Raw genomic sequence first — 72,089 nt, 5'->3', positions numbered from 1 at the left:
TCTGTGAAAATATTCTGAAATGACAGCATCAGCCTCTATATTTGAGAGATAAACTATCCAGTTTCTTTAGCCTCCCTCAAACTTTATCACAGACACAAAGAAAATGAGAGATAACAAAAAGAAATCTATCTGAGAAGCCATTTATTTTTATCAGCCTGGACCTCTAGGACAGAGTTCATGCAATTTCTTTTCTGCACCATTCCCCTTCTTGGAGTCATCACACTTAGGCAGTAAAATATCTAATTTTAGTCATTGTCAAAAAATTGGCAACTCCTGTGTTTCTGAAAGAGTGGAATACGGTGTTAGGCTAAGTCACAATCTGGCATCCAGGTCAAGTTGGGGTTTTTTTCAAGGTCAGAATTGCTTAAAGAGAGCCCCTAGAGATGGAGCACAGATACTTGACTTGAACAAACTAATCTGAAAGAAATATATTCAAAATGAATGAGGTCGTTGATAAACTCCCAGGACAAAAATGTCCTTTGCTCTTTGCAATAAGAACAAAAAGGCATGAACACAACAAGGACATTTATATACAGAGGGTGATGGGACACAAAAGCAATTAGAAAGGTTGGATTTACCTTTGCTTGCTTCTACTCCTATAACTGTCAGAGTTTCAGAGGAGGGGAATCCTTGTCCTGTTTTCCAAATGTCTGGGGCTCACGATTAAGAACTCTGCATGTTGTGCTCGGCAGCAGGGTGGTGTTCCATGCTCCACACTGAAATCTTCCCAGGGCAACCTCTGGCCACCATTTCTGCTTCCACCTGCCAGGAAAGTATTGGCCCTGCAGAAACTTTTGCAAACAAACCCTCTCAAACAGCAACAGCCACAAGTGAGCATATTATAAATGGTAAAGGAGCACTGAACAGTTCTTTTCTAACCAGAAAAAGGCTGCTGTCAAGTGATTTAATTTCCCTGCTAAATTGTATAGTAAAAAAGAAATTGCATGTAAAGACCATGTGACTGGGAACGAAAAACCTCTCGTTGAAAGCTTTCATTTGCCCTTTATCACACTGTTTTGCTTCATATTCTATAAATAGCTCATGTGCACTGTTTTTCCTTTTGGCCTCATAACTATGAACTGGTTCCTCACTGGCTTTGCAGAGACTGAAGAAAAATCTCTGGAGAATGCTGTAAGCATTTGATAGAAGCTCATAAGTGGATTAATTTCAAAACAGGGCTCAGTTGGCACATTTAAAAATATATAATAATAAGAGCTGTTTGTAATAGATTCATCTCCTTCTGTAGCAGAAATCAGGAATCGGAGTAGCTTGGTTTCTGCAATCTGATTTTAGTTACAGTTAGGCTGCAATTTATTTTTAGTAACAAACTGTTTCCCCGAGACAGATTTGGCTGCTCATTAGCATTGGGAGTCTTCTCGACAAAAAAATATATTGTGATATTTCCTTTAAGCTTTGACTAGACCCACCCATTTAAACATAAACTCCACTCTGCAAAGACAGAGAACATTTGATTATCCATCTTGTCATTGACAGATGATAAAGATACTGAAAATCAGTTGTCCCTCTTCCCTAAATGTTTTACTTAGTATCACTACACAGTTTTCCTTTAAAATGGCAGGGGAATCTGTTAATCTGCATTATGAGCTTAATGAAAAGAAACATAATTGAAAAATTGTTGTAATGAAAGAGAGTAAAATACCAGTTGTGTTGGATTTGTGATTTTATACCACTCAACTACTTCATCAAAACACTGGCTGGGGGAATCCTTCACAGTGACTCCTCTAGATGGGTTAATTGGCAGGTTGAGATCCAAATCATTGCCTTCACCAACTGATCTTTCCAAAGAGAGTTTAATCTGTTTTGCTTCCCATTTCATCACTGGTGTCAGCTGCAGTAGCAGCCTGATTTTACTTATAAATCAGTATTTTCCAAGCCATTTTTTCTGCTACACTCACCCAGGTAACCTTCAGGCAGGCAGACTCTGATTTCAACATCAGAAGTGCCAGCTTTGGTCAGGCCAAGGGCCCCTCCTGCCTCCCTGCAGCAGGAGGAGAGCTTCTGAGCAGCTGAGGCCGTGGTGTTTCATGGCTTTGAACGCCTGTTCTCCAGATGTGCTTAGCTGGGCTGATTAAGGGTTACCCACAGCAGGCAGATTTACTATGGCTCACCCCTGTGGAGGATGAAAATACCTCCCCTGCAGCACACCACACATCAGGAGATGGTGAACCTGACACAGAACAACCTCTTAGAGCCATGGTCCTGCAAAGGTCAGCTCCCTGCTGTACCCCACATCCTGGGGTGAAAGTAAACTTGTTTCTGCAAAATATTTGCTTTAGTAAAGATGAACTCTACCAGGTGCTCAAAGGAGCTCATTCCAAAACTGGCAATGTCAGAGTTCAGATGTGCTATATGGCAGATTTGGAGCACTGTGGGTTTGGGGTTTTTAGTTCTTTAGATCCCTTAGCCACTATTAACAAGGTGTCATGGTTAATTTAAATTATTTTCAAGATAGACAAGCTGTTGGAGTGGACTGCAATCAATGCCTCACTAAAGCTTCAACCACTACGATGTCCTGATGGTTCAAATGTTACACAGAACTGGTAAAATTCAAAGACCACTTCTTTAAACTTCTTTGAATTACCAAAGGATATAGTGCATTTCCATTACAGAAAAAGAAACCTTTTCCCTAAGGACACTGTTTATTTTTGTTATTTCAATTAGTATTTTCATATCTAATAACAAGAAATAAACCCCACTTTAAAAGTATGAATACAATCTTAGCAGTTAATTGTCATGGCATTACAGAAATACCACTGAAATGGATATGAAAATTGCTCAGAGCAATTTGTAGAGCCATTTCATAAACCAGGGAGTGCAACAACTCCTCCAATTCATACATGTTTACACACAGAGCTTTCACATATTTACTTGATTTTGGCAATTATGTCAGCTGGAGAAACATCATTTCCTGATGTAAAGGGCTCAGACTTCATAGATTTTTCCACTGAAATCATTAATATATTTTTCACTGAAATCACAGCAGCTGATTCAAAAATTCTTAACCCCCTTCTTCTAACTAACCTTGACCGTTTGACCCTGAGAGGTTTAACAGCTAATTGCCTCTTTGAGGGAGGGGTCTGAAAATGGATTTCAAAGAAAAGCAGAGATCGTTTTATCTCTGACATTACTGTACAAGCAGGCAGTGGCAACCTCTGCTCTGGGTTTCCCTTGTTTCAGCTGCCTCCATCCCAAGGGCTGTTCCTGGAGCAGGAATGTGGGTGCTTAGCTCGCCGGTGATGGTATCTGTGCAGCACCACAAACGGCCCCACATTCCTGGCATATTTGGTGGCCTGCATCAGCCCCGCTTGGAACAAAAGCTCTTGTTTTGGACACATCACTGCAGACTGTTGCCTGATCCAAACTGTCTGCCTCCTTCTGAACTTCCAACCAGAAATGACAGATCCATTTGTAGATTTTTAACAGATCTAGCCCCAGAAAACCTATCTGACACTGCCTCAATAGGTGCTGCCTTTTGCATCCAGGGTTTTGAACTTACAGCACATTCTCCGCCTTGATAATTTAGACATAAACTCTAGCTGTGTGAGGAGTTTACTTGAAACAAAATTCAAATATGTGCAATGAACACAGGTGTAAGTGCTGTTTGAAGGACCATAGCAAACACCAATTAGGAAGCTGCATTCAGAACTGCACCCAGCAGCTTCACTGGCATGTTTGAATATTCAGTGTGGCCTCTCTGTGAAGAGCCCTAGCACCTCCTGCAAAGAAACAGCATCTCTGTGTGCCCATCCCCAGGCTGCAGTGGGGTAAAGGTTAGCTCCCATGGATTCCCTGTCACAGGCAAAAGGGAACAGAAAGGTGAAAACCTCAGATGCAGGGCTGGCTATTTGCCCTGCTTGCTAAGCAGACAGTTTTGGTAGGAATAGAGAGTAGCAATTCTATTTTGAGCAGTAAATGGATAAATTTAATCCCCACCTATCAAGGCAAAGCATTCCTTCTCAGGAGAAAAAAATCTTTGAAGAAATCAGATAGGGACATTGAAAGGTGCCAAAGTAAGAACAACCATCTCCATGTCCTTTCTCACCTCTGCCCTTTAACATCATCACATGTCATAATCACCCAAGCAATCTTTTCCAGTACTTGCTATCCTTGATTTGGATAGTTGTTGTTTTGGGAGGTTTTTCCCTTTACTTTAATGCTTTCTTTTGATATTTTTTGCTGCAATTTAGTTCACTAATTCCTGTTCCAGCTTCTGCAGGGATTGGACTCTCTCTAAGCATCATACTGCTCTTTACAGCAGCCTTTTCTTTATTTGAAGACTTTTGTAATTTTTCTTCTGGTCTTTGATTCCCTACACAATCCAAGTTGTTTCAGGCTGCCGTCTAGGTTTCTTTCCTGTTTGTTTGATCATTCCCACTTTGGAACCTCTCCAATCAGCCCACATCATTCTCAAATCTACCAATCATCTTGGGATGTCCTCTTGGGACATTATTACCACATATGAAATCACGTTTTCCCAGCCAGGTTTTAAAATGACATCTATTAAGCTGAGGGTTGTGTCTTCAGTGCACAGTTAACTTGAGTTATTTGCACTTGAGTTAATACCTCCCCAGTCAGCCTCACATCAGAGTCCCGGGAACAGGGAACTGAAGGGAATCACAGGAAACCATCTCATCCATATCTCACCTCTGAGGCACCATCAAGTACAAAATATCTACAGTCTTTTTGAAATACTCGAGCAGCAAAGTCATCATGACCTCCCTGGGCCATCTCCACTGGGAAAATTCTAAATCCCAAATACCCATTTACCCACAACTGCCTCAGTCAGTTGTGTGCCCACCTAACCACATAAACCCAGCACAGTTTGCCTTCAAGACTATCATGTGGGATGGTGTCCTAGCTTGTCTTTGCAATAAGGTTCCACCAAATCTACTACACACAAGTACAGAGTGGCATCATGATAATTATTTATCACATTGGTAAGGACAAGAAAGATTTTTAAAGTATCATCTAATGCTTTATGCCATTATCCATTTTTAATACTAAATAAGCATTAAGGTTCTCTAACTTCTCCATGGCTTTCTCCCTCTCAGCTGCCCTTGCATTTTCAAACACACATCATGCATTTGTCTTCTTGACATCATCAGGAGACTCCACATTTCTTACAGAGAAAGAATGGCAGATAAGTAAGCATTTGCAAATTTTTCATATTATAGGATATCGTATCAAGTCCTGCTGACTTGCATAATCATTCTTATCTATCAAATACACCTGACCTGTTCCTTTTTAGTCCTGTTTTTATTAAAATTAACTGATTTAAGCATCTGGTCATAATGCACCTTTTCTGTGGTGGTTGAAAGGAGAAAGACATCAAAGAGGTGACCTATTATTTGCTCATTTCCATATTAAGCAATAAACTTCTACTTTCCTCCACTTCTGTTACTTAAATATTTTCTTGCTATTCTTCCTTCAGCAGTTGCAGTTCAGTTTTAGCCCGAGCTTTCCAACTCTCCCGTACACGTCTCTGAAATCTGCCCCAGCAGTCCGCAGAGGAGAAGCACACCTTTGCCACCTTTGCCTGCCCGCTCGTGTGTCGCGCTGTCCCCCCTGTGGCACTGCGAGCCGGGAGCAGCTGTGCCCGGGCCCGGCCCCGGGGCTGGCGCTCCTGCCCGGAGCCCGCGCCGGCACTGGCAAAGCCCCCGGGCTGCGCGGGGCCAGCAGCACCAGCCCCGGCTGGGAGGCGGCTGCTTTCCCGACAGAACCCACACCCCACGGCTCCTGCAGGGCCGCAGAGCACCGCGAGAGACACGAGTGAATGCTTCTCTTCAACTCTGCCAAAATGAAACAAAAGCAACAGGAGACACGGCAGAAACAGAGGCCTCGCTGCCCGCTCGCATTTGAGCTCCGCTGAGAACAAAAAGAGTAACAAAGTTTGACTCTTTGAAGATTTGGTTGCTCCTTCCCTGCTTTTACACAAGCTCCTTTGTCACACAGGGTGCACAGGAATGTGCTTTGAGCCCACAGAAAATCTTCAATCCACCTCTTAATGAGACAAAAGGTTTCAGAGAAACCCAGATGAAACACGACAAGGCATAGTAATACAGCCAGAAGGACCCTATTGATCTGCTTTACCAGTGGAAAATACTGAAAAGTTAATGTAAATAGGAACGAGCTGCAAGAAATGTTCTGTAACCTTAAATTAACTACCTAAGAGCATGGCAGGCATCTTGCTGGTAGTTCTGCACTTCACATAGCTCCTACAGTCATACATCCTAGCAGCTTCAGTGGGAAGGAAAATGAAATCCTCCAGTCCTTAGCAAAAGTCACAGTTTATCTCTAGAAAGCATGAAGCTGCAAATCTGAAACGATGCCAAAGTTGACAGTTAACTGCCACATACTACTGAAGTCTTTTTTTGAACCTTCTTCTTAAACTCTTTCTTCCATTCCCAGGCCAGACTCGAGGCTGGAAGTCAGTGAATGAATTCCACAAGTACTACAGTTTGTACTTTCCCCAACAGCTCAAAAGCGGAGGTATCGGGTTTCACAGCCCTGTGAGGAGGCTGGCACGGCTTCAAAGCACTTCTGAAATACCTCTCACTTTATCCTGAGGAGACAATGGCCTCTGTGCAGGGACCTGCAGCAGCCTTCCCTCCCAGAGCCGGCTGTGACACAGCCCCGGGTCCTGCAAAGCACCACCAACATATCGGCAACTGGACGACCTTGTGCCAAGGCAGAACTTACCTGTGAAGTCTCAAATCAGACAGCATTTGCAATCTCAACATTTTAAAGATGCCTTGGGCCTGTCATGATTCAAAAGTGGGTTGGATTCAAGCCCCATGCTGGTTTCAGTGTGCTAGTCCTGGTGGAAAGCAAGTACTTTCCACAAGCTCTTTTAGTTACCAAAATAGCTTTGTACTACATTATCGAAACGACACAATCTTTAATTTTTCTCTTGGCTGCAGTTAAATTTTAAAGAGATAAATGGATCAATTCCAGAATTTATAAAGACAGGTCTCATAAAACCTTCCTATTCTGAATTATTTCAGATATAGCCATTTTTGAAAGACATCATTTTCTCTTTTCTCCTTTGATATTAAGAAAACTCAACTTTTCCTAGTTCCCTGCATAGATACAATATGCAGGATTTTGTATATTTTTGCCAATCCATTTACAGTCAAAAACTTTCACTCCATCTCAGGAATAGTTGCAAACATCACCTCAATAGAGACAAGGGCATGCCAGAGAAATGAATTTTTACTAGGAATAGCAAAATGAAATAAGAAATAGGAACATAAGAAGAAATACAAATAGATACATAAAAGATAAATGGATATAAATATATCAAGATCAGCAAAACTAAGTAAATACTGCACTGAAAATATCCTTCTAAGCTCCAGGTCAATGGAAAATTTTAATTTATAACTCTATCATGTGCAACAGAGCTGCTGCAATTCCAAACATGACAACTGGATGATATATGGCATTTCCCATGTTCTTATATGTCCTAGTATTTCAGTTATTAAATGACAAGCTGAGAAACAGTAACACAGAGACAAGTGACAATAAAGCTGCTGAAAGGATTAGTCGAAATTTGTCAAAGTGGGATGGAAAATATGGGAAGAACAAAACATGAGCTGCATTGGTGCTTGGAAAAAACCAAAACTCCAACCACTTGAGAATTTGAACCAAGGTCAAACTGAAACACTAGACACATTCACAAGGCAAGATGGCACATATTTGGGTGATCCTCGATAGAAAAGCTTTCAAAGGGAAAGGGAAAGGGAAAGGGAAAGGGAAAGGGAAAGGGAAAGGGAAAGGGAAAGGGAAAGGGAAAGGGAAAGGGAAAGGGAAAGGGAAAGGGAAAGGGAAAGGGAAAGGGAAAGGGAAAGGGAAGGGGAAGGGGAAGGGGAAGGGAAAGGGAAAGGGGAAGGGGAAGGGGAAGGGAAAGGGAAAGGGGAAGGGGAAGGGAAAGGGAAAGGGAAAGGGAAAGGGAAAGGGAAAGGGAAAGGGAAAGGGAAAGGGAATGGGAATGGGAAAGGGAAAGGGAAAGGGAAAGGGAAAGGGAATGGGAAAGGGAAAGTCCAGGTGAAAGCACAGCAGTTGAGTACCCTTCATCCCCTCTTCAGAACCTACTGGAACAAACTCTGTACAGGCAAGAAACAATCTCAGCATTGCTGCTCAGCCATGGGGCTCCTCGCTAAAGAGCAAGGAAAAACAACAGCCAAGTTTCCAAGTTTTCCAGGAAAAAGAATTTACCCTGATTACTTAATCCCCTTTCATCCTGTTAATCTGGTGCTCTGCCCCTGCACTAGTTCAGTCCAGCCCCTGGGTGAGGAACAGTTCACATTTGCTGCTGTACTGACCTCACAGCACTGCCTCACCTGAGTGAGCCATGCACAAAAATCAAGGCAAAAGACTTTTGTACTAAATTTGCAGCTGGCTCCATCAATGTGTGCTGGTTTTTCTCTGTGGGGCTGGCAAGGAATCTATCCTGCTCTGTTGTTCCCAACCACAACTGACATAACTGTATGACTTCACATAGGTTATGGAATGGTGAAACTGCCTTTCAGAGCCTTGGCCCTGTCAGAGCCATGTCAGAGAAATGAGCCATTCTTAGGTGATGCTACTAAATTTGGGATTCTCCCACCAGTTCTGAATGCAAAGCTGGTAAGCCCAACATCCAGTGCATCTCCTTCCATTTCCTTTCCAATAATCTCATCCTGAAACTTTTATGTTTTTCTTCCCATGCTGCAATGATGTTTCAAGCCAAAGCAGCCAAACGCTGTAAAGTCAAGAATCAGCTGTGTGTTCCTTGAGGCAGAACAGTCACAAAATTCAAAAGCAAAATGAAAGAAGAATCTTTGAGGATACAGTTTGCTTTCTCTAATGAGTCCTCAAAAGCAGCAATGGGGGAAGCAAGGTTAAAAAAAGGAATTATTTAGAGATAACATTTTAAAAACAAAAAAAGTAGAATTTGAAAACATAGCACATAATAAAGATCAGCCACAAGCCATAGTACTGGCTGCAGTTTCAACTTATTTAAACTAAAGTATGCTGTCTCTTTTCCAACACAGGCTCTACGAGCCCATATATTGTTGAGTAAACTTCTTCCCATGAAACCATTCCCACTCCAGTTCAGAGATAGGCATTATGGTCAAGCCATGTCTCTAACAATAATGTTTGGTTTGGCAAGTTGTAGTGTGGTTATCTTGGCAAACAGATGCTTTAGCCTATGCCATTTATTTGATCCCAGCACATTCCAAATTATTTTGATGAAACTTCAAGTGTGATATGAAGGGAAAGTCATAGCTAGTAAATCACCTGGAAAGACCCATAAAAAGGACAGGTCTTGATGGCCTCACCCTGCCAAAGAAACAACACTGGGTTGCTGATCTGTTACAAATTGGAAATGCTTACAGAAAAAGCAGGGGTTCTTTTTATTGCAAGAAGTCAAGGAAATATATACAGCACACAGAATAGTAATATGACCCTCCAGCAATGCTCACCCTAGAACAGAAGGACCATAACTCTGAAGAGCAGTCAGCACTTAGGTTCATGAAGTTACTGAGGCAGTTGTCACAGCATTCCCCCACTCTCTCTGTGTAAATTGTTATTTATGTGCATGCACATGTATGTGCACAGACACCCATTTTTAAATCTGTGGATTATTAACGCAAAGGTGAGAGTTCATATCAAGCAGCAGGAGGAGAGATTTCTTTCTTTATCAGCACTATCTTACTTCAACAGAAAAAACACTGCAACTGGCAATAAAACAAAAAGAAGATATTTAAGTCCTGAAATAATGCATGGTAGTTCATGCAAACAGGCTTTCCTTGTGGTGTTCTTGATAGGTTTGCTGCTCCTTAACAGTGCTGTAACAACTGCAATGCTTTTCTTTCAAATACAATTCTTTATTTCAAATAATTTACAATATTTGCAAATTATATAAATCCCTTTTTATGGACCTGAATACTTTAAGAATGGCTTGGTTCTCAGAAACGTGCCATAACCTCAGAGCCCAGTGTAAAAGACAGCATCTGTCAGTGCCTTGCACTTGTGGAAATCAGGGCAAGTCCAAAAGCTGTAAATAAAGATACTTCCTGTGTCTGTCACATTAAAGTAATTTCCAATAACTTTATAAAAATCTCACTTGCTTTTAAAACAATAAAGAGAAAAAATTCATAGTGCTTAGCTCTGATTTCTATTCACACAGCTTTTCCCCACAAATGTTCACATTCACCTCTCCAGCTTTAAGCTGTCCTCAATAAGAAACACAGACACTAAATCCCAACTTTCCATATTTCCCCAGCCCAAATGCTGACTGCTCAAGAGTTAAGAATAGCAGCAGCAAGCTGATAGAAAACTGGGAAAAGGAGAGCATTTGAAAATTAATGCTTGGATTCACAGCATTATCAGGACAGGCTGACTGACAGCTAATCTTAGATACATCTACAGGAAATGTCATTATTTAATTTCTTTCACTGCACATGGAACAGGAAGTATTACACAATGACTACAGTTAAATGTAAATACATGGCCTCTAAATTTTACAGATATTCTTCAGATACCATCTAAACAGGTAGGCAGATTTATATGTATTTGTCTTTCCCAGAAGACATCTCTCAAATTAAACAGCAATAGAAGAGGATTATCTAATTTCCTGAGCAGCCTGCTACAGAAGTAAGAATCATGAAGAATCATGCACAGACCTCTCACATGGACAGAGGTCCAGTTGAGCTTTCACCTGCAGGAAATCAACTCCAAAGTTACCTTGGTCCAACAGAAACTGTTGAACTGTAGCCTACCTCACAGGGGTGGGAATTGAGACCTGGGAATATTCAACATCCTCTGAAAACACAAGCAGTTCAACATTTCCTCCAATGGATGAATACCCAGCTTTAAACACATCCCACAGGACATGTGCATCTTAACAGAAATAAAATCATAACTTGAAGTCCACAAAAAACCCATCATGTCATGTAATGCACTAATAAATAAGTACCTAGGAATTACAGATGTTAACACTGTTGTGGGATAAAAATAGAACTGAGTTTTCAAGGGCAACTAGTGACCTTTGGTTAAGCTGCAGTCAGTGCTGTTGGAGCATTTACTGGTTTTACACATATACACATTCTCAGACAGTCAATCTGATGCTTTCCCCATTTCCTTTTTCCTGATCTTCTACAGTTTCACCTAATTCCCTCTTTCCTTCTTTTTCTCTTGAATCAGAACTCGTCTATAAAATAGTGTATTTTAAGGCCTTCAAGAAAGAAGAAACAAACACAAATAATTTGCACTACTCTCTGCACAGACAAACACACTGCTATGGACACTGTCTTTTCCTTCCAGCATATCAGTTTCCTTCAACAAGCAAACAACTGGAAAAACACATGTCAAAGACAAATTAATTAGCTTCCTACAAATTAAATTTTTCCTTTCTGTATTCCTAAAGCTTTTATCTACGATTTCCTCTTTTACTCTTAACAATGCAATTGATTAAAGACAAATGACATTTCTGTAGGCATTGATTTGCTAAAGCTTTTGATAGAGCCCATTCCGGATGCATTATCCGATGCGACAGATCCTGCTTGGGAAGCTGCCACGGACTCCAGACAGCGTTTGAAGTGCAGTTATGCAATGGATGCCACAGTGCCCGAGCAGGCAGATACCGGCCTTCCCAAGGAGCCATCCGGCCCGCCCCGGGCCGGGCTCTGTGCGCAGGAGCTGCAGCTCCCCGGGCACCCCGCGGCTCAGGGTGTGCTCAGAAGCTGCCGCACAGCGACCACAAAAGTGGTCATTGGGAGTAGTTCAAAACGCTTCACAAGAATGCTTTGATGCTATCCAGAGCCCTGCTACTGGCCGGTAGCTAAACTATAATTATGCTGGCTGGAGCAGAAAGTCAGGGTTGAGTTGCAAGAATTCCCTTCTCGGCCCACCCGTTCCAGACCTTGATCAAGGCCAATGTACTTTTGGGAAAGTTCAGTTCCAGTGAAAATGTAAGCTACAGCTGAAAACCTCCTGGGTTCAGTTTTTGTTTTAAAATCTAGGTCAAGCCATTCTCGTAGCAGTGGCAGACTTTCCACGCAGGTGGGGATACTCTGCACACAAAAAGGTACTAACAAACAAAGGTTTACAAAAATCTACTGGTATGTGTTAGGAAAAAACACATTAGCATCAGTTCATTATAAGCTTTGTCTCTAGCCTGACTACTACATCTGTGATGGGGATTTTGTTATGCAGTGAAAGAGCAAGATAGAACTTTAAACAATTGCCTCGAGCACACGAGTCCTGTGTTTATTCCTAGGAACATATTCATAAATTATAAAACTGAAGGAGGACCACTTTGACTGTGTGGACTGCAGGAAATTACTTCATCATGACATGTTCTGACTGCTCTGGGACCAGCCCAATTCCCACATTTTTGTTGAGGTCCATGACCACTGTGCACCTGAGCAGTGGCTCTGAACTCGGTGTGTCAGGGATGAGTGATCACCAGCACTGGGATTTCCCACCAGGCTGGGCTGGGTGCAGCCACTGCCAGGGCTGGGCAGGGCTGTGGCATCGCCCTTGTGACCACTCCTGCTCCAGGGGCAGGGCCATGGCAGGGGCGGGACAGCACTGACCCCTGGCTGAGCACTCTGTCTGCTTAGCAGACACCAGGCAAAGCCAGAACCACGTGAGCCAAGTTAAATTCAGTATCCAAGCTCCACCTGGATCATCCCATTTCCCTGGGCAAAGATCACAGTTGTGGACTTTGTTAGGCTTTTCCCAGTCCTTGTTGTCTGTTTTTACCCACTGCATCCCTCCATAAACACTGTCCAAGCTTGAGCCTAGCAGCCAGCTTTCACCTCCTTCAAATTCTGCTCGTGGGAGGAAGGGTGACATCTATTCTCTGCTCTCTAAACTGGATCTAAAACAGGGCATCAACTAAATAATAATTACAACCTCCAATGTGTTTATTTGTGCCTCAGGACATTGGTTTAAGGAAGCCTGTGCACAGCATACCAACCCCATTTTCAGACAAACAACCTGGCAGGGAATCACAAAATTTTACTCCTCATCCCCAAAGAATCCTTACGATGATGAACTTCCTTTCAGCAGCTTCATTTTAAGTCTCACCATTAAAACAAACCACTGCACAAAACAATGCACTAACATCTTATGGACTGCTTCACATGGTAAAGAATTATCTTGTTAATTCAGCTATCTCTCAGAAATTATTGCTTTTTTTCCTTGTCTTGGGAAGTCAGGGTACCTTATTGTGTTTGTGTATTTCAGTTCACTCTGCCATACATTACCCTGATTAATTCTGGCAGTGACAAAGCTGGAGAAGTAATTTAAACTCATGATCGTACAGAGGCATTGCATTTTCCTGCAGCAAAATCAGCACTCCTGTTTAACTCTCCTGACCTTTCATTTTCTGTGAAGGAGCACAGGACGTAAAACCTGTTTCTGCAGGCACTACCTTAGGAGTTCTCAAGTTTGTTTTTGAATTATTTTCCCTCAAATGAATGAAATCTAGAGAGACCACAGTACTGCAGTGACACCAAACAGCTACACTACAGGTGGAATTAGGCTAAAACACCAAGGCTATTCAACCAAGCAAAGTCAATCTAAATTTATATTTGTCAACCTTGAAGAACAACAGAGAAGAAACCATGGAATGCAAATGTTAGGGATGAGCAATCTGACTCGTTTCCTGGGTAAGGTTTGCTTTGAATAAATATGTGGCAATACTGAAAACAACAAAATATGCAAAGATGACAAAGGGAGAATTTAAGCACATTTGACTTGTAATTTGTTTCCTTTGAGTTTCACTTCTTGTTTCCTTCTAATTATAGCTCCTGAAATATTTTTAGGGAATAATTATAATATAATGACAGTTTTCTATGTCAATTGCAAGTCATAGATGGCTTAACTCCTCTTTTTAAGAATTGGCCTTAACTATTTTCAGACTAAGCACGTACTTCCTGTAACCTCCCAGAATAGCAGTTGGTGATCACTGGAGCTAGAAGAGCTGCTGCCTGCTGCAAAGTGACACTTGCAATGTCTGCACAAAGATCAAATATAAATTTATCAGAGAGCACCTATCCAAATGTCTGTTACAACACAATCAATCATTGATTTTTCACTGACAAGCTACTGAAAGTCACTTCTACTCTGCACACACAAACCTAATAAGCAGTAAAAAAACCTCAAGAAAACAAAGAAAAATACCTCAAAAAGCCATTACATTCTTATAGGTTTGAGCACAACTCTTCTCAAAAAAATCTCACCTACTCAGCATCAATTTATATTACTGTTATATATGCCAAGCATCCTGCTTAAATAACTAGGCTGTTAAGCAAATGGACTGACAAACCCACATCACAGTTATGACATTATTTGCTTGGCAAGTATATGTGATTGTTTTACAGTGATGGAAGTTTCATTAGGAAACACTTCCACTGCACTGCCAGACAGCAAGGTGTGCAACACATACTGTGGGAAAGAGACTCCAATCTGCACACCAAGTTCATTTGGGGTCCCATCAAAAAGAAAGTCACATGTTCTCTGAGCTGTTGGTCTTCTGGTTTCTTGTTTCTCTTATTCTAAAGCCAGGATAAATTTAATAGGATGCTATCTCATACTGGAAAGTTCTGCCTTTTGAGTAATGTTATTACCTGTGCAACCATGTGCTAAATTGTGTTTATTTAATGATGTTTAAAAAACCCAAACAAACAGTGAGTTAACTTTTCATTTGAAGTGAAGTTATTCCACATATCTAGTCAGGAACAAAATTACTCAAGCAGGTAAAACCCTGCCAGTATTCCATCAGGCCTTCATTTCTGAAGATACCAGAGAAGACCAAATCTTTTAAAATCAAAATAATTCTCTTATGTGGAAAAACAATCTTATTTCCCCCTCCTTTATCCCTCCTCCCCATATTTATGCTATAAGCCCATTTACTCACAGCAAAACTGAAGAGCCTGTGGTTTCAGGACCCATTGCCTACTATGGCAATTTCAAGTTAAAGATTTCACACTTTTTCCCTGTTCTTGGGTCATTTAAGTCCAAGCCAGTGCTGCTTACAGGATGTCTCCAGAAAGTTCTGCTGGCTTGCTGTTTCACTAAGGCAGCACTGTCCCCAGAGTCAGCATACGGCTGTCAAAGAACATTCATGTGCTAAAAGTGCTTCACAGAAAAGAGGAAAGCAAAGGAAAAGTTCAGAAAGGCACCAGGAGCTCACTGGTAAGGTGAAGAGGTGAGGAGCTCAACAATAAGAAGTTCCCTCCTTGAAGCATCCAAGGGAAGAAGTATTAGGAGGAAGAAAACTTGCTGACTGTGACCTTAAAAGAGACTTCTGTTTTGACAGTGAGAATCACAGCCATTCTATCTTCAAGGAAGCTTTGAAGATCTGCATTTCATAGAACTCCAGCTCTCACAATAAGACTGCTGGAATAACAAACACAGGCTCCCCAAAGAACTTATGTGCCTGTAAGAACCATTCTTAATTTAAGGATACACTTGCTTTAAGCTTCTGTGATTAGTTTACAGGCTTTGTTTAGTAGAAATCACTTTGATGAACCTTTAGTGGGCATTGGTCTTCCTGAATAGCAGCAGCCTGCTGAGTAAGGGAAAAGTGTGACTTCCACAAAGAAATTACAAAAAAGGGGGTTGAGAATTGCAGACTGGGCTTGCACTGCTCATCTTCTGGTGAGAGCACCTTGGCTGTGCAACAGTTAGAACAAAACTCAGGAGTGGAAAGGACTAAACACAGAAGGAAACTTTCCAGCAACTGAGTTTTTGAGTGAGATGGCATTAAACAGAACTGAAGGGGACACTGAAATCTGGAGGGAGAAAAAGGGCTGGACAGTACTACTGTTCTGAAAGGACACAGTTTACATATCTTCCTTACCAGCATTTGTTACCCAACACTGCAGCAGTTATGTACTTCTTACTCCTCACTTCATCCTCCTAACACCTCAATGGAGGTAAAAAAATCAGTTTTGCTTTGCATACACAAAACTAGTGCAATAATACCAAATTATTTATTCCCATTCATGTAATGCTTTCAAAGAGACAAAACTAAACAGTTCATTTGTGTCTCATTGTTAGCTCTAATTTTAAAAATAACACAGCAGGCAGAAGTCTCTTGATCTTTCACATCCATGTGTCACGTTCAGGCCCTTGGCCTTATCGTTCACCTCAGATGACAACCCTCAGAACTACCCACATGACTGGAGACTGGTGATGAGCCAACAGATTACCAGGCCACTTCACACAGCCTAATAGGGAAGAAATCCAGGCAAATTGCCTCCTGGCAGATTTAGGAAAACGAATTTCAGCTTACCTTTCCGTGCTCCCGCTGAGGCGGCACCGGCGTGTGGCTGAGGGAGACGGACGCTCTCCACCAGCAGGCCGCGTTCCCTCCCACAGCGGCGGCCACGCTGTGAAGAGGCTGAAATGAATGTAAAACATGCCTCTGATAAGGGCAGGCTGTCAGGAGGGGCCACATCACTGCCAGGTGCCTGAGGAAAGCCAGAGCTTGTGGGAAAAGGGCGGCTGAGCAGGGGGTGAGGGCTGAGGAACAGGAGGCCAAGCACCCAGAGGCGGTGCAGGGGCTCTGAGGAACCACGGCGCTGTCTGAAGACACCACTGTTGTGTAAGAACACAACAGTTTTTCTCTGAAGTTAAGTCACTTGAAGGACAAAAAATTTTTTTGGCCCTGCATGGGCTCAAATGCATGTTTTGGACTAAGACCACAACCCCACAACCACAAGAACTGGAACTCACCTTATTTTCATCAACCTTTTAAAAACAAAAGCCAACTTGGCCTTGACTTCAAAAGATCCAGCCTGAGGAAGAAACAGTGACACGTTTGCCTTGCACCCAGCTCAGCTGACTGCAGAATCACGATATGCCAGAAATATGGGGTTTGTTTTGCTTTCAGGCTCCTGCCTGAAAAAAACCAAATTTTTCCTTAAATCTGCCTTAATCAAATTTCAAACTGGCCAAAGAAAAATGAACGGCTGTTATAAATTCACAAGCTGAAGGTGAAACAGTAAATTGATAGATAGTTAAAATTATAATTTCTTCTTTCAGTCCATCTTCAAAAAGGTGAGAAAACAAAGCACTACCACTGCAATGATGAAACTGAGCAGGACAGTAGCCACATCCACAATAACCTGAGGAGAAAGCCCCTGACATTTCAACTTTATTGTACTTTATTGGCAGCAAATAACTAACAACAAAACAGACATTTTATTCAATCTAACTAATCACTGGTTATTACAATAAAAAAACCAAACACAAGCAAACGAGGGGAGAAGGCCTTCTCACTTCTCAGTCTGAGAGATGGACCCTGGGAAAAGCCCCATGAGCAGAGCCATGCCCAGCAGGAGGGACTTTCTCCCTGCTGACATTCCAGGAAGGTTCAGCCATGACATCCAACAGCCAAATGGTGCCAGACTGATTTTGAAGTTAAAAAAGTAAAAGTAAAAAAGAAAGGCACAGATTGTGACAGCCATATACAATGCCACCCACAAGCCTTTGGATGGACAGACAGGAGCAGAGCTCTAAGTCACAACTTTTCCTCTTCAAAAATTACTGGTAAAAGTATCAAAGACATTACCCGGTTGTTTTAATTTTTTATCAGCAGCATTGCTACTCCAATGTTTTTTTCCTTGCAAGGCTCTATTCTCTACAAACATTGTAGGCAATTTCTCCAGTCAATTTCCTGAAATTAACCAGCACTTCAATTTCTATAGACAGAAGTAGGGTCCAAGAGTGGTTGATAAAGCAGAACCATTTTACCAAGCCATGACACAGCATAGCTCCACTTCCTGCTGTTCTGATTCAATGCAGTTTATCTGAATACAGACACTGATTTCTCTTAGAGGTATTCAACATCTACAAAAGGCAGACTGGTTTTATTTTATTTTATTGGTGTCCATCTCCAAAAACAATTGTCAAGTGTCTTAATACAACAGAAACAGGAGTTTTGGGGATCCAACCAAGCAGAGCCTTTCCATAGGTTGTGGAGTGTTAGGGAGACTTCCCAGCAGATTCCTTTCCATTCCCCTAACACAAAGTTCCAGTTTCCAAACCATCCACCAGTTCAGATAAGGAATCCAGAATGGCACAGACCCTTTTACCAAAAAACCTGTCCCCAGCAAGCTTCACAAGGCACTGAGTGTTTGAGTTCTCCCTCCATCCTTCCCTCTTGAGGCCTTGCACCCAGCCCTACTCTGTCTTACAGCAGACGTGCAGAGTTCTTGGGCTGTTTTCTGTGACATCCAAGCCCACTGCAGGCACACATTAACATTCAATTATCCTGTTAATGCTATTCCAAATGTAGAACAAAAGCTTCCAATCTAAAAATATTTAAATACAGTAGTCACCACAACACCTGCTTCAAGTAGTCCTTGATTGGCCTCCACCTTCTCCTAGGATGTGTAAATGTTCTTTCAGTAAACATCTGAAAAGCACAGATTCCTCATTTCATCTTTTTTGAGAACAGTGTCACCTTAAAGATGCAAAAACAAAATAAAAGTTTATCTCTAAACTGAAACTCCTGAACTTTTTTCCACTTTCACTCTTTTTTTTTTTTTTTTTTTGCAATGGGGATCTGCTAAGTTTACAAACAACTTACTTACAGTATCTTCAAAGTCACATCTCAGTGAAAATACTGATAGGTAGATAAATACAAGGTGAAATGGACAAGGGTGAATACTGTCACTTTACAGTATTTACACTTCCCTGTCACCACTGAACTAGTCTCTACGTCTGCAGGTTGAAAAAATCAGACAAACAAAAAACCAACCCAAAAAACTCCCAAAATCATCTGCACCCAAAGATGGCTTGGAGGCCACACAGGAAATGGGAGAAAATTTACCATAACATCTTTATTTTCAGTATTGTTTCTTTAGTCTGAATGAAGCTGCAGAACAAGAGCTGCAGCATGTCCCCAGATGGAGTCCATGGGCATTGAATGCTGTACTCCAGCTGCTCCCAAGCACTGGGGTCAGCTCAGCCTTGCAGGAGCCCCGTGAGGCTGCTCTGCTCTGCTGTGCTGGTCACACAGCTCCAAGCAGCACAGCTGGGGGCTGATCACACCCTGCTCATTGCCCAGCCCTCAGTCAAACACAGGGCACCAAACAGCTCCTGCTGAAAGTCAGCTGGGAGCAAGATGGACACAATGCTTGGTTCTTAAATATGCACCAAGTAAGGCTACAGCACCAGAACATGCATATAAACATGGCTTGAGTTCTCTTTTTGCTTTCTGAATTTGTACTTTTACTGAAACAAAACCAAAACAAGACTATGAAGACGTGATATTTTAAATACTAAGTAAAGAGGTTAGTAGCAAATACTAAAAGGACAAAAATTTATTTAGAGTTCCACAACATACACATCAACTCAATCGAACTGAGCTTGAACACAGCAATCTTTGCCAAAACCCAAGTGTGTAAATGCTCCTTGTGCTCCTGGAGACTGCTTCAAATGGTTTTTCCAACCTCTCTCATTTTCAACCAATAGCACTAAAAAAATGCATTCAATAGAGAGTTTTTGAACACTGAAGCTGTGCCAGTAACAGAGCCAGAAAGAAATTCAAATAATAACCAGAAACTTCCACTTGAAAAAAATTAAAAACAAAATAAACTTCCAAGCATCTGAGTTTTACCAGCTGATCTAGGACTGATCCCATGTGCTCATTTTCAAACTTAGAGAAATGAAAATCTCTTCTGTGGCAGACAGTGCAAAATAATTCATAAAAGACCCGTATAGCACTGTATTTTTGAGGCATTTATACTTTAATTTAAAAGGGTTTAGTTCATAATTGTCTATTTATTAAAGTTTGTAATACATAAGAATAAAAATCTATGAAATAATCAAGAGTTTTAGGTTTGGTTATGAATGCACTTTGTTGCAAAAGTATTTTCAAAACATTTGCTGAACAGGCATCTTGAACTTTACTTAGGAAAAAATAATGATTAACATAAGCCCTATGCACATCAACATCTTTAACAAGCTCCTTCTCTGCCCATGTGCCATCATTAAGATGAATGGAAACCCACCAGATCAGCACCATCCCTCTGCCATCCCTAATGACCACTGTCAATTCCTACACTTTTGTAGAATTCATTTTGTTTTAGGAACAAAATTTGCTCATGGAGGTATAACTGTGAAGTACTCCTACCAACATTAAATGAACTCACTGGTGCCTTTTAAACCTTAACAGTAGCTTCCAGCACCTCCAAACTTGTGACTTTAGTAATTGCCAGATTCTGCAAATTACCTGGAACAATACAAGCACAATCGACATTACATACTTTTCTATGCAAGGCACTTAAACATCAACACAGGCTAATATTCAGCAACCAAATCAACACAGTAAACATTTAATGTAATTCACTAAGATGGAGAAGACTGGGCAAAGGAGATGAGGGCAAGTTGTTCTTATGTTTTTACTTCAGAATATATGCAAGCTTTCATTGCAAATAAACCAAATTAAAAAAAAAAAAAGATCAAAAAAACAAGATAAAATTAAAATGGGTAACTTGCAAATTTAAATACTGGTCTGATGCACGTGGCTTTCTTTTTAAAGCAAGTGCTGCCTTTTTAGTTATTAATGGTTCTTTGGAAAAATCCAGATCACTGCTTATCAAGGCTAAAAGGTGAGCTACTCCAGATCCACTTGTCCCTTTCTACATAAGAAAGCAGCAAAGCCTCTTGTCTGCTACTGCTGGGTATCAGAAGCTTTGGGAGGAGACTGCTCTGTCAGCAAAGGCCAAGATTTCCAATGCAGCACTTGGGCAGGCACAGATCCCTCTCAGGCTGCAGCCTCCCCACACAGCAGCACCCTCACTCTGCCAGCATCACCACTGCTGCAGTTGTTCCCAATCTGGAATGATTTAAGCATTCTTAAACTTCAAGTCCTTTCTTAAGTGAATATTCTGACTTGACAGGGTCAGAGTGGTTTTATATGTGCAGTAATACCAGCAGAGCAAAGGGACTGGTAAGCCTCCTCAAAAGGAGAGGTGAAGAGCAGCTGTGCAATGGCCCCTTCATCTATACTGCAGTCAGAAGAGGACACTGCACTAACCACAGCCTAATCCCAGACATCATAAATATCTCAAGGGGAAGAAATTCCTTCTTTGAGGGCTGACAGCCTTCCTACAGGCAGAGCTGCTGCTGTGCCTGCCTGCTTTTTCCTGATAACAAGAATTCTTTTGAATGTGCACTAGCCCATGGAGCTGCTTCATGGAAGCACGAGGGACCAACGGGGACCTGACATGGCTTCAAATTTAATTATCACTTCAACAACATTTTACTTGAAAATCCATGATCTCAGTATTTTTCCAGTCCCCAAAAGAATTAAGACTCTGCACATGCTATGCACAGAAGAATTTTCATCTGCACAGAATCAGTGTAAAGCAAAGGAGAGTCACAGAAGAATTTTTCCTTGTCGTGCCTCTTGCACTGATTTCCAGACAATCATCTGAGTTGTGCTTTTTAAATTTTAGGCTGAAGTTGTGCTATGGCTTCCAAGTGATTTTACATTCTGTGAACCCTTCCCCTTCTGTGGAATGGGGGCTGTATCCTGAAAAGTCTCCAGAAAACTGAAACAAGGGCTTCAGTGAGAGAATGCAAGGAAGCATGCTCCTACTCCACCTAATTACACTTCATTTCATTCTTAAGCTACAGTGGTCCACAGCCATTCTCAGTGACAAGCCATGGCAACATCACTGAAACCTGGTGGGACAATTTCAGATATTTGACAGAGCTTACCAAGAAAATAAAAAAGACCCAAAACCCACTACAGCAGATAAAACAGTATCTAGTTTATTACATATAGAAAGAGATTTCCAGAATTTACAAACACCCACATTTTCATTCCAGGGAAAGAGTCAATTTAAAAAGTTCACCCTTTTTTTGTTTCCATTTTGCTTTCTGGTTTCCTGTTGGTTGGGGTTTTTTTGTTTGTTTGTTTTTCTTCTTTACAATATATACAATGGAAGACTTTGATTTCTTTTTTCTGATTTGTTGTCAGTTACTGTGCAATTGATGAATTAAAGTTGACACTTGTAAATACCCATGTACAGTAATGTTTGTCTTCATTGCAGTTAATACAGACTATTATTTTACAAGGAGTACAAAATTATTTTTCTTTTGGAAAGAATTCAGCTCAACATCAGGGTTATCTTACAACTGATAGTATCAGTAAACATGACTGTACAATCAAGGCCCAGGGACCAATGACTGGTATTATATTATTTTCTGAATTACAATCTTAAAACAAGAATAGTACCCTACTCTATTCTTAGAAGCCTTGTTTTAAGCAGGTTCCCCACTCTGTTTACAACAGAATATAGTATACCTCAGTTCCACATCAAAAAAGATGTGCTGTAGGAAAAGTTACATTTTAATTAAAAAAGTACATGTATAAATCAAAACCTATGTTAAATATTTAATACTCTTCAACCAACATTATGTCTTGTATGTAATAATTTACAATGATGATTTGTCATACAGATTTTCAGCAGCAAATGAAGTTGTGTAAATGTGCTAGTAAAATACCCATTCTCACCATGATGTAGTGGTGGGCACATCAGTTCATGTGGCCAGCTAAGTCCTTATGGTAGAGGATGAAGTAAGAGAGACTTGTTGTCCAGGTGTCACAGTGCTTCTGCTTGGCACAACACAGGATGTGCAGCTCAGTCAACAACTCCTGAGGTTTGTGTAAAGTAAACAAACTGAACTGGATGCATCGTACCCATTTACAGAGGAAGAGAAGGAGGAGGTGAGGTCCTAGTTGTGATAGCATGAAACATTTATAGTCCTGATACCCATGAGTTTAAAAGAAGGATTTGTTGAGGTTGTGTAGGTCATCATTCTGAAATTGAAAGAGAAAGAAAATTAACACCACAAGCACTTTAAAACTTTTCTGCAATTATTTCCCCACCCCTCCTTTGTTTTTCTTCTCTTTAAAAGAGTTATCATTCAAACTCAAAGTGTTAGCACCTTGAAAAATTATGGCATACACAGTTGAACTGTACTCAAGCATGTGAATCCCCAAAGCATTTAAAACAGATGTTGGCAATAAAATTCAAAGCAGTCAGAAACACATTTAAAACTTGCAAGAGATTCACCTAAGCAGAAACAATTTAAATGTCCATACTGATTAACTCTGACAAGCTCCTGTAACAAGAGAAAGGAAAGCTCCAAACACCAGTCTGCTGTTGGCATTTTTACCAGCTACAAGAAAGATTCACTGCATGTCAGGCCCTACAAGAGGCCTTCCTGGCCACCTGCAAACACCAGGCTAGCCTGGGAAGGGTGACCAAGAAATGGAGCATTCAGGGTGCAGCATTACCACTCCCTATTTGACATACAAGTCCAAAAAAACATTGTACATAGAAAATCCTGCAAAAGCCCATAAATTTATCAACATTCTGCTTCCCTCTGAGAGAGTGCTGGTGAATAACAAGGTCCTGCCCCGACAATGCACAGCACAGGTTTAGAGGGGAATGAATACCAGAAGCTGCCTCTGACCCTGTCCCCCCGTTCTCCTCATCTGCTGCAGCCCCCCTGACCCAGTGCACAGCGCACCAGTCTGGGTCAGCAAGTCCTCTGGACTCTGTTCTCCCAGGCAGGCTGTCAGCCCCAGCCCTGCTGAGGAGCAAGGCAGTGCCCAGCAGGATGCATTCGGGGCTGATGGCCTCGTGTCCTGCTGGCAGCTGCTCCAGCCCCCGTGGGGAGCACGGTCCCTGCTGGGGGACACAGAGCTGAGGTCACACGCTGGGGCACCAGGGCTGCCTCCCACCGCTCCTGAGGCCCTGGGGCACTGGCTGGCCACACACAGAGCCCTGGTGCCCCCACTGCCCAGCACCCCTGGGCCTCCCACACCACAGCCCCAGTTCCTCCCTGCACACCACTGACACGCAGCCAGACCCACTGGGGACCGAACCACGCAGCACTGAAATGAATACAACTTGTCTTTTAACTGGAGTTAGAGGACTACCAGCATTTACATTTCAATAGTTTTGCTAAAACCTGCTGAAGCAAGACTCATATTTTACATAAAAGTGTGTCTATTTCTTTGTTCAATATTAACTGAGCTCCTGAAAAGACAAGTAAACAGTGCGCTTTCCTCAGTACAAATAAAGGCTTCCCATAGACACGTTGAACTGAAAAAACTGAAAAGACCTCCTGTCCTATATTCTTTAATTGCACAAGAAACAAAATTTACTTTGTGTGGTCCTTCAAGTGAAAGGAAAGCCTATCCCTGCAAATGATGTGTGGTATGCTGTGAAAACTCCCTGGAGAATTATCTCACAGATCTCTTATTTACTTTCAACTTTCCTCTGCACTCACATTGCGATCTACTGGAATGTTCCTACCCAAATATCTATACACAGCTTCACATAGCTGTCAGCTTTCAACTACATTTGACCTAAAATTAGCCAGTAATGCCATACTTTATTAATAAAGACAAGCAACAAAAGAGAAATGGCTTGTTGAAATGGAGGGGCAAAGTGTGCGTGATGTGCGTGCTGCATATCCAAGGTGGGTGTTCCACATTCAGCTCCCATCCAGCAGGGCCAGAGGAACTGCTGGGTGCCCCCAGCAAGGACCAAACCAACAGGGCAAGTGGAAGGACAGCAAGAAACAGCTTTTCTACATGGCCAGACTTGATTCTGCTGAGAGATTTTAAGAACATAAATAATACATGACTTGCAGCATCAGGGCCAAGTTCTACGCCTCTTCAGCAGTATTCATCTAAACGAGGTCATCTAAACTCAAATACATCATGTATTGAACAAAACAGCCTGTCCCATCCAACTCCTCACCAATTCCATCAATACAGCCAAGAAGTCATCTCAACCACTACTGGAGGGCAATAATTCCTGGATTTCAAAGTCAGAAGAAGAAAGAGGGTAACAAGTCTATGGGAAAAACAAAACAATTCCTGGAAGAATTAACTAAGCAAAGAAAACTGAAGAAACCCACAGTTACAAACACTTGTACATTATAGTCCTGCACATGTGTAAAAAATGTGAAAAATCACAGAAGCCTGAAATATCCTGGAGACAGGATGAAGAGCCAGAATCATGTAGGATATGACCTGGTATGGGCTGAATTTCATACAAACGTCAGCTGCAGGCATGACAGGACAAAGGGGCATGGAGCATTTTCAAGCTTGTACTTACACCTCCAGATCTTCAGCAGCACAACATGAAAATCTGTCACCCTCTCCTAAAGATGCACTGGTAGTTTTTGTTTTCTTCTAATTTTGAGAAAGGAAAAAAACCAAAAAACAACAAAGATCTTTGCTAAGGACCATCTGAAACTATTGATTGCAATTAGTGGCTTTCATACCCAACTCCTCTGACCAATCTCTTTCAACAAACCACGAATTGAGTAACTGAGAATGACAACCCACACTACTGCTACAGTCCAGTGGTGCTTGTTCTGTCTGAATGCACACAGATGTGTAGGAAACAGACTATCTGAGAGCAAAGCTGCTCCTCTGAGGTCACTGGAAATACACTCATCCTATAAACCTTGGATCCATTACTTGTGCCTTATGCACAGCCAAAAGCACTATCCTCACTTTTAGCATACAAATGTTCTTTGCTGGACTTCAAAAGAGTATTTCCTGAATTTTTGACAAAGCAATCTGAATCTCCTCTCTCCTTAGTGAGCTATTGCAGTGTGCTTTAAGGTGAAAGAACCTTATTTGGAAATGAAGTAATGGGCTGGATACCTCCAGCCATCAGCATTTCCTTAACAACACACAAAACAGTGCAGAAGACAAGTGTTCTAATAGAGAGTGTGAAGACAGCAGCAAGCTGAGGTAAGGATCATTAAAACTACTGACATCACTGCTGGCAACCAGAGAAAAGGGAAAACCTGTGTTTAATCTATTTCCTATTCACCACAAGTTTCAGCTGGAGTCCCCAATAATGCAGTTTGTGGTTGACTTTATGGAAAAAGTTAGTGATGCAAGAAAAATGTACTGAAACAAACAAGCATCTTTAAAAGTTCCTACAAGGTACCTCTGACAAGTAGTCTCTGCTCAACATCTGTTACAACACACATGCAGATAACACTGAGGCACGTTCCAGCTGGCAAAGCTTCCTTCTCAAATCTCTTAGTCCAGGATGGATACAGCACAGCTAGCTGCAGTTCCTATTACAGCTGAAATCCCATTCTTAAATCCAGTAACTAAAAATAAGGTGATATTTCATTTTATTTCCATTATTGGGAAGCTGGAGAAGAAGAGTACCTAAATTTTGAACTAAGAGCAGAGTGTCTAGACAGCTTAATATATCTTTTCTGAAGTTAAACAGAATTTTCATACATAACATAGAGGTGTTGCTAAACTACACTTAAAATGTAATCCTTACTCCTTCCTTACACTCCATTCTCTTTGAAAGTAACCAAGGAGGAAAAAAATAAAACAAAGCAAATATAAGTGAAAACTCAAGCAATGTTCCAGCAAAAGGCTTTCCAGTAGCCAACTTAAACTTCCATTAGCGATTAAGAGCCAATAATGTGTTTTGTCCCTAAAACACCAATAGAATTGCCTTTCCAAAGAGTCATTTAATTTCAAAACAATCCAATACCATGAAGTTGCTGTTGAAGTTCCACCATCATGTCAGCAAATAAATGCAACTACTTTGTCACTGATTAACACAGCAGGGCAAAACACAGCTCCCAAACATCAGACTTGCTCAGCAACTGTGACCCCTTCCCAGGGTCAGCTGGCATCTGTTCGGGAAACAACTCCACAGGTGACACAGCCAGGGCAACGAAAAGATAGTTCTTGACTGAAGAAAATATCGATTATTTTCTCAGTCTACCAAATGAGGATATTTTGCAGCTCTGCCATTAACCTTGTTAATCCAAACACATTTTCCAGAACTGTACCTATCACATCAACACCTCATTTGAAACCATGAGCAAGGACTAGTTGAAGACTCCCTGTCACAGTTACGAGTCATAAACAAAAGGTTTTAGAAGTGCATTTGTTGTTTACTTTAGGATCATACAGATCACCTCATTCTGTGTGTGGCGGCTTCCCACATAATGAACAAATCTAGCTCATAAAAAATAAAAAGCTCATGAAGAAAAGCTCGGAACAAAAGAAGAGCCATTGAGAACATCCCCGGGAGGACTCACGCAGGGTTCCACCAGCCGAGCTCTCCGCGCAGCCCGCCGCACCATTGCCTGGACAGCTATAACGGGGTGTCCTCAGAGATCCCATACACAGTAAACACCTTAAGAAGTCTTGAGGAACTCTTACACAGCTCGTCTTGGTGACACCTGCATGAGCCATCACTAATTCCAAGCACACGCTGCGCACCTGCCCCGCACAAACCCAACGCAGCCCCGTGCCGCGCTCCCCGCACGGTGAGCACAAGCAGCGCCTGTTTACATTTTCCCCGGCATTACCAACGTGCACACAGGCACGGGACGCATCTCCTTCGGATAAATTAAAAACATCGACCAAAATTTCAGCTAGTTCAAGTAACTCCTTTTCAAAGAGATGCAAATAAGCTGCAGCGCTTCCCCACTCCCGGACGCCGCAAGAGCCAAGGAATGCGGGCAGGAACAATGGCTGCTCCAGCGCGTTAATTGCAGCCCGGGTCGAACAAAAGCAATTCCAAACAGAACCAAACAAAGTCATTACAACATTGCTATTTAACTTGTCAGGCTGTAATCTGCATTTAATAGATAAGATTTTCTTCCTTGTACCCCAAAATGCCGATTTCAGCTTTCCCGTGCACGTCTTAAATGGGGAATTACTGAAGACTGGGTTTCAACCAAGTCCTTTCCTATAAAGCAGAATAAGTGAATTTGGTGCTTCCACCCGGTTTTGTCTTTTATAGAGGTCATTCACTGCTGGAGGAAGGAACCTAAAGACCACTTACAGATGATACTAGCTTTCTGCTATTAGTTCAGACAAAGTTCATGTACAGCCCTGGAAAAAAAACCAAAGCCATCCTCACTACAGCAGAAAATATTCTTCTATTCCCCAGAAATAGAAGGTGGGAAAAAACAACAACAATGAGACTTTAAAAATAAGATGATGAGCCAGAACCAGGTTTTTACATTTCTGAACCCATTTCCTGGGATGTAAGTACAGTGGGAAAGCACAAGCTAAACCACACACATTCTTTGGATGAGCTTCTGCCCGGCAAAGAATTCGTATGTTTGATTTCAGCTTTACAGCATGTCAACCTGATTTAAACTCATTCATGAGAAAACTCAACCCATCACTGAGGTCAGCAAGAAAGGCTGCGGCCACAGACACAAAGCCAAGGCTGCCTGCCCCGAGCACCTGCCACGGGAGAGAGGGAAGCTGCTGCAGGTCACATTTGCCTGGTTCCACCAAAAAGAGGACACCAGCCAGCTCTCTGCACTGGCATAACACATACTGGAAAAAGGAAATCACAAAGTTTCTATATAGAAAAAATACTGAAGGGATATCCTGCTCTATTACACAAAATCAGTAGCAGTTAGGGGTTTGAACAAGACTGATGACCCAAATACTGAATTTCTGATTAAATATTTCATCTTTTCAATTTTGAGAAAAGAAGTTTCCAAATTTTTGTGGTTTTGGGAGACTAAAAGAAACAAAATACAATTAAGTTTAGAAAGAAAGAGCTTAAACTCAATAGCGTGTTTTGTAAAGAAATTCTACAACTTTTCTTGTGTTGGCACAGCTAAGCAAGCCATAAAACAAAACAAGTGTCCAGCAGTTGCAAGTAACAAAAATCCAAGATGCAGCCTGTAGGTTTGTGGTTGGTTGATTTCTATGAAATGAAAAACATGGGCAGAGTCTTTCTCATTAAAAGGTGTAGAGCTATAAATGGGATTCTCATGTTTGTGTCTTCAAACTTTTAAGGACTGAAGGTGTGGATCTTTCCCTTCCTTTACTAATAGTCTGAGTAATCAGCTAAACGTTGAGTCTGGCTTACAACAGAGAGAAAATCCCTTTGTTTCGGGACTGAAAATAATGATGTTACTACGAAGCCAGGGATCAATACTCCAAGTTCATTCCAAATCTTCTCATAAAACTCCTCTAATACACTTGGCAGCGCTGTTTGTGTTTGATATCCTTCAGCTAAAGACACTGCTGGCCAAGGTCTCCTCTCCTCCCCAGACTACAATAATGAAAGCAGTATCAAACCCTAAATGAGCACCACCTCATTAATAGCTTTAGTCCTCACAGGACAACACTGCTTGTGTCTTTAAGATTCAAACAGACTTGCAAATTCTACAATTGGGATCATTCCTTATTTTGGAATTCATACTGAGTCTAACCCTGAAGAATTTGTAGCATTCACACCTCTCATGATGACCCAATAATCCACATCCAGTTCGAGAAAGCTCTGGTGAAGTACACTTTGTTTGGCTGTATCCTTCAAGAGAAAACACTGCTCAGTTTCTACCTTTATCAAACATATAACCAAATAGCGACAATATTAATAAGGGGAACCCAGAAACAACATCATTATGCAATTTGTTCTTCAAAGGAGCTTTTTTAGGAACTTTCTTAGGAGTTCAAAATAAATTACTTTAATGGTAGTTTCGAATTCAGCAAACTCACCAATGCTGGGAATCATTACAACTGCTCTGACTATAGGGAAGCAGATGACCTGGGTGCCTTTAGATGCACTCACACCCCCTCAGCTTGTCAGCAATTTAAATATACACAATTAATTTTGATCCAAATTGAGTGCACTGAAGTGGTGCTCATATTATATCAAGTAAATTACATCAGCAGTAGAGCTTAGCAACACATAACACACAGTGTAGCTACCACATAATCAGAATATATTTCAGCTGTTGAATATCCTTATCTTTCTGTGAATATGTATTTCACATGCCATTCTGGCACTCAGGGCTGGTTCCCCATTCCAGAAGCCAAACCTTACCACCTTCTCTTGTGCTTTTCTGACCCAACTTTAAAATGCTCATTTTCTGATAGATTTACTTTTCTCTGACAACATGTAAAAAACCCTAAATAAATAGCCTAAAGTGCCTTGAAACTGTTTCCATGATACATGCTAAATTGTGAGAGTTACAATTTAAAGCAAGGAAGGAGTCACACCACTCAACTTTTCTGGAGCCATTTTCCTCCCAATGGACAAATAAAGGGAAAACAGAGAACAAACAGAAGAAAAATGGCATTTAGGAAGGGATACAGAAGCCCCACAGGGGGATAACCTGGCCAGCTGACCTTCAGTTTGAAATTTTGCCAGTGCAAATTAAGCAGCTAGTCTGCAGCACGTCTGGGCAGCAGCGTGGGAAGGAAGTTCTGCAGTGATTTTGGATGAAACACTTCCTCAATTCAAAACAACAGCGCATTAAGTATCAAAAAAGGTTAATAAGGACGTACTGGAAAACACAGTGTGAGAAGCATGCCAAGAATACAAAGCAGGGAAGGGACAAGAACAAATGAAATATTATAAAGTTGACAAAATTGTACCAAGAAGTTTGGAAAGCCAAGGTAGAATGAAAGAATCCATTATTTTGAAACTGTCTGCTACTCTGTAGTATAAAAACTACCATACAGCAGAAAGAGCTGGAAACAAATTAGAGGCTATGCTTTAATAAAGGGAAAGGAGAAGGCCTTTGGTATAAAGCAAAGAGCAACAGCCAAGCTTGTTACATCTTGAAGCTGGACTAGAAAACAACAGTTTAACCACAGATTTAGTTTTTCACTGAGGTACCATTGAGGTATCAGTCTGACATGAAATTAACTACAATTACTGCTTTGACACATTGTTTTCTGCTTTGTAGACCAAGATAAGAAATCCTAGAAAACTACTGACATACAACATCATTTGTTTCTGTATGAATGCATTTTCATGTTTCATCCACATACATTCACAATTTATTTCTAGTAGTTTGCACTCATTTGACCTGACCTTTTTACCTTCCTTGTCTGCAATAAACTGCAAAACTTCTCTAAGACTCACATGGCATCTTCCTCTTCCCAGCACTTCAAACCTGGTGCTCAGACTCCTTTGACACTTAGGCTGATAACTGAAATTCAGAGCATCAGCCATACTCAAAAGCTGCCAACAGTGAAGTGCTGTGGTTGGGGCATACAACCTACAGCCAGTTGGACAAGCACAAACCCACATGCAGAAAGACCTGAAATCTAATTCTGCCCTTGGTTTGATTTGCTCTGTAGTTTCACTCAAGTTACTCTGTCTTAGTCTCAAGGAAAAGATAAAATCCCATCTATTTTCTACATGAAATTTTATAGTGAGGAGGAGGAAGTTGCGAAGTCTCAAACATGCACAGTCACTGTAATATCTAGGGCACAGTTTTTCTGCCCTAATCCTCCTGTGTCTCAGCGCCTTGCCTGTGAGCTGAGAACTGCTACCTGCCAGCAGAGTTCAGGCTGTGCCAGGGGCACACAGCAGGGTGGTAATGTCTTGACAGTGCCCACATGAAGACAGACGCAGGGCAGCATCTGGACAAGGTGCTATAAATAAACCATTGGGCAGCCACACACTGCTGAGAATAAAAAGAACTGAGAAAATGCCTCGTTCCTGGATCACTCCTACAAACTGAAGAATATATTTTTTGTGGGAAATGTATGTTTTGTGCTCCATGATCTGAAACTACAACAACCCATATGCACAAGGGTGGGAGGCAAAATTATCAATGCTTACAAAAATAAATAGCATTTGAGTGTGACTACATACAGCCAAGCATTATTCCACATTACAACAGATTTATAAAATTAAGAAAACTCTACATGCAATAGAATTTTTAGCTGGAGAAAAAAACCAAACAAGACAAAAAAATTCCAACATCAGAAAATAATGCTTCATTGGTAAAACAAGAGCTGTACCCTTCTCCTCCTACTGAATTAGCAATCAAAGTACCCCGGACTGCTATGGGATTAACCTCAGTAACAACACTGAGCACTTTAATAAGCTCTGAGATAGTCCATGCTAAACTCTTCATTGCAGTATTTAAACACTGAAAAACTTGTTTGTATATAGATTAGGTTTTCAAAACAACTGTCATCTAATTTATTTCCAGAAACCATAGTAACAATAAAATAGTAAATATAGGGCACAAAGGAAACACAATCTCATTCAAAACAATGAAGCTATCTCAAGGTTGAAGAGCAGAGGAGGCAGCACCTGGCAGGCACTTAGGCAGGGGGAGCCCTATTTGGATACAGCTGTGAATTAAATCCAAATGATAAAGACCAATTAGACAAATCAAGTATTTTACTGCTGTTTCTTTTGAGTTTCATTCAGCAAAATCTTAAAAGCCTGAATGACTGCCAATATTATATTCTAAAGTTACTAACAGCCTAAATGGACTAACCTTCACTTGTTCAGTTGCCATGATTTCAAATGGGAAACTAATCAACAGTCACATTAGCTATTTAATTGCAACACCAATCTAGCATTGTGAAACTCTATAATTACACAAGCAAAAGTCAAACTAGGTGAAAGTTCTTCTCATCTCAGAATTTTCAGTCAGATATTTTAAACTTCAAAAAAACCCCATGCCACATGGAATCCTTTCCATATAATCAAAGTTGTTCACAAGAGTATCACTAAAATCTCACTAGATGATAATAGACACTGTTTTATTGTCACACATAAATCTTCCATGAGTTGTCAAATCCAGCATTAAGGATAACCCTTTAGAAGCTATTAGTATAAGTCAATTGAAAATTAAAAGCATATAGCAGCACAGATTAAAGGCTTAGCATGCACACTAAAGGATCTGCACACAATATCACATATAATTAAGATGTCTTGGTTAATCAGTGACTGAAAACATCCTCTAGAATTAACCTTGACAAAATATATGAAATTCCAGCCTTATCATGCTGTATCACTGCACTTTATAATCTCCTAAAATGGAAAGCTCTCTGTTCTCCTAACCTACCACACAAACTTGTACCATTGGCCACCCAGTCCTCTCAACCAAGAGAAGAATCTGTACCTAACTTGGCCTGCTGATAGTCTCAGTGATTACAAAAGTACCTGATGATACATTTGAAATTCTCCCCAAAATGAAGAGGAGAGCAGGGTGGTCAGCACCCAGCTCAAGCCCTGCATCCATTCCCTCATCAGCGCAGCACAGTCAGATACTCCAGAGAAGCTGCAGAGGGGAAGGGGCCAGTTAATAAATGAGAAAATCTATAGAAACACAGCTTCATTAGCTCCACTGCTCACACATCAGCTGTTTGTATAAGCAGTTTTGCTTGGAGCAGTGTTTTGTCAGTATTATTACTGTTATGTTATGCAAAGAATGTATTAAATTCTTAAATATTACATGAGATTTAATGGATTGTGTATCGCATGTGGGAGGTCAAACAAGGAGGGTAATGTTCCATTCAGCCTTATAGATGTAACTTAAAAAACAGAAGCTTGCATTATACTTCAAGGAGCAAGTACAGATCAAAGATATGCTTGAGATGGATGAAGGCAGCCTGAAACATAGAGGGAAATGATAAAATAAAAATTTAAATATAATTTAAAAAATAATCAGTGGTTGTGACAAGCAGCAGTGCAGTTTTCAAGAAGTTTTACAGCTCAGTCCCTTTTAATATAATTTCTGTTTTCAAAAGCTATCTATAAATTCTTCCTCAGCTCCCCCCTTATCCAACAGAATATTACATTGGTTTCTTAAGTTTTGTATTCATTTGGAAACTCCCTGTACCTCCAGTACTCTGAATGGCCAAGTTACAGTAAAGAGGACATATGAAGAATGACAGAGTATCACAATTTCTACTTTCAATCTGTATCTACATGCCAGAGCCAAAAATATTCTAATTTAAGCTCCAGTTCTCTTAAATGAAAATTTTAATTAAGATAAAGCTAGTATTTTTGTTATAAAACTTCAATTTTCATCGTCTTTTGCAGTAAAAAAAGTACACAGCACAGCAACTAAAGAGATCTCAGTCAATGTTATTTTGTACATCTGTTTTCCAGCAACAGCAGATTTCTCATATTATTAAAGCTTTTCTGAAGATATGTTTCATCATTTCAAATCACTTAAGGAACAAAAGAAAACTCTGCAAATATGTTATCATACAAAAATATATATTTTGCAGTTTAGAATTTATCAAGGTATATTGCCTATCACATTGTTCTGTAACATGCATTTTCTACTTCTCACATGTACAAAAGGTTAGAGTGTAACAACACTACCTATGTGTGTAAATACAAAAAGGACCTAAAGTAGGCTATAGTAGCATGAAAAAAGTAGTTCAGTTGCATTACTGGACAAAAAAGCTCTCCAAAACCACAACAGTTCCCTGCCTCAAAAACAAACACCCTCCCCCCAAATCTCCATATTGTCACACAAAATGTATGATTCTCAGTTCAAACTCTGAGGACTATCGGAAATAAAGTTATTATAGAAGGAGAAGGGGAAAACTAGCTACAGTTATTTTCTACAGATAAATACATCCTATATTGGTAATCACTGTTTTTCTATTATATGTTCTTCAGTCTCAATAATGAAGTATTCATCTCTCTCCACTTACTAACTATGCATAAGGTTTAATGCAATGTTTAATTTGAATTAAGAATCATGACAACTAGAAGTCAGGAGTTTCTGCAGCATCTGTTGGCATTTTGTTCTACAGAGACAATATGATGAAATACCAACACAGGAACTTTTTCTTTCAGCCAAAGTCCTGGTATTTCAGCAAGAAAAAACTGCCTCTCAAACTTTCATTTTTGTCTGTGATTCTCTCCCAGCTTGCAGTCCTAGTTGCTAAGAGAAAAGTGCCATCAAGGTCTGTGGAAGCTCACACAGTGGGAGCCACAGCTTTTTCAAATAATACCTGAAGGTGTAGCAGGTTTTACTGTAAATGCAACTTGGCATTTCTCAGTTACTCAGAGTATTGACATAACACAGTGTGGCTTTCAGGCAAATACACCCCCTGAAATGGAGCAATTGCTTCCTTCCAAACTTCAAGGTCACTTCAAAATCTGCAAAACACCAGCACTGTCTGAAGCTGTGCTTGGAAGGATGAAAAGGGAATGGTGTTCTCATCTCACTGAAGATGGTTAAATTCTTTCAGCTAAAGCTTTCCAGTGAATTTCAACTGGAGGGAGACTAGTAACAAGCATGGGAAATTTCTGCCTTAAGCACTGAAAGTTGTCAAAAATAGGAGCAAATTAGATGTTCTGCTATTTTACCATGAAAAATATAGACAATACAGACATTCACATGACTTTTTAAGTGAAAAATCTTCTTGTAATATACATTTTCAAAAGAATAAGAAACATAGCTAAAACACCCTGAACTTCCTTATAGGGCAAATGAAACAATTATTTTAAATTTAACTCATCTTAGACCATCAGATTCTTGCATAATTGTAATCACAGATTTTTAATAAAAAGACCCATGAACCTCTCATCTTTTTTTACTTTTTCATTTGTGAGGTTTCTTCTTCTGGGCTTAGGCATGTATCTACTCATGCTTCCATACTCTTTATTTTCTCTTCTGTGCTCAGATGACTCCTTTACTGCTGCTTGAAGTGTACTGTAAGCTTAGGCATTCAAGGGAGGACTAAATAACCAATTTTTTTTATATTGTTCTTTCAGTCAGAACAATCCTACATCAACAAACAGTAATAACACATTCAGATGTGTAAGATTTCAAAGCTGTGGATTTTAAATGCTGAACTGGCCACTACAGTTATGTGATGTATTTGAGATGCAGAAAATAATAACCCAATTCATTCAACAAAGCCACGCTTCATTGAAAATTAATGGAAATGTAAGAAAGGAAAACAGGGCTTTGGAAATATCCCACAGCTGCAATTTGGATGTAGTGATTAAACTAGGGAAGTACACAGACATCTACTGACATTTTGCTTTAAAACACTTAAAGAAGACTTTCTCTTCCACTTAAGGGTTTACAAATCAGATTCAGTTACAGGAAAACAATGCTATAATCTTCATTTACAACAACTCCTAAATTTAGTAAGCAGAAGTCATTAGTAGTACCAAACAGATTTGAGCATAAGGAGAGGCAGTATTTGAGCTATGGGAAAGGCAGTGCAGAAAGCAGAGGCTTTTCATTCCCACCCTTGGATACCAGCTGCTTCTCTGGACTTCCAGGACTGTCTCAGTGCAAGCATTACCATAAGCCATGACTGCTTTTCTTTCTTTTATTTAGGAAACCAATATGCAACTATAAACTATGTTTATAAAATTATAAACTATATTCTGTAATATGTAAACAAGTGCCCATTACTTAGAAGCCACAGATGAGCATAATATTAGATTGTAATAGAAAACAGATGCATTTTCCTTTTTGAGTTGTTTACATTGCCAAAGCATCCAGTCTTTAAGATATTCTCCATACAAATCAAAACATGTTGTGCCTTAATGAAGGACAAAACAACAGTAGCTTTAAAACACTGCATTCCCCGTAATATTTTGCAAGCTGAAGCCCAAGTAGACAGGGTACTCCAAAGGGTACAGCAGCTCCTGCTGCCAGGTAGCTGGGACAAAAAAGGGACATTTCACTTTACTGCAGACCACCCCTTCCACCAGCCTTGATATTGCAATCATTCAGGTGTATTTTCATGTGACCTATTCCACTTTTTGCTTCCATTTGCCACAAATTGGTTTTATCTCCCCTCCCTCCACACACACAGGTACACAGACTGCTACACACAAATATATGCATACATGCACACAGCACATTCAGGCACCCTTAGTTTGTTGATATAGGCAAGCATAAAGCAAGATTTATTTCAGCATTTCCCTCAAATGTCTACAGTATCTGCTATGGTCCAGCTCCAGGTAAAAAATATGTGCAGATTTATCAATTGTTAGAAAACTATGAGCTCAAAATATGACCCAGAAGCTTGCAAAGGTCACATCACTCTTTGTCCTGAAGCTGCCCGCAGGTTCAGCTTTTGAGAGGTAACACAGGGACACTGGAGTCACTCAACACTTAAGGGACAGCCTTTGGGTGAGCAACAGCATTTCAGTGCTTTGAGCTGCAAGTATTTAAGCACCTTTTGTCCTCACCTGCAACAAAGCAGTTCAAATACCTCTGTAACCTGCATTACAGCCATAGCCAAAAGAAGTCAGGCTAGGAAAGGAGCTGAGAGGGGAAAACAGCTTACTGAGAGGCTCAGTGTCTTGTGAGAATATACCTTGACTTTTATTTTCAGTGATTTGAACACTTATCAGAAAAAAGCTTGCAAGAGGCTCTGATATTCACAATACAGAAATCAAACTATTAACAAGCAATATTTAGCTTTGCTATCATTTTAAACCACTCTCTGCACTTGGTGGTGGTTGCTCCAGTGAAGATCAAATAAAGTATTAGCACCCATATATGCCCATATAAAATAAAATACAAATTAATCTTAGGTGTCTACACACCTAAATATCCCCCAAAGCTTTAAGCCCCTCCATCTTACAGGCTGTAAAAGCAACAAGAAAGCAGCAGTCATTTATAAATCAGTATACCACTGGTTCTCCAAGAGGGAACTTTTTATTGCTTCGACTTAGAAAATAATTTATCTGTCCTTTAGATTAAGTTACAGCAGAGAGGCCTCCCCCAGCCCCTCTTCACCTGTGGATTTGGCCCCTTTTCAGCTCAGGAAACTAACTGTACTTCTTGCCCCACAACGTGCAGCTCCTTCTGCAGCTGATAGTTCATTTTGAAACCTATCAGCTGGGTGGCAGGAAGGCAAAAGCATAGGAATAGAATATTTAATTTTGAATTATATTATCATTTATGGAAAATACTATCATTTTGAAAATCCATTACTAAGCACTTTCTATTCACAGTGCAGAGCATCTCTAACAGACCCTGTGTTTCACAGTTTTTTTCTGTCATTTCATACATACCTTTCTTTTGGCAAAAGCAGATCCTCAGGTTCAAGCCTCTGGCTACAATACCAAGTTGAAGGGGGTGGGTGTGCCTGGCACAGATTCCAGCAGCTGGGAAACAGCCAAACAGACACTCCAACCCCTGCACAGCAGCTGCAGCACAGCCAATTCCCAAACCCTGCTGCACCTCCTGCATGGTTTGCTAGGCACTAACGAGTATTTCCACACTCCAAATGAACAAGGGAGTGCAGCTAAGCCAGCCAGCTCTTCCAAAGGAAGAATTACATCAAACCCATAGCACTGGGGTTTCTAATACAGTGTATCATGATGAAATGCACGCAGGTTCTTTTAAAAGTGAAGAGATGGTGTTCATTCTGTTTCACGTACAGCAAGATATTCCTAGTACTCACATGTAATAAGAACAAGCAAGAGAATCATACATGTCTCTAATATGATCATTATGCTGCAATTTTTCTGGTTACCACAAATATGCAAACATTTGCATGAAGTGCAATCTGAGCTCTGAGTTCCACTAAGAAGAAAAAATGTTCACATCACTAAGAAACAAAGCATCAAGTAAGATCCACACCAGGTAAGTACCTGATGCCCAAGTACCTTAACTCTCCTGAGGAGCCCTTCTTCCCAGAATCCTTCTGCATCCATTAATTGTTCCATAATATACCTGCATGTGCCAAAATCCTTGCATAAGTGTGCTTATAACCTGAATGCAACACTTCAGAGAGAATGCTATAATTACTTCAGATTTCAAAGCATATCTAGCAGCCTGCTGGCTCTTCTGCATGCCCCTGCACATCAATTGGGAACCATCATTCTAGATAGATTTATTTTTGTAATTTTGGAACAACTCCTACTAACCTTGAAAGAATGCAACTGAACTGCAAATTAATAAAAACCATTTGTTTGGGGGTGAAAAAAAGACAGAAAATTCTGACTTGCATTATATTTTGATTCCACACCATTCACAGAATGTTTTGAAGGAATTCAGCTTCACTTTTCTTTCTTTTTCACCCAAGGCATCTAGCAAGGCACTAACAACAACTATCAGTGTAAAACATCACAGCCATACGGACAGATTTTCATTTTACTCAAAAAGTCCAAGGTAAGCAACTATGTCATTGCACTGGTTTTTTTTTCTATAATTAGAAGGTACAATAATGGGGAATAGATGACCCCAAGGCAGGCTGTGGCCACAGCACAGGGATGATGGGTGTGCTCTCCAGCACAGCTGTGTGGGTCCCTCTCAGCAGAGCTCCCAGGACAGCCACCACCTCCAGGTTTCACTGCTGCCTGGCTGTGTGAAACTAAGAGACAAGCTGAGCACCATCGAGGGTGGGCTGGGGTGTCAAGACAAGTCTGTGGCCAAGTGAGAAGATGCAGAAGAAGCAGCTTCATATCATTCTCACAGACATAAGGAAATAAAGGAAGTAAATTGAAGAGTTATGCCAACAAATCTTACTCTGCAAAGCAGATTCTGAGATGACAAAAAGACAGACACATGTTTTTAAGTAACATGAAATGCAGGCATGCTTCCTGAGCAGTCAGCTACCCTTCTATAAGCAGCCTCAAAGCCAATTATAGCAGACAATTTGAGCTAAATATAAAACCCCACAAATCTCACAGTTTGAGATAACATCCAAGAAGGTGTTAAAGTTAACTTTGAAACTGTGCAACAAGACTTCAGCCTTCTCATAAGGAACATGGCAACCACGTCCGTCAGAGCACCCCGTGATTTGTGGGAATGGAGAGGCTGAAGAGATTATGTGGATACTTTGCATATTTCTCCAAGAGTAACAGATGGAATTTTTCTGCTCACAGAGCTTCAGAGATGAGAACTTGACTGTGCAAAATATCAATGGCCATACTTTAGTTTGTAGCTACAGTAATCTCCACATGTGATCAGGCTACAGTCACTCCTAACTGCAGCAGCTGGATTAGTGAGGCTGTCATGGGAAAACCAGGGTATTTGACATTCTGCAACAGGGAGAAAACGGATCCAGCCTGTACAAGGACCTGTAGCCTTCAGAACTTCATCTTTTTATTAAAATAATTCCTTCATTCTCACCTCCAATGCACAGGTAGGCTGCCATCCCTGCCCTAGCCAGAACTCAGGACCTGGTTTATTTGACAGCTTATTTGACATGTTTTCTCCCTTCTTCAGGAGGCTGCTCCTCCATTTGATACAACCAAACTGCATCTTTTCTGTTCACAGTAATACAGTGCAGCTGTCCCCTCTTTCCAGCTGATTTGGACCTGAGTGTTTTCCACTGCCTCTCCTCCATCTCTAGCTGCGTAGGAAGCTTCCCCACATGCTGTGATATGGTCAGTTACCTCATCATCAGAGAAGAGTATTTCAGACAGCCTTTGTCAACCTCTAAAAGCTAAATAGCCAAGGAAAGCTTCAAATACAGCTGCCAATAGAAATACATATATATATAGGAAGTTGGACTGAATTTCAGCTTCTGCTCTACAAGTATAGTTGTGGAAAAAAAAACTTCCATAGAAACAGAGAAACTGAACAAAGCTGTAACAATTTTCTAGGCTGTGCTGCAGCTCTCTTCCTTCAGTAGCCATCAGGCTGTGACATTATCCCTACTCATCCATCTGCAGAACAGCACTATGTATGCTTTAAGGAGCAAGGCCACTTGAATGGACACTGAGAACATCAGATTTCCCACTGCTGGTGTGCAGCTCACAGCTTTACTCAGCCACAGAGGGAACCTCAGCAGCTCACAGCTCCTCCTGTGCTGCATTTGTTAAATGCTCTCTCTGCAGACTCAGACACACTTATCAAAAGAGATGGAAACATTCATCCCTTTGTTCTTGTACACGAAACAGTGCATCAGGTGGCCCCTGCACACTTCTCTGTGCTAGAGGTGGCTCCACGTGTCCCTCAGAGTTTGGACGGATGGCACCAGAACCCTGTCCCTGCACAGACCACGCTGCAGCAATTTAGTGTTTAAAGCAGTGGAGGACTACCAATGGATCAGCAAAGCAATCTAGGGAGCTTTCTGCACTGTGACTTTTGCATGAAACAACCAAACCAAGGTTTAAGGCAGATATCCTTCCTTCACTCTTAACAGCTGATGATTTACAGGAAGGAAAAGAAATCACCATCCTCCTCCTCCTCCCCTACTATTAGAGCACTGAGATTGTTAGGAAGTGGGAAGATCAATTTCTACAGTGTCCTAGGATGACTATCATCCATGTATCCCAAATCATCTGTTCTGTTCATGGTGGATATTAAGTCTTGCACCTTTAAGACTGGTTCCAAGAGTGAAGGGGAGGAGAAGAATTTTTATCAGAAATTTTGTTATCAGAACCTGCACTTGCCCCCCCTGTATCCTCACAGACTCTGCTGTCTGCAGCATGGGCAGACAACAGGAGAAAGCTCTCCTTTGCTTTCAGTTAATTTTTTTAGCTAGCTGAGGCAGAGAAGCTGCCCAGACTGTGGCTTTTATTGTTCTTGGAGCTGACTGGCCCTGTTCTGGAATTAAAACCCAGAAAAACACCAGGAGCTCACACCTGTGGCCCATTGGGGCCTGGGCCGTGGCATTTCCAGCACTGATGAGACACTGATAAGAGACTGAGTGAGCGAGGCTACACCCCAATAAAAAGGGCCTTCTGAACTTGCCATCCCTTCAGAACAGCAAGAGGTTCCATTGTTGAATATGATTCATTTTTCCACGTTTGTGAGTACTTTGACTGACATACAGTCACTCAGGCAGGTACAACCTCCAAGGGGACAAAAAGCAAAGGAGGTTTTCTCCATTTGTTTTTCCCTGTTGCACAATGTGACTGGAACCAAACCACACCAAATCTCTAACGCTTCTAAGCTCAGGTCTGCAGTGTCAGTGCTCATCATGTAAACAACCACTGTCTCTGTATTCTTATAGTGCTTTTTTTCCACCCACAAAGAATGCCTTTGATACAACCTCACCAAACTCATTTGATGCAAATTAGAAGATTATTTTGATAACTAACTACAATGTTAACCTTTAATATTTTCAGTGTATTGAGTAGAAACACTACGCACTCTGAAAACTGAACAAAAAAGGTACAGAGCTGCTTCAAATAGTAAATATTTAAGACTGTTCACGCAATAGTAAATATTGACACTTTTGATATATTTCATAACAGTGAGAAAGGATTCTCTTGGTCAAAGAAGAAAACAGGGGAGGTTTTTGGTTGGTTGGTTCTGAGGAAGCTTTACTTTATAAACTTCTTTTCAGTATTTATGAAAAATATACATAAGTCCCATTCTTTCCATAAACAGAGACTCCTTCTCTGTATTCTACAAAGTGTATTGCTGAGATTTACAGTCTCTTTCAAGGGAGGACTTCTATAGTTTAGGATTAATTTACACTTTGAGCTATCAAGTTTTACTGCAATTGTGGAAAGACAAAGCAGGGCTAAGGAAGAAAGGAGGAAGAAAGCAGGACAAGCTCTCAAAGGGCTCATACTCAGTCTTCTTCCAAGACAGCTGTGCCCCAGCAAGGAAAAGCCAGATGTATATATCCACATGAATAATAACTCCTGCTAGCACAGCCTTCATTGTGAGGGATTCTACAGCAGCCTGACATTAGGCTATGATAAAGCTCAACAGTGTACAGATTTAGACATAACCTAGCCCTTTCCATTAATTAAGTTTTCCTCCAGGATAAAAACAATTGTAGAACCTTACATTAAAAATGGGGCATTTATTTTCCTGTTGTAAGACACTGATGGTAAAAGTAAAACAAAATGTCACCACCTTTGAAAGGAATGCCCTCACTATTTTTCAGCTTTGCAGTCTCTCCTGTCTTAACATTATCAACAAACCTCCAGATTCTCTTTATTAACCTCTTTTATGTTAAGTCTATCCCAATTAAATCTAAAAATATGGATAGTAAGCCTAGGCTCACTGTCTTTCCAGTTACCAATGGTTACCACCCTACAAGGCACTGCTATACTGAAGTTAACTTTGTTAAGGAGGATTAAAAAAAATACTTAAAAATATTGTAATACTCTATCCTACTCTCTAGCAAAAGAATTACTCACATCCTTCAGATTCAATAACTTCTAGCTGTGGGTTTTACTCTTGCTCCTGAGCATTGGTAATTGTCAGAAGAGGCAGAGGCTGAATAACTCCCAATTCTCAGAGTTCACTGGGACATAACCAAATACCAGGGAGTGTGTCCCACTGATGAAGTAATAAAAAGTGTTTGGAGTTTTGTTGCATAAACAACAGTGTAGCTGCTCACCACTACAACTAAAAGCTACATCTAAATAAAATCTTATCACTAGTATCTGAGCACTATCCCAAACCTCTCCTTGGAATCTGAGAGGAAAATTATGACTGTGACCTGGATGAATCACATTCCCAGATGGACTTCCCAGTACTTTTTCCTGGCTACAAAGAAGGAAACTTTTTCCAGCTTATTAAGAAGTAATAGCCATATCATCTTGCAGCACTGATGAATTTCGTAATTATATCCAAGAGTCTCCCTTGGAGGTGCAGCTTACTGAACATACAAAAAAAGAAAAGAGAGGCTTCCATCTAACCCTGCCATGAACGAGAACATAATTCTAAGTGAATGACAAAAAGATCCCACCAAGCCTGAGAGCTCAGGAATGTAAGCAACACCCAGCTGGGTCAGACTGATGGTTCATCTAGCCCAGAAATCATCTCCAACAAGGCAGAAAAGGAGCTGTTTAGAGAGAACCAATAGCCCATGTCCTGCAGTCCACTCCCCTCTGACCACGAACTCTCCTAACCCTGTTTTGAACCTGCCTACTCAGCCTGTTTTCAAAACATCCTCTGGCTGCAAGTTGCATAAATTCAGTACCTGATGTGTAAACAAACACTTTCTTCTTTCATCTGTCTTAAACTGATTCCCAACCAGTTTCACCAAGGGTCCTGGTGCTGCAGGGTTTCTGCCAACAAGAGCTGGGAGCTCACCCTTTCACCAGCTCATGATTTCGTAAACCTTGAACCCACTGCCCCTCTCAGTGGCCCACCTTCCAAATCAAACCTTTTAAATTATGCAACTCCACACAAGGCAGCACTACCACCCCTCTGGACTGAGGGCTGCCCTCCTCTGTATCTTCCCTAAGCTAAAGGCACTAAATCCACCTTCTTTAGATGTGAGCACAAAAGCCAAACCCTGTGCTCAAAATGTGGTGAGCACACCAGTGTTTTAAATACCAACAAAAGGTATTTTCTTGTCCTCAGTACCTTTTCCTGATGATGCAAGAGGCACACACAGCCCAGGTTTTTCTCAGTTTTTTTGGCTGCTGCTACTCCACGTTGCTCACAATAGTCCTGGAAAACTGTCAATGACAACCACAAATCCTCTTTTCCAAGCTGCAGCCGTCAGTTCTGAGTTCAGCATCGCATGGTTTAGAATAATTTTTTCCTAACTGGAAAAAAATTCTGTTTAAAAACCTATGTTTACCTATGCTGACATTAGTCTGCCACATTCTTGCCCACTGAAGTTATGCGATGGTCTTCTGGAATTCCTCTGCACTTAGACAGCATCTAGCTACACAAAAGTAACAGTACCACTATTTTTCATCAAAACTGGAATTATTCTGGGGCTGGTGCAAGGTAACAAATCGAGCTGTTGGTCTGAGTGATGTCTAGGAGCCACAGGGAAGGCAAGTGAGATCAATCAAGATCACCAGAGCTAGTTTTATCATTGTGGGAAAATTACCAGATACAGGAGATTTATTAAACAGGACAGAAATTGGGTGCAAAACAACAAAACTGAAAAAAACCCCAAACCCACACATCACACCTCCACAGCTGATGACAGCAAACAAAACCTGCAATGGATTGTCCATGGAATTGTAGACTATCCATGGATGGAGCTATTTGAACACTACTGTGGAGGAAATTAGATCTTGTAACAGCAACTCTGGTGATACTCTAGCATGACAGACAGACATCAGGCTTCCTAATGTCATTTTGTACCTGTCAGCTATCAGTCTTCACTTTTACCTTACAATGAAAAATGACTGTCAAGAAGAATCTTCAAAACTACTTTTTAAAGAGTTAATGTAAAATCCAAGTAAGGTTGGAGGAAAAAAAAATCTAATTAAAAAACATACTAAAGAGTGAAGCAAAATTCTTCTGCTAAAGCATTCTGGTTTTGGGCAAGCTGAATCACCACAGCACCAACAGAAATTTTACAAAAACTTACCCAAATTGGAAGGCTACAGCAGCTTATTGCACAAGAAAATTAACCAGTAACTGTAAACAAATGCCTTAAGAACTTTTCTGATTAATGTAAGATCTTAAGAAAATAATCATTTTGGCTCTCTGCTGCATCCTGATCACTGTTAAACCACAACAGAAATCATCATTTATCATGTGCAGAATTGCCAAGGGCTATCCCCTAAAATGTACTGCAGAAACTTCATGTGGTAAAAATATCAGATCTAAAGTTTAAAAAAAAATTATAATTTCCATTTTTGGATATGATTGCAGTTTCCTCTGTGAAAGAAAAGGAAAAAAAGGAAACACACAATACCTTTATTTAAACTCAACAATTAATTTAAATTAACTATCAAAGCTTCATTCCGTTTTGTCAGTCAAAGGAATCAGCGTATTCTGTTCTGTTTTTGAGCATCAAATAATTTCAGACAAAAAAAATCCCCAATTTTAAGTATTAGTTTTAGCAGATTCTGTCGTCTAGACAGTAACTTTACAACAGAAAGCTAATTTTTTTAGCCACTAGATCTGGGACTCTGTTGCAGGTTTGTTGACACAGACTGCTTCTTAAAATATGTCACATTCATTTTGTATTTTTCAGCTGCAAAGATGCTTATACGTTGCAAGTAACAATTAGCATATCATTCTTGAAAAAATGCTGTAACTCACTGCCTCCCAAAAAAGAACCTCACTAACTCCCAGATTCCAGAGTGCAAATTAATTCAACGTATTTGAGATCTACTTGCACTATCTTGCCCCTTAATGTGTGTCTAGTCAGACTAGTTTCAAATCACAGACCAAACACCAGAATGGAAGGTTTATTTACCCTCAGCTGACCAGTAGTGTTTGTGTTTTCACTTCACACGTGCTCTATTCCCTCTGACCAATTATTATTGAGTCCTGGATTGGGACTTTCATCTAATAGATATCCAGTTGAGGAAGATGAAGCACATGATGATGACAGGTTAGTGCATCTTACAATGATTATCTGCTATCTTGCATCCTCCTTGAATTGTTCATGCTTGACTACAAGGTAACGGACACAGTACAGAGGAGTAAACTTAAAAAGAATTTCATTCAAGAATTTTTAGCAAGCCCTAACTCCACCATTCTGTCAATCCTTTTGGAGAGTCTCTTAGGTAATTGATAATGGTTTTACTGGTTGATCAATTCTTTCTGAAATTCTATGCTAATTCTACTCTCTGAACTTCTTCCCCAAGGCAAAGACACGCAGCAAACTTCCACTGGAAAGCTACCCTGTCTCTTCTGCATGGCAGAGCACAGCTGTGGAATAAAAGGGTGTGCTCTCTTTGAAGTCTCATTATTAGCACTTGTATCTGGTAAATATAGCTCTCCCTCCTGCACAGCTTGAGTGATCACTGTGTGTTTCAATGCCTCTTGCTTGTCTGTACTGGTTGTCTGGCTGCTGCTCTCTCATGTGCCCCAAAGGAGGAACCTCCCAAGCTATCTGGTTTCATCATCCCTGAAGTCACAGAAGATTTAAATTTAGATGACTGTGGTCATAAAATTAAAGAATCAGAAGCTGTTTCTCTCCTCTCCAGAGTGCTCCAGTTCCAAGCTGTTCACAGGGACTGACCCTGTTGGTCTCACCCCTGCTTCACTGCAGCTCACCCCAGGAACACAGAGCCTTCCTCACAAGCTGCCCAACAACTGTGGGCAGGAAAAAAGACAGCTCACCTTTCATTTGTTTTGTAACAAAGTACCACTTGATGCAAAAAAAGGATCCAATTCTTATTAAATCATACAAGATGTGCCTTTTAAGATTGAAATTATTCCTAAAAATCAATCAGCAAGTAGAAACAGCAAGACAGATTACAGAGCAATGAAAGCAATCACACACAAGACTCAACGTTAAAAACAGAGGAAAGGAAGCTGGTGTACACACCAAATTCCTGGTCACAACCTTAATGAGGCAGGCTTGAGAAACATCCTGCTGCACTTCTGGACAAGTTTTGGCAGAAACAGCTACCAGGATGGAGGAAGGGGAGAAAGCTCAACAATTGAAGCTTTTAGAACAAGGTGAGGACTATTGATTTGGGGTTTGTGGAGACTTTGAATGTCATCACACATTCAGCCAGGGCCCAGCCAGTGCTGTAGAGAAGTGCAGGGATAAGGAGTGATAACCAGTGATAATGATCATGGACATTGTTTGCACTGTGACAGCTCAAGGCCTGGATGCTGCACAAACACAGGAAAATGACAGTGCCTGCCCCAGCATACCTACAGGGAAGGAAAAAAGAGACCAGCAGATACATCAGGGCACAAGGAAGTGACATCAGAGTGTTTCTCAGCATGTGAGACTCAGGTACAACTCACCAAAGGCCACAGACAGGCCACTTCTCATTAATTAATGAACACATGGCTGCAACTGCACAACTATTCAACATCCTTCCAATGCCCACATGTGAGAACTTCCATCCAAAGACTTCTTACCTTTACCAGTGCAGGACACTGAACATTAAAAGAGAGAGTGTTTGGAGTTGTGCTTGGATGCTTTCATTCCTGCTGTTCATCTCAAGCTTTAGAAGTACATCCTCACTATTATGACACACTGGATTATCAGTTGGATGGTGAGAAGATGAGCAGCAGGTTACAGTGCTGTGGCTTCTGTCAATTCCTTCATGGTCAGAGGCCTCAGATTATAAGTTTATTGTTTCCAAACTCAGCCCACTGAGCCCACAGCAAAGGTCACCCATCAGGTATTCCACGCATGAATTTTTAGGTTCCTTCTTTTTAAGTAAAAATTTCATTAATTAATTTTGGTCTTTGGGTTCTGCTTTTAATTTGGCATTTCATGAAAAGATCCAGAAAGTTTTTCTTTGAAGTTCATTATTTTCCCTCTCCCTTATCTTTCTAGTCCTAAAATATGAGGGGAAAAAAATCTTTACTTCTCCTTCTTTGGAAAAATGTCTTAAGCTTTAATCATTTAATCATTGTTGCAAAAAAAAATAAGCCTGCATCTGTTCCTAATTTTCAAATACACAGTAAAATGGCAAACATTTCAAATCAAAATACTCGCCTGCAGATCTGAGGAACAAAACCTAGAATCTACCTCGTGGCACAAAGTGCATCCCCTTCTAGCACCTAACAGCTCAGCAAACTACTGATCTCTGCCCTGCACATCCAAATCAAATAGTGGGTAAGGGAAACTATCAGTTCACCTGCTGCTGGTACTCTGACAGGCTACAGCATAAACCTCAGCCACTGGGCTTTTCTCTGCTACAGAGAGCTCCCAGTGACACATTTCCCAAGGAGCAAGAGCTTGTATGGTTCCATAAGCACAGAGAGCAGACAGAAAGCCTTTCAGGAAAGCTATTCAAGAGTAAACAAACTATAACAGCAACAAACCCCTCACCTTACTACACAATTTAGCACAATCACTCCCATTTCTATTAAGAACTGGAAATTTTCTTTTAAAAAACCCATAGCACTCTGCATAGCTGAAGGACAGAAAAATTATTGTAGTAATTAACACTCCTAAGAAGCAATTCAGGCTTCTAACCAGAGGTGTTCAGTGCTTTTTTGGCATCCCTGACTTAGCAGGTAAGAGACAAGACCATGTAAGGAGATGCAGCCTTCTGGAGCTGGGGCTGAAAGCTAAACAAGAAGCGCAGTAGCTTCTAAAAAACGCATTAGACCAACCATAAAGGATGAGATTTGGCTGCTTAACATCAAATGGGTTTATACAAAAACAAAACAAAAGAACCTTTGTGCATAAGGCTCACTTCCAGCCATTAGAGTTAGAAAGGTTTTATGATCCTAACACAGGAAAAAAACAAGCCACTTCTGCTTCACACCATCATTTCTGCCCTGGCCCAATGAAACAAGCACTTCAGAAAGTGAATGAAAATGTTGCAGGGAGATGATGATCACTGTTTCATGTCTACCTGAAGCCTGTACAAGCCTGTCTTGTTGCTGTAAATGTTCCCACTGCACACAGCATCCCCTCCTTTGCCCTGGCACCAGGGTCTGTAGCAGTGCAATGAAATAAAACTGAATTCTGATTTCTGCCCTCCCTAAGCCAAGGTTACTTTTAGTCTGGATGAGTCCCTGAGGTAGCTGCCTGGCTCAGCTACAGGAATGCAGATATTGAGGCAAAGGAGGTGTCAGCATGGGAACTGGGCTAAGAATCCTTCTCCAAAATGACAGTGTAAAAAGTAGCAGTGAGAGCATGCCCAAAGCTGCCCTCGTGTACAAGTCCCATTCATGCCCTGAACTGGCAGAGCACAAACTCTCCCTTGTCCAGAGGCTGTCCAGAGACAGGGCTGTAACCACACCTGCCCCAGTAACCCCCGCTTCTTCTTCCTGGGAAGGGGAGGCCCAAATCAGACAGCAACTTCAGCTCAGCAGCCTGACAGAACACAGGAATACACTGTCACACACTGTGTGACACCAGGGGCTCAGGGCAAGGGGGAAATCTGCTTTAGTCAATTGGAAGTTGAGCTGATGACTGAACCTTGAATAGCCATGCATACCTGTGGTCCACATGAGCAAACAAAGTCACTGAACTTACCCTGGTTAAAATTACACCTAGCTGTAAAAAAAAAACCTCAAATAACCCTGATCTGGTATGAAATGTCTCTGTGTCTTCCCCAAAGGGCTAAATGAATCTTTCACTCCATGCTGTCCCTTTCATTTGCCCAGACAAGCCACTACTATGCATGGTATTGAAACACTTGTATAAAAATGCTATCTTCCTTAATTCACACTTTTTGTTTCTCTGTGTAAGCTTGTATGTAGACCAGCCTTTAATATTTTTTCATGTTTAATCAAAGCCTTGAGTGTGAGGACATTGCCACACAGTAACTTGGTACTACTCAGCCAAATCAGAACACCCTATGTTCAGCAAACAGAAGTATATGAAACAGATTTTACAAATCTATGACATACACGTCAGAAGTATTTCACAAGTGATTTTAATTTCAAAGTTTTGATTATCCTTTTTCTCTGGAAAACAATGCTCTTGACCAGATTGGCTTCAACAGCCCAGAGCACACAACTCCCTCTAATGCACACATACACTTTGGCAAGCAAAAAGGAATTAGAGCAACTAAGAGTTCAATAGCATTCACTATCAGCTTTTACATACTGATAACGAACCCTTGAAAAAGAGCATTTCTGCACATACAGCAGCTGCACAGCACTGCAAACCCTACCTACACCCCCTGTAGTAGTGACTTCACTCCAGTGAAATCAGTGGATGTTTTGTTATCTATTGTTAAATGATAAAATACCTCCAACAGGCACTGTTCTCTTCCATGTTGTTTTATTTTTAAACACCCAAGATATACTTTTGTATTTGAAAAGAGAGGAAAGAATTAAAGTTCTCTCACTTCCTCACTCAGAAAATACTCACTGCTTGGATTAGCCACTAAATTAACTTCAGCTGTAGAGAAAATGACTCATTAAACAGAACAATCAAAAGTTTCACTGGAGAGAAGGGGAGGAGGTAAGGAGAACTTTAACCTTCCTCCTCTCCTGCCAAATAAATGACACAGTAGTTTAAAAAATAAGCAGAATGCAGTAACACTTATTAATAAATAAGGCTTAAAACAGAAAGCGCTAGAAAACCAAAGCAAAGGGAAAAACCAAAGCCAAGCTACAGACAACTGTAATAGCTCCTGGAGTACTTTAATGTTCTAACTGTACCCAAATACATCTGGAAACACTGCATAGAGCAGCAGAAAGGCAGAGTTGTCTTTAAGAGGTTACTTCTTAATGTAGATCATAATGTCAGAAGTTCAACAAATAGTTAAAAGAAAGTTTTGTTTGTACAATCACACATGTGCCAGACAACAGACATCCAGTTTTGTAATACACCACTGGGGACAAACATGCAAGAGATTTTTAAATAAAAGAACAAAAGTTTTCTTCCACAGACTTATCTGAATTGCTGTTAGACCAGTGGGAAATGTTTTAGGGAAACTGATGTTTCCTTCTATCACAGCCAGTTACTTATTGAATACTGGAGTCAGTTTCTTATTGAATCCTCCTACAATCACTAAATACGATGGAGAACTGGGGGCAGAAAGGTGGGAACTCTGCCTGTTTCTCATATGACATCTTGAGTAACTGTACCAGAAGGTCTGTAAGACAGCTGTCTGAAGCCATTACATATATTTTTTCATTTTCACCTGAAAATATTTTCCACATATGACCTTATCTAAACTAGAAAGGCTAATTTGTCAATGTGGATTTGGGTTTCAGCAGAAAATATTTGGTTGAGAAGATGACTAACACAGACAGCTAAACTAGCATGAATACTAAAGCAGCAAGCACAAGTTTGGCAGTAAAAGATGTCTTCTCTCAGATACAGACCACCTTAACCAAAACAAGCCATAATTGAGAAGTGGAGTTCTTCCTAACAGCACAAATACACTTACACTGCATTCCTACCTCAAAGCAGCACCTCCAGGGTGAGTGAAGAAGCAAACCCACTTTGATAAACCTTTCAGATTCTCACTCAGCACACCTGCAGAGACTCCCTGGGCTGAGGGACTGGTGCTGCAGCTGGTCAGGATCACAACTCACTAATGGCACAGTTTCACAGCAACCCTGCAGACAATCTCAGACAGCTTCTGCAGAGGCAGAAGCAGCAGCAGTGTATGCCAAGACAAGTGTGGTTTCAAGGGCAGTGTAAGGCACTAATCACATCAGGTATTCTACTGGAAGATTTGCTGCCTGAAAGAATACAGCAGATGGAGTTTCACAGTTGGTTTTAACCAAACTGGGAGCTAGCTGATGTCTAGAGAAATGGTTCTGGATTTTCTCCTAAATACATTCCCAAGTGCTCTCCAGGGGATGCCAAAAAACTCTCCAGAGGAATACATGTTCAAAGGAGACAGAAACAACAGTGTGGCCTTCCACTTCTCTAGGCTGATGGTAAACCTGTGTCCTGCATTCTGCTTCTGAAGTGCAGTGATTGCTTGCACTCACTGCAGCTCTCCCTGACCTTAATTCAGATGTACCTGCATGAACTGAGCCTAAGGAATCAGAACAGAGACAGTCACAACAATGGTAAAAGCTGCAAGAATCAGGCACAGATATGCAGATAAAGCCAGGGAAACAGATTCCAGACAGTGACTTTTATCACTCTTGACTTCATTAAACCAAAGCAAAACCTTTCAAAAAGTTACAGTGAAGAACAATTAGATGCTACTACAAGAGTTCATCAGTTAAAAGCACAAACAGATTGGAAAGTCCTACAAATAACAAGAGTCCTGTAAAGGCTACCATTACATGTTCTGTAGTCGTCTTTTCTTCTATGTATAAAGCAATCCTGCTAATAATCTTTAGCTTTTACCTGTTCTTTCAACCCAAATGCAAATGCTGAAATGTGACCCAAATCCATGATTAACATCACAGGAGTTATTTGATAAAGGAATAAAAGCTGACGAGCTACTCTAAGAAACACAGAAGTAAACAGGCTTGAATCAAGACAGATCAAACAACTCACCAATCTTCAGGAGAAGTAGTTTTGGAAAAGATGAAATAACCAAGGTAGAAGATAAACTAGACATTGAATTACAAATTATTGTGTAGCTCTTTAGAGCTAACTCATTACTATAGCTAATTAAAATTAATAGGGACTCAGTATTAATTCAAACAGAACAGTATAGTAACACCTTCCAGAAAAAGAAAGAAAAACTATTAAAGGGACACATTCCAAATTGAGGCATGCTGCCCTAGTCCACCAACCTCAAGTAAGTATAGCAATTTACATCAATTGGAGATTCCTCTCCTTCCACACCTAGGTGAAAAATAATTCATAGCCCATTCCTGCAGAAGGATCATTCAAACCTTCCTCCAAAATATGCCTACACACAATTTACGAACACATTGTATGTTAGAGGAATTTTCTTCCTCTAACAATTCTTGGCACATCAACACTTTCCACTGCTGCAATCCCACAATGTTATCAGCACAAGGCTTCATTCATACCTATGTTTAAAATTTTATAACAGCCTATCAAACTAAGAGATTATTAATCATTCAAGCCATTAAAGTCCAATTACATCAACTGAAATCTGAGCTTCCCGGCATTATTTCAATTTCTCTTTCTGCTCACTCAGCCCCTTCCTACACAACTTTTCCTTCTCTAACCTTGTGAAATTTCTCTTACAGAAGACCCAGGAGCTGGCCAATTTACACAGCATGCCTGTCACTCTTACCCTTCCATACATTTAACCACCACTTTTCTGTACTTGTGGTTTTGCCCTCACCTCTCCCCCACTGAGCTTCCTATCATTTCATGGATTGTCTGCTCCTGCTCCTCTGCATCAGGCAGCACCCTGTATCCAGGTCCTTTCTGTGCCTACCCTTCATTTCTGCATGATTATATCAGTTCAAATACATTTAACGATCATGTACATACTGACACTTAGCTTCACGGTGGATTAATTCAAATTAAAGTAATTAAAATAATCAAATTTAGATTAGCAAATGAGAAAACTTATTTTTTTTATGTCCTTAATGGTCATTCTCAAACACCAATAACCACTAAATCATGATGATCTGGAATATAACCTTTTAATTTAGCATTTAATATAGTCCCTAGTTAGACAATACTATTAGTGTACATTTATGCAGAGTCTTGACATGAAATTAATGACCAACACAGGTCACTATTTAGTAGCTGGTTAAATTTTATGAGTTTTCAACCTCTTTTTGAATGAAAAACAGGATGAAAATGAACAAACTCCCTGAACACCTAATGAAGTTACTTAACAAAATAAGTGTTGCATTTAAAGACAATTTTTTTCTTATTTTTAAACCTCATCTCTTGAGTAGGTGAAATTGAGTGAAACTGGCTACTGTCGAATTCAAAATTTCTGATTTTGTAGAGTTCTTTGGGTTCTTTTACTAAAAAACTTGAGAAAATGAAGCTGTTTTCCTGTATTTTCTGTTGATCTCATTCAGTTTTGAATAAACATTAGGTTACTCAAACTAAAATGAAAATAAATTTCTCTGGGTATCTACTGAAGCAGCTGCTTTTCTCAGAAGTGAGGCTGTAGCACTTCAAACCCCACTCATGCTCACTACAGCAATGGGTTTATTTCTTCTAAACATTTGATAGTTACACTGAGTGAAAGTTCTGTCTTAATTGAGGTAGTATTAATATATTGCAGCAAATTTGTCCTGAATAGAGATTTATTTTTGAGAAAGCATGACAAAAATTACTTCAACCTGAACCACCCTACTTTCTCAACCTCAGCTTGCCTTCTCCAGGGATGTGCTACCAGCACCTCAGGGTCAAAACAGAATTTAAAAGAAATGTAAATATTTGCTTTCTTCCTGGGAAAGCACTACATAGCGAAGAGGTGAAAAAGAGGGGATGTGCATATGGGGAATTGCATCAGTATAATTAGAGAGTTTTAGCAAGCTGGTAAACCTCTGTGTAGGCAATCCCTTCACTCTAAAGTGTATTTCCTAATTAAAATTTTGCACCCCATTTTCGAGAGCCTTCCTACTGAAGAAACATCTCACCGCTGCCGCCCAATTAGATCAAATTGGGTGGCTGGCTCTTTTTGTTGTGTGCATGATAATACAAAGGCTCTCCAAGTTCCTGCTCAACAAAGGCTTGTGTGAAACAGGCTTTGAAGACACAATAACATTCCTCTTGCGAGTTTCAGGCCCGGAGGCTAAAAGCACCAAGTAACTATTCATTCTTCCATCTTGAGACACATTCCTAACCTAGTTCAAAGGCCTGAAAAAACATGCCCTAGCTACATGCCTGCACACCTTCAGCAGGGCTTTCCCCTTCTAGCAGAGCTTGCTAGATAAAGAAGTTTCATACAGAAAAGAATTAATAAATACATTTGAGTTTTGTTTCACTTTTAAGAACTCTTAAATTGTTTAAAGGATTCAAGACTGCCTTGCATATGAATTAATCAGCTGTGTTAATCCATTGAAGAGTAAAGTGCACCATTCACATGTTTAAAGTCCAATGTTCATGCACAGTGCACCGTTCTGTAACTCCAGCTCCCAAGAAGCAGCTGTGGGAGGAGGGAGCGTGCACAGCAGCTGGAAAAGGACAAGGGATGATCTGGAGCTGTTTGGCTTCCATCACTGCTCTTCTATTTAGTTTCATCTGCTTCTGTTTTGATCTCAAACTGGTAAGTTAGATGTAAATCACACATGGCTATCCACCCATATTAAGATATCCAAGGCATTCAAGAACATTATGCATCATGTTCACAAGATGATGATAAAGGCAACAAAATACAAGATTATTTCCAAAATACTGACACTAGAACAAATATTAACTTTCAACAAGAAAAAAATGTTTACAGTTTTCAACATACAGCTTCCTAAGCAAACTGAATTCCTCTTTATACATTTTATTTTGCTCTTTCTCAGAAATCTGAATGCTATTATGTGTAAAATGAGGAAATATAAACAATTACTACAGAACAGGCTAGCCTGACTACAGTTACCATTTCATGGACTGGAACCAGCCCAGGGACACAGCGGAGCAGGCAGATGGGAGTGAAGGCAGCCCAGGTGAGACCCCTCCTTTGCAGGAAGGCAAGCTGGTTACACCTGCCCAAAGCTCCTGCAAGACCTGGCCCAGGAATCCCAAAAAGAATCCCTGCTTTTTGGGATTCCTGAACCACACACAGGAGATAGAAAGTTTCCTTTGTTTGCAATAATTTTCAGTACTCCTAAACTAAGATTTCCTTACCTGTATTTCATTTTTTATCTGCAATCAAGCAATTAATTATTTAGTACTCCTGAATTTCCCTTTCTTTTAAAGAGAAGCAATTTTTTTTTCAATTTTGTAGTTTAGTTGACAGTGTTAAGAAAAAAAAATCAACTGTGATCTGCAACACAGAAAAGTGGACCAAATGCTAAAAATACTACTTTGTAACATAGCAAAGCATGAAGGGATGGTACAGTGTGCCCATGCTTTGCAAGCGAAGAAGTCAAAAAGAGAAACAGGGTAAACGTAACATGTTAAAGAGAGGCAATTTTTTTTTCAATTTCAACAATGTTGTTTTCATCTAAAATATATTTTTGTCCTCCTAAAGATTTCAATTAGTCACTTTCACTTTCCCCAAATGAAAATGGCTCAGTTTGAATTTACCATCACTACAAAAAGCCAAGTGTTGCTCATTTTTCCCTTCATGTAGCCATAGTACAGATCTTCATTCCCATCAAAACAAGGAATACAATTACCTTACTGACATCTAAGAGCCATCTTGAATCCTGTGGCATGCTGAGCTGCCCTACCTCTTTCAAGGACTGCACTTTCAAGCTGAGCTACCTACTGCTGGTCATTTCCAGGAAATACAAGTGTACTCTGAAAGGAAAATCTTTGTGGATAAATTCCAAAATAGAGAAAAAAAGTAAGATAACATTGTCTTAGCCTCAACTAAGTAAACAGCTTGTTAGTTTATGTCCTCATTATTATGTAACATTCTGCTCCATAAATGCACCATTTGCTGTTTTGAAGTAACAAGTAATTCAGAAATGGTGATCAGGAATTGCAGGAGAGGAATCACCAATAATGACAGCACAAACTCTTCTGAAGAAATGAAAATTAATCCCATTTTTCAGAGACCACTCAGCCAACATCACCATCACTTACCCACAGCACCCGTTTGAGTCAGAAATGGAACAGCCACCATCATTTCAGCAAAGTACCCCACCATTATTTCCCTGGGTATCACCACAGAGACCAAGTATCATGAAAAAGCACATTGTACCATGCAGGGAAGGCTGCAGACTTTCCCAGCCCTATGACACAGCAGGTACAGCAAAGGACACTGTTACATCTGTGCCTTCTCCAGGAAAGAGAAGAGCTTCTGTATTTCTCCTATGTTAGTATCTATGTGAAGGCTGGAGCATCACAGCTGCCAGTGACTCCCAAACACCTTGTCAATCACTTGCACAGGAGCCCTCAAACCAGTCTGGGAATAACTGGAACATCACTGTCTCCTTGCTCTAGCAGTTTAAGGTATTTCAGCAAAGTGCCAAAGCATCACTCACTGGGACCCCAGCACTCCCCTGCAGCTCATACAGGAGGCTGCCGGGCTCCCAGTCTGTCTAAAGCCAAAACATCTCCCCTGTCACTCATTTCCTGCTCTCTAGGGGTTAAAATTCTCTTTTCTAACACAGCAATCTTCTCTTCAAAATGAAGATCAGCTGGCTGAAGATTAATTACCATCCAGTATTTTAATCTAAAAGATTCCCTCCCTGGCACACATCAGCTGTCACTTGAGGTGTCTTTGCATCTCTCACACAGCACAGGGCACGGGAAGCTCAGGTCAGACCTGAAACAAGTCACAGCTCCAGCCATGGTGCTTTACTGGCTTCCCTTCCTTTCCTTTGCAGTCACTTACAAACTGATAACAGAAGACTACAGCTGAGATGTGCTGTAAGAGGAGAGACAAACTCAATCTTCTACCTCCCATGTACAGTTCTTGAGGTTCTTTTACTCTCTCAGTGAAGACACAGAACTCTCAGCACAGCATTTACATGAATGTTACTGGTGATGTACAGACATGCAGGATCTGGTTAGCAGGATGATGGGAGAGTTTGTTTTGGTTTGGTTTTAATCCCACAGTTCAGTGAAGTAAGGGCAGAAGGAACCCATATAATCAGACTGGCTTAGTCTCCTCCACTCCAGCTTCAAGCTCTTTATTCCTTCAGGGAACTGTGCCACTGAAAGAAGGCTCCTGTGCACAAACTAGTTAAGTATTTTATTGACTGGCAAATCCAGCTTATGGAGTTCCTACCCTATAGTTATGTCTTAACAAATATTTGTGCACCACACTGAAAGCCAGACTGCTGAAACTACACAGGAAACAAGGCTGCTAGTGAATTCCCATTTTTCCTATTCACACAGATTCTGTATTTCAAAGAAGGCATGTGCAATCCTTAGGTGCCCTAGTGGTTAAAAATGTCCAAATCCTACACAGGCTGGAGGGGATGGGCTGAGGCAGAAGAAGAAGAAACACAGTCAATTAAAGCTGTAGATATTCCCAGACTCTACATTCGTCCCTTATATAACATATCATCAGAGAGTTCAAATGTGCAAGTACACTTCAACAGCTCTGCTAGCTGTAAGGTGCACACCATCCTCCTGAAGCATATCTTATTTGAAAATTTAACAGGTCATTTCTTCCACATTCCCAGCTTCCAAAAAAATAGAATTTTGCAACAGTTGACAAAATGTACACAGGTAAATCTTCTATGATAGCCCATGGAACAGTACATTTCACCTTCCAGCTCAGGTGGCTGAAACCAGGTCTTCCAACTAGACTCCCAAATTATTACAAGCACTTGAACACACACAAACTTCCACTGTCTCACCTACCTGATCAAAAATTACTCTGAAGAAAATACACTTCACAATTACCCAAGGTTAAATCTCTAATAATAGTCTTCAGAGAACATGACCTAGATATGTCAAACACGATCAGAGAGACATATATCAAGACATCCTTTAGTTAGTTAAAAGTGCCAGGCTTATTTAAATCTCCTTTATCTGTTCACACCTTGGCTTTTGTTAAATTTCACATCATTTCTGTAAGCAGAGAGTAAAGCTGTTAAACTTGTGAATCTTTTTTTTTTTCAAGTTACCAATGTCTCTCCTGTCTCTATTTCATGTAGTCGAAATAATAATCACCACTTATCAAAGCCCCAGAATTATGTAAAAATAGAATAATGCTACTCACTTTTATGAACAGGAACTGTAACACATCAGATCATGTACAGATGACCAAAAGCCAACTTTTACCATTCTGACAAGTTGGGAATTCAGACATACTTGTCAGTATTAATGTATTTGTGTTGCAGCTCTTACCACAAAATGAAAACTGCATCTATTGTAACAAGCCACAACAGCTTTGTCATTTGAAGTTTTCTTTTACAATATATTATTTACATTTTAAAAAGTAAGAGAACCTATACTTACTAATTCATAAGACAAAATATTTAACTAATGAACCCAAATCAAATTTATAACTGTCCAAGCAGTAGAGTGTAAAGAAGATAATGCTGCAGTTAAAAAAACCTGTACAAATATAGTCCTCCTTCTACTGTATATATTTTATAAAATCAAGGAGTTTTAATGTTAAAATTCACTCATTCTTATTTATCTTGGACTTAATTCAGATTTGTATCTGTGGTTTACTGTTGTGGTTGTGACAGGGATATTACAAGACAAAGAATTCAGGAAAGGAGAGCTGGAGGTAAATTCTGCTTGCCTTACTAAGCAAATCATCCTGTTAAGGTCAGCAGAATATCCAAATACTAAAAAAAAAAATAAAATCCAATAACAAATAAGGACTACATGTGCTTCCTAAGCAGAGTGTTCATCCCTGTAATAAAGATTAAAAAAAAAAAAAAAACAGAAGGAAAAACACCTTCAGAAAACTGCAATACCATGCAAAATGAGCACCTCTAAAACAAACTCTTTGTGTATATCCAGGCTCTCCACATTTCTCTATACTCATCCTCAAACTTTCAAATATCACTTATCCCAGTTCCCCTCAGATCACAAACACCTTGCAATTCTATCTACATCATCCTGCCATAGTTTGTGTGTCCCCCAAGTAATTTCCCTCTCATTTCCACCTCCTTCCCATACCACTTTCTGTAAGTGCCCCCCAGCCTTCACCTCAAGTTCTCCATTATCTCATGCCAGCAGTCTCTCCTGGTCACAGCACAGGCCCCATGAACAGCTTTGCCCTCCTTTTCCTCTTGTCTTTAAGAGTATTTCATAACTCTGTCAATCAAATACAATAATTAGTTTTCATTGAAACTTGGCACAGAAGTTAAACCTAAAGTCAAATTAGTTTTGGAAAATAGTATCTATTTCTCTTCCATATCACTGGACACCAAAATTATTTTTAAAGCTTATGTGACTTTACTCATGTAATAATCAGTACTGAACAGATTAATTTTCAGAGCTTCAAGAAACTGGGAAAAAAACCCCCACTTTCTTTACAAACAAGCTATTATACACTTCCTTGTTCAAAAGAATATTCAAGTAAATTTACTTTCAGTACTTGCACTCAAGTATTTAGGAAGTAATGAAAACTGTACAGTCCTAATGAATATAAACTTTTAGCTATCATAAAGTAGTCCTTTAACAATACACCATACTGAAGACATTGGTCAAATTACATTCCCATTCCACAGCTGCTTGCTGCATTTTATTAACAAGCTGTAATTCTCTATTTACAAGTGTTATCTAGGGAAATTTATGATCTCCCTACAGTTGCTATTAAAAATCAGCATCATCCTCACCCTGCAATGTCCTGTTTCATTTTCAAATTTAAACCACATTCAAAAACCAGCTTAAACATTAACTAACTGTGAAAACCATGTGCTAAAGATGTCCAGGTAGTACCTCATAATCATATGAATTTGTTTATAAATAATTCTGTTTCTGTTTTTAAGCCAGGAAAACAAAAGAGAAACACCTAAAGCCATTAATTACAAGCTTGTGGTCTTGTTAAACAGGAGGACTGCAAATATGCAAGTATGTGGAGACACAGGCTCAATTTTGGCAAATAATTAGGTGTGAGGAAAAACTAGTGTGTGTATACAGTAAGAAATGCACTGTTTTGTCTACAGTAATGCCCACAAAGCATGAAAAACTTTCATAACATGCTGGTATTTACCTTGGTGCTGACCCAAAACTACAGAAACTTCTGTTCTTCAGTTCGGGAAACAACGCACCCCTAGAAACTTAATTCAAGTGTACAAGTCTTGTTTTGGCACCCTTGTGGGTCTCTTCCAACCCAGGATATCCTATGATTTTATGAACTGCTGTTGTTCCACCTTAAGTTTTTAACTTGAGAAAAAGAACACAACTATTGAAAATTATGAAGGAAATAAATTTAAAAAGCAAGCAGTATCCCAAAAATAAAACCAAAAAACCCAAAAAGGCATATAGTACAAGAATGACATGAGCAATTTTCTGTTTACCATCATGTGTATTTTCATGAGAACCACACAAAGTTTAGCTCTACCTTTAGAAGTGTTTTGTTTTAACTGGATACAGGCAAAAGGTCTAACAACCCTACAGATGCCCTTGCGCTGAATTTCCATTGTACTGTTTTCCATTTTCTTACATCACCAAAAAACCCCAAACCACCCATGCAGTGGGTGAAACAGTCAGCATCAAAGCTGGAGTGAGCCAAGTTACCACTTGCTTACACTACACATATTCTATTCTGTGTTATTAGCACTTACATTCAGGAGTTCTCAGAGTCATCAACAAAATGGAAATGAAGCTTTGAAGCTCTGGAGATCAAAGCAAGATACCTGAATTCATTCCACTGTCTTGCTACTGCATTTCCTGTTTCTCCAGAGCCAACATCTAATGGTTTCCTTTTTTGGAATATTTTATGACTATATACTCAGAACACAACTTATCAGCAGTTCATCTTCAAAACCCCTGCTCATTTGAGGAGCCTTCTCACAGCAACCCCAGAAGCAGGATCCACAGCAAATCCACAACATCTGCTCACCGCTGTCTTGGGTTTGTGTGCAAGGTTTTGACAGTGGGATCTACAGGGGTGGTTCCTCAGGGAAGCTGCCCCCATGGGTGACAGAGCCATTGCCAGTCAGCTGCAAGATACACCTGGCCAAGGCCAAGCAGCGCCACTGACAGAGGCACCACGTCCGGGATTGTGTATTTAGGAACAGAAAAAACTGCACAACTGCAGCCAGAGAGAGGAGTGAGGACATCTGTGGATACAGGAAACTATTCTGCAGAGGAAGTAGCAGCAGGACAACATGCAGTGAACAGGCCAAAATCCCCATTCTCGTACCCCTGTGCTGCTGTGGGGAAGAGGTAGAGAAATGGGGAGTGAAGCTCCCTCCAGCTAGGAAGGGAGGGATGGGGGACAAGTGTTTTAAGATTTAGTTTTTATTTCTTATTATCCTACTCTGATTTGACTGGTAAGAAATGAAACCAATTTGCCCAAGTTGAGCCTGTTTTGCCCACGACAGTAATTGATGAACGATCTCTCCCTGCCCTCATCTCAACTCATGAGCCTTTTGTTGTATCTTTTTCTCCCTCATCTAGCTGAGGAGGAGAGTGATAGAGTGGCTCTGGTGGACACTTGGTGTCTGGCCAGGACCAGCCCACCACATCTGTGCATGCAAAACTCCAAGCAGGAGGAAAACGCCTTCGGGCTACACTGCTCTCTCCCCTCAATTTTTCCATGTCATGGGCTGGTGTTTCCCAGCACAACTTGGCAATTGCAGCAACAGAGCCTTCCAGCTACAGCATAAAAGGCCACTCATCAGAGGATCCAAGAGTCACCAGCCAGGCTAGACACACACAACAGTACCCAGTTCTCTAAAGCAGAGGTAAAGGTTTGGGCAGGAGAGCATAGAGAAATGCACTGAAACTACAGCACTTCTAACAGGAAAAAAGAAGAGAGCTAGGGCAGGGCCAGCTGCTGGGAAACAGCCAAGAATATATGACAGGGAAGGCAATGGGATTGGAGCGTGCAGAGGAATTCTGTGGGTGAGAGAGAAATGTTTTTCAATGAAATTCGGGAAACAACATGGTTATTTCAGCCAGGATCCTTAATGTTAGGAGAAATAATTACACTTGAAAGAGACTAAAAATACTTCAGAATCTCATGTCTGAACAACTTGGAGGCAGCTGGCAAATCCAGCTTATGGAGTTCCTACCCTAGGAAAGGGTAGCAGGGAAAAGGACAGGAGTCAGGTAGTTTGCATCAAAGCAGCAAACAGTCATTTTACTGTTAGGAGATGAACAGCCAACATTTGGGGTCACTGCAGATGTCTTGTAGATAGCAACAACAGAAAATTCCAGAATGGATAAAACAAGCACTATCCAGATAGTTTTGGCCTTTGGGATGGGCTGGAAGATTGTTCTATGGAGGGAAAAAGTAAACCAACATGTACAGTCCCTTTGCCCCTTCTGAAATTAAAAGTGTAAATAATAAGCCATGAAAGAGAGGGAGAGTAAAGAGTAAGAGTGCTTAGTGCAGCCTTCCCCAGCCCTTGTTCTGAAGCCTGCAGCTTCACCTTTCTCTTCCCAGCTCCAGATGTTTTCTCCTCTCTACTGTACCTGCAAACACACCAAGCAGCTTTTCCTTCATCTTTCACTTGCTCAGGCACCAACAGGAGAAACCACAATCACAACCTCCCCGCTCTCAGCTGCAGCCTGGACAGCCCCAGCTGCCACCAGGAGCACAGGAGAAGCTGGCCAAGGAGGCACAGCCTGCTCTGCTGCTCACTGGGAAAGGCAGGCAAACCTCTGGGGAACTGAGCAGTTTTCAGGTGAATGGTTTGGCTGAAGGTGTTCAACAACTTTTTCAGGCATGTGCAATCAGTCCCATAAATCATTCAGCTCCAGGCAGGTTTTCTTAGGAATGGCGTAAGGTAAAACCTACACAGAACAAGTCTCCTGCCAAACCAAAGTTTTACCTCCAAAGCAAAAAAGGTACAAGCACATGTCAAAAAATAACTATAAAAATGGTTTAGTACGAACGAAACATTGTTGGGTTTCTTTCCTTAGCACACTCAAGAGATGAGCTGGTCAGGCTGAATTTTACAAGACAAGTTTCAATTGATAGCAAGAAATCTAACCTTGGAAACAAGAGTCCCAACAGTTAAGGTCTGAGAGGGCTACAAGCAACCAACAAAGCTTTACAGTGGGAAGGGAGAAGGAACAGCCATGGCTCAAACTCCCCATAGAATTACAACCTGATTCTTCCCTTGCCTCCCAGAAACTGTGCCTCCTCAATCCAATCCAAATTTTGGGAAATAAGAACCAACTTCAAATAACAATTACTCTATTTACAAAGTGCTGCCCTTAAAAGCGTCTACCTAGTATTTTTCCATGAGTTCTTATATCAGGTCTTCCACATCCTAATCTTTCACTGAACAGCATAATCACATCAGGTATCTACCTAACACCACCATGGAGAGCATTGCCACAGCTTTTATGTTAAAGATGACACATAGTTCAATTGAACAAGCTATCCACAGCAAAAGGAAAGCAGTGCATTTGGAAAAAACTGTGTAAGCAGCTATGACACTACTCCCTGCCAGACCTGCCTTCTCATACCCTTCATATATTCTTTACTTACCCACACACTGACCAAGGATCTTCTGTCACACTTACTCTCCAGCCTCAACACTGCACAGGTGGGAGGGAACAGTGATGCTCCCAGGAAAGTGACTGAGCTACATACAGAACATGTTGCATCCTTTGCCAAAGTCTCCTCCTGAAGAATTTACAACACCAATGCTGTCCTAAGCAGAGCCATCTGCAAAAACAGGGCTCTTGCAAGCACATGCCAGAACTGAGAAAAGGTGTGGCTGTGTAAATTTGTGTACATTTAGTCACAAATAATGTATGGTGACACTCAGCACAGTCCTGTCAGCCACAAAAGTTACCAGTTGCCACTTGAACCAGACTGGCAATATTTGCACTGATCCTAAGTCCCATCTTGAACTTGCAATTAACCTAATATTTGTAGGTCATGTAAGACAAAGACTTAATACTGCTTTGCTCTAATGGGCAACAGCAGCAATGCCAAGCAGCAAATGTGAAGAGACTGTTTTGCCTTTTTTCAGGTTATAAGGATGCAAAACACCTAGATATGAAAAACATATGATCCCAGGCATCACACCGACACCAGCCCTCAATGTTCCCTTCAGCACAGCCAACAGGTGACACAAATACTGAGATGATGTAAACAGTGGTATGAGTTTCACCCCCTAATGTTCCCCATATATTCATAGTAACTGCTTTAACCATGCTGCTGCTCAGGCATGTAGGAAACTGTTAAAATTGAATGACAAAATTTACTAGATAACTATCTGCCAGTACTCTCCTGCACCAAAACAAAGCACTCTTCACCATTCGTGAAAGGACACAGGCAGGCTGTACTTTATGAGCTCTTAACAAGATACATTGTTCTGTGCTGCATGAAGTTCCCACTCAACAGAAACATCACACTGCTTCCAACAAGGCTCCTACTCATCTTACATGTCTGTAATCAACGTGCAACGGCCTGGCAGAAGTTCTTCCCGAATTAAAAATTAAAAGCTTCAGGAAGAAGCAGAACACATTAGTCAATGCTAAAACACAGTTCATGGGGCTCACTTCTTGTGCTGTTTGTAACACTGGCAGGTGAGGGACAGCCACACAGAGATCAACCGAAACACAAGTGATAGGACACAATGCTCTAAAGGCTTTGAAGTCTGTTTCCAAACTCACAGCTCCTTCCAACAAAACTGAATGAACACTGGTCACAGCCCTGTGAGGTAGATGCCCTTAGCCATGCACGCGTTAGCAGGGTTCACTGCTCTACTCTTGGCCACAATCACTGACCAAACCAGGATTACACTGGGAGTTTCCTGCTTCCAGCCCAATACTAGAAGCGATTCGCTTTCACACCCCTCTCCCACACACTTTTGAAGCACTGCTAATTTCGGAAAGTAAAAAAAAGTGGCAACACAATAAGCAGAATACTGTATCCCCGGCTGAACAGGAGCGTCCGAAGCTGCTTTGGAAGCATCCCCAGCCCGTGCAGGTGCGGGCCAGCGGCGGGACACCCGCACGGATGCTGCGCTCCGGGACACTTCTGCCACTAAAACACGCTGCAGTGAGGCCAAAAGGCTCAATGAAACCAACCCAACCCGTGGCTGCCCCGGGGGATGATGTCGCCCGCCCCAGCCCGCGGGAAGGCACCGCAACGAGCAGCCCCGACCCCCGCCCCATCTCCGCTGTCGTTTCACTCCCCGAGCAGAGCCGCACCCCATCCCGGCTCACCTTCCCCGGCGGGCGTCCGGCTCCTACATCTCCTCCCGTTTCTGGAAGCTGATGCTGGCGTACGCGCTCAGATCCTCGCCACAGTGGCCACTCCCGCGCTGCTGGCCCGGGGGCTTCGGCGGCAGCGGCTGCTTAGCATCGGCGGGGGCGTGTGGGTGGTGGTGGCGGCGGTGGCCGCAGTCCCTCACCAAGTCCAGGTCGATGTAGTTGAGCCCGTTCTCCAGGGCGGGCACGACCCCCGGGTCCCGGCGGGCGGCGGCCTCCCCCGCGCCGGGACGCAGCCACACGTTCTCGAAGGAGGCCGAGCTGTGCCGCTTCACCTCCTCGGCGCCCCCCGCGCCGCCGCACGGGAAAGGTGCCCCCAGCCCACCCGCAGCTCCGCGGGCCGCGCTCGGCGTGGAGGAGAAGGTCTCGGAGCTGTGTCGCCGCCGGCCGCCCTGCGGGTCGGCGCGGATCACCTTGGCGCTCTGGTTGCGGCCGGGGCTGAGGCTGACGCGGGTGAAGGCGCTGCCCGCGCCCAGGCCCCCCAGCAGGGAGGAGGAGCGCGGCGGCGCCGCCGACAGCTCGGCCGGCGGCCGCGGCAGCTCCGGGGACCCAGCGGTGGCGGCCGCCGGCGGGGGCTTTTCGGGGCCGGCGCGGCCCCCCCGCACCTCGGCGTAGCTGATCGGGCGGGCGGGCGAGCCGGGGGACGGGCTGTCCGCGTAGTCCGAGCAGGAGCCCCCGCCGGCCGCGGCGCCCCCCCGCTGCATCGCCACGTAGTCCCGGCCGAGCCGGGCCGCCCGCGCGGTGGCGAAGCCGGGCGGGCAGGGGGCCCGCGGCGGGCCCGGCTCCATGTTCATGTACTCCTCGGCCGCCTCACTGCCCGGCGGCGGCAGGGCCATGCTCAGGGCAGCCGAGGGGAAGGGCGGCTTCTCGCCGGCGATGAACTCGATGTTCACGTACTCGCCGGGGCTCTTGGGCTCCGGGGGCAGCAGCACCGGGGGCTGCTCCCGGGCCCGCGGCAGGGTGCTGGCCTTAGGGCCACCCAGCGACAGCCGCGTGGGTCGCGCCAGGCGGCCCTTGGTCTGCACGGCCGTGTCCACCTTGCGCGGGGGCTGCGCTTGAGGCGGGGGGCCGCCCTCGGGGCCGCCGCCACCGCCCAGGCTGTCGCTGCTGGTGGAGGAGGACGAGTCCTCGGCCGCGTAAAGGAGGCGGCTGGAGCCGAGCGCGATGCGGGGCTGAGGGCTGCCCTCCTCGGCTGTCCCCGCCGGCCTGCTGCCGCCCCGCCGGTGCACGTGCTTGAAGGAGCGCGGCAGCGAGAAGTAGGAGTAGATGGGTTTGTGGTGCGCTACGGCGGCCGCCTCCTCGACCCCCGGCTGCCCCGCAGCCCCGAAGTAGCAGTCGGGCGGAGTGCTGGTGGTGGAGCCGCTGGCTGGGGACATGTTGATATAGTCGCTGCCGCCGCAGGGGAGCTTCCCTTCGTTGCTCTCCACTGAGAGTTTTGGGTGGTGGCCGGCACCATTTGTCCAGATCTTGCCGTAGCCCGCAGAGCTGCTGTCGGGGGAGTAGCTGCCACTGGGGGACATCATCATGTAGCCATTAGAGTCCACTGTGGCTGGAGGGTGGCGGCCACCCCTGCCAGGGTTGATGATCTGTTGCGGGGCCGACACACTCTTGGGACTCATGGGCATATAGTCACCACCCTTGGGGGGCCCCCCACCACTGGGCACAGGGGCTACACCAGGCGACATGGGCATGTAGCCATCATCCGTGTGCGGGGCAGAGTTGGTCCGATGATGGCCACTGTCCATGTGGTGCATCTCCAGGCACTCCTCTGGGTAGGAGTGAGTGGGCACAAAGGCTGAGTGGCGGTAGGAGGGCAACCTGCTGCTGCCACAGGGGTAAGAAGGCAGCATCTCCGTGTACTCCTCAATGGAGGCCACTGAAGACTGTGAGGGTGTTTTCTGGTGGGAGATGGTGGGCGAAGTGCCTGCAGAGTGAGTCCGCTTTCTGAATGCCTTCTCCAAGTCGGCAACCTCCTCACTACCACCTCGAGGACAGCAGGGTGTACTAGGATAGCGGGGCTGCTGCTGAGGGTGGCAGGTGCGTGGGATGAAATGGCCATTGGGTGCTGCCAGGCTGCAGCAAGAAGAGGTGGCCTTCCCTCCCATGCAGATGTAGTTGAGGTCTTCATCACCCCGGGCAGGGGGGGTGTGTCCCAACGAATCAGGGGTTACACTGCGAAAAGAGCTGCGAAAGTCACACGGGCTTGAACCATACTCATCAGAAGAAATAAATCCACCATCACTAGGAGAGCCAGAAACTGAAGCACTAGACCTTCGTGGGAACAGGCAGTCTGAGGTGGAGCCGTGGCCACTAGTGCTGCTGGATGACAGGCTGACTGGACTGGTGGCTGAAGGAGAGCAGCGCGAGGAAGGCATTGGGATGGACCGGCTGTGGTTGAGTGGAGGATGGAGCCGGGAGTTGCCACGGTGTCTGTGTGAGTGAGTCCGGTTAGCACTGGGACTAACTGGGCTGCCATCCACAGAGGCAGGTCTTGACATTGTGCCTTCCCCATCACTCGATGCTCGAACCCGGAAAGAGCTGGGTTTGCCACCTGTACCTCCACCACCGGCAGGAGAAGTGGCCGTGACGCTCTCAGTCCTGGACCGCCGACTGAGCCCCACTTGGCTCGGTGGAGGGTTGTTGACGTGGTGCCTGCGAAGGGGCACAGAGATCGGGTTGGAACAGTTTGAGGAGGACTGGCTCTTGCTACGGGGCCGGAATTCCTCACTCATGGCTCGCATGGCCTCCAGGATAGTTTCATGCATGTTCTGTGCCACCACTGAGTCATCCACTTGCATCCAGAACTCACCAGGTCCAGTGACAGCTGAGCGTCCCACCTCAATGAAGAAGAAGTTCTCAGAGTGACCACAGCGGCGGATGTTGAGCAGCTGCAGCACCACAGCAGCCGCATCTGAATTCAGCTTTACAAAGCTGATGGTCTTGTTAGTCAGGCACAGGCGGTAGATGCCAATCAGGTTCTTTGTCTGGCCTAGGCCCTTAGGCTTCAGAATTACTTGCCAAACTTCCTTAAAAGCTGGACCAGGGGCTACCTCACCATAGCTGTCCTCACCTGCTTCCCCCAGTCCTGTGCTGCTGCCTCCAAAAGTGACATCACTGTGGTGGTGGTGGTGATGGTGATGGAGGTGATGGTGGCCCTTGGCCCTGTTGTGCAACTGCAGCAGTGCTTGGTACCAGCTCTCCTGCTCAGGTTCACTGTCAGCTGCAATGGCAAAGTGTTCGTCCTTGGTGTAGAGGGCCACCAGGTGCTTGTTCTTGGAGTCAGCCCGTTTGTTGATGTTGAAGCAGCTTTCTAGTGGGATGGAGCGCTTGGGGGCCCCCGACTTGTGTCTCCATTTCTTCTCATTCTCGTAATACTCCAGCCGGGCGGGTCCAGACTCACTGGCTGCCCTCAGCACGAAAAATCGTTTATGCATGCTCTTGGGTTTGCGCAAGTAACCCACCTTTCTGACATCTGAGAAGAAGCCCTCGTTATTATCCGTGGGGCTGGCCATGATGAGAGGTGGTGGAGTTGCTACTGCAGCTCGCAGTCTGCAAGACCCCAAAACAGCCAAGCCAGCCAGGAAAGGCAACCACCTAAAATAAAATTCATGCAACAACAATTTAAAAAAAAAAAAAGGGAAATAAAAAAAAGAAAAAATGGCAAAATAGCTCAAGACCCTCTTTTGAGAACGGGACGGGGGAGGGACAGAAGCAGGGTGAGAGCAGCTGTTCAGTGGCAGAGGCAGCTTCCAGCACCAAATCAGAGTTTGTGTTGCTGTTTATGCCCAAATCGCGCTTAGACGCGTAAGCTCGTCCTTAAAAAGTCCAGTCCCGATCAGTCCAGACGAAAGTCTCGTCCCAAAATGAGCAGCCGGGAATGAAAAACACATCTTCCCTCGCAGGGGTCGGGCTCCGGCGGGGCCGGTAGCGAGGCGCGGGTCCCTTTCCTCCGCTCCCTGCACCCCTTCCCCGGCTCAAGTTTGCCTCCGCGAGCAGCGATCTCTGTTGCAGATTAAATATCCTCTCGGGGGCGGAGATTGTTTTGCAAAGTCCGGGGTTTGCACCCAAAAATACACGCTGCTCTCCCCTCTCTCGCTCTCTTCTCAAAAAACAGAAAATTAAAAAAAAAATACCGCCCACAATACAACCCCCCTTCCCCAAATATCAGCGCCGAGGCTGCTGCTCCCGCTCGTGCGTGCGGAGGAGGCTGGCGACCCCATTCAGTCCCATCTCGTTAGGCAGAGAAAGTGCCATTTCCACACGCGGCGCAGCCCGGCAGCGGCGGGAGGGGAGGCAAGCCCGAGTACCGAAGGAACATCCTCTCTTCCTCCTCCTCTTCATTCCAGGCGGCAGCGCCTCAGCGGCCGGCGGCGCGGCCCCCTCCCGTGCCCCAGCCCGCCGGGGGAGCGGGCACCGCCGCGGCGGCTCCTTCTCCGCCGGCTTCTCCTCGGAGTTTCCCGGCGCCCCGCACCAAAACAGGCGGCGGGGGCCGCGCTCGGCAGTCCAGCCCCCTCCGCCCGCCGCCGCGGCTCAGGCTCACTCCAAGGAGAACAACACGTGACGGCGCCAGTGCGTGGACCATCCCCGGAGCCGCCGCCAGGCTCCCGGCCAGCGCCGCCGCTCCGCCCTCCGCCCTGCCCTCATTCAGCGCGGCCGCGGGGCCGCCGCCGCCGCGCCCCCATTGGTGCCGCCGCCCGTCCGTCACGGCTGCGGCGGCGCCCGGCCGGGCTGGGGCGCGGCGCGTAGTAAAGAGGCGTAGACGCCATTCAGCGCCGTGTTTTTTATACCCGCCGCCGGCGGCCTCTGCAGTGTGGCGGCTCCTGGGCCCGGCCGGGCGGGGAGATGCTCCCGCCTACCCGCAGCCCTTGCCGCCGGCCTCGTGCGGAGGGGAGCGGAGGGGAGCGAAGCGGGGGCGCCGTGCCTGCGGCCGTGGGGCCGCGCCCGCCTCGCCCGGGGCTCGTTCCGCTCCTCGGGCTCAGACGCGGCCCCGGCGCTGCCAGCGCGGCCGGCCCCTAGCAGGGGCCTGGCGGGAGGGAGGGCTCGGCACGGCGCTGCCTCCACGGCGGGCGAGGCCGGGCCCCAGCAGCGCTCCCGCCACCGGCTGTGCAGCGGGTCCCTTGTCTCCCCGCGTCGCTCCGTGCTAGATTAAACCGAGCGTGCAGCGGCCGTGCCGGAGCTGGACGTGCCGCGCCCGCAACTCTGCCCCGGGCCCCGGGAACAAGTGCGGGAGGGAGCGCTGCGGCCGCATCCGCTGCTCAATGCTGCCCTCTGCGGGACAGCGCCCGGCCGGGTGCGGGCTGTGCCGTCGGGGGCGGGCTCGGGGTCTGGGGGGCCTTTGGTGTGCCCTGGTGCCACTTAGGATGGGTCACCCTGGACAGCCTGGCAGGGACGCGGGGCTCTAATCGCCCTGAGCTGGCACTGCCCTGCCCCAGCAGACTGACTGCAGCTGGTCAGAGGTGAAAGCAACACAGCAGTGCTCTCCTCTACTCTTCAGGTTTAAATTAAAAGTATACTCTCGTTTGGATTTGTGTAGGTCCAAACACGGGGTAAATAAGTTGGAGGTTTTTCTAATGCATCTGCACTACAAAGTTTGCTGCTGCGCCGATCGTGGCCATACAATTATTTGAGAGGAGCAGTTGCTTGGTCAAAAGGTGAAAAATTCCCCTGAAAGAGCTGAAACACAAGGAGAACCTAGAAAGGACAGCAGGCAGCAGCACTAACCACCCTTGCATATCATCCTGTAGAAAACACCATCAAGCACAGAATTGTTTAAGTGTGTTTGCCAAACACAAAATGACAATTTCTAATGCAAGAGCAGAGTCTAGCTGGTGAGGAGTGAGAAAAAAAGACAATCCAATCCATGCTGTAACAATAACCTATATCATCACCTCATTCTTTCCTCAATACCATAGCTCATCATGACCAGGTATTTGTATTGAAAATAAATCTGTTATACATACCCAGAGATAAAGATTAGCACAAACCAAGTGGATTTCTATCCTCCAACAAGTAGGACAAGAAACTGCTCCCCCAGCCCACACCATGGAGCTGTGGGATAGAATTGCAGCTCCAAGGCAGATTAAGATCAGCTATCGTGGCTCTCATTAATGACAAGGTATGTTTGTGAGAAGAGGGCACCATCCCCATACATCCACAGCTAAAAGGTCCTGTGGCAGGAGGATAGCTCCTAAAC

General features: G+C 42.7%; 1 protein-coding gene across 1 annotated transcript; it reads right to left on the bottom strand.

Moving 5' to 3' along the window:
• Positions 1–21,787: 21,787 nt before the first annotated feature.
• On the bottom strand, positions 21,788–70,297 carry IRS1 (insulin receptor substrate 1). The gene is made up of 2 exons (XM_058031436.1): positions 65,852–70,297; positions 21,788–22,858 (listed from the first exon to the last, which is right to left on the bottom strand). The coding sequence occupies exon 1, from the start codon at positions 69,406–69,408 to the stop codon at positions 65,875–65,877; it is 3,534 nt and encodes a 1,177-aa protein (XP_057887419.1). The 5' UTR covers positions 69,409–70,297; the 3' UTR covers positions 21,788–22,858; positions 65,852–65,874.
• Between the last annotated feature and the right edge of the window lie 1,792 nt (positions 70,298–72,089).

This window comes from Melospiza georgiana, chromosome 10 (genome assembly GCF_028018845.1).
Source record: "Melospiza georgiana isolate bMelGeo1 chromosome 10, bMelGeo1.pri, whole genome shotgun sequence".
NCBI lineage: Eukaryota > Metazoa > Chordata > Aves > Passeriformes > Passerellidae > Melospiza > Melospiza georgiana.
The sequence above is the reverse complement of the archived record's forward strand: the minus strand, read 5'-3'. Positions and strand labels throughout refer to the sequence as shown.

Coding starts and splice junctions, on each gene's coding strand:
- IRS1 (XM_058031436.1), bottom strand. CDS start 69,408: ATGGCCAGCCCCACGGATAATAACGAGGGCTTCTTCTCAGATGTCAGA.